Source organism: Scyliorhinus canicula, chromosome 11 (genome assembly GCF_902713615.1).
Source record: "Scyliorhinus canicula chromosome 11, sScyCan1.1, whole genome shotgun sequence".
NCBI classification, from domain to species: domain Eukaryota; kingdom Metazoa; phylum Chordata; class Chondrichthyes; order Carcharhiniformes; family Scyliorhinidae; genus Scyliorhinus; species Scyliorhinus canicula.
In genome coordinates, this window is record NC_052156.1 from 37367960 (window position 1) to 37440048 (window position 72089).

The 72089-nt window shown below is 47.7% G+C and overlaps 1 protein-coding gene across 4 annotated transcripts; it reads right to left on the reverse strand.

Annotated features, from left to right (window-relative positions):
* Nucleotides 1–12257: 12257 nt before the first annotated feature.
* selenok (selenoprotein K) lies at nt 12258–25010 on the reverse strand. 4 transcript variants are annotated; one of them, XM_038812784.1, is made up of 5 exons: nt 24965–25010; nt 19929–20019; nt 19725–19811; nt 17249–17338; nt 12258–15188 (listed from the first exon to the last, which is right to left on the reverse strand). In XM_038812784.1, exons 1-5 carry the CDS (start codon nt 24993–24995, stop codon nt 15185–15187), a joined length of 303 nt encoding a protein of 100 aa, XP_038668712.1. In that variant the 5' UTR covers nt 24996–25010; the 3' UTR covers nt 12258–15184. The 4 variants fall into 4 exon arrangements, with proteins under 4 accessions (XP_038668712.1, XP_038668714.1, XP_038668713.1 ...); XM_038812786.1 differs by lacking the exon at nt 24965–25010 and adding an exon at nt 23401–23461; XM_038812785.1 differs by lacking the exon at nt 24965–25010 and adding an exon at nt 23312–23392.
* Nucleotides 25011–72089: the final 47079 nt, after the last annotated feature.

Sequence of the window (72089 nt, forward strand, 5' to 3'; positions counted from 1 at the left end):
TGTGTGTGTCTGTCGATCCTGTGGCAGAGCTGCTCCCCCTGTGTGTGTCTGTCGATCCTGTAGCAGTGCTGCTCCCCCTGTGTGTGTCTGTAGATCCAGTGGCAGAGCTGCTCTCCCTGTGTGTGTCTGTAGATCCTGTGGCAGTGCTGCTCCCTGTGTGTGTGTATGTAGATCCTGTGGCAGTGCTGCTTCCCCTGTGTGTGTCTGTAGATCCTGTGGCAGAGCTGCTTCCCATGTGTCTGTAGATCCTGTGGCAGTGCTGCTCCCTGTGTGTCTGTAGATCCTGTGGCAGTGCTGCTCCCTGTGTGTCTGTAGATCCTGTGGCAGAGCTGCTCCCCCTGTGTGTCTGTAGATGCTGTGGCAGAGCTGCTTCCCGTGTATGTGTCTGTAGATCCTGTGGCAGAGCTGCTTCCCATGTGTGTGTCTGTAGATCCTGTAGCAGTGCTGCTCCCCCCTGTGTGTGTCTGTAGATCCTGTAGCAGAGCTGCTCCCCCTGTGTGTGTCTGTCGATCCTGTAGCAGTGCTGCTCCCCCCTGTGTGTGTCTGTAGATCCTGTGGCAGAGCTGCTCCCCCTGTGTGTGTCTGTAGATCCTGTGGCAGAGCTGCTTCCCATGTGTGTGTCTGTAGATCCTGTGGCAGAGCTGCTCCCCCTGTGTGTGTCTGTAGATCCTGTGGCAGAGCTGCTTCCCATGTGTGTGTCTGTAGATCCTGTAGCAGAGCTGCTCCCCCTGTGTGTGTCTGTCGATCCTGTAGCAGTGCTGCTCCCCCCTGTGTGTGTCTGTAGATCCTGTAGCAGAGCTGCTCCCCCTGTGTGTCTGTAGATCCTGTGGCAGTGCTGCTCCCCCTGTGTGTCTGTAGATCCTGTGGCAGAGCTGCTCCCTGTGTGTGTGTCTGTAGATCCTGTGGCAGAGCTGCTCCCCGTGTGTGTGTCTGTAGATCCTGTGGCAGAGCTGCTCCCCCTGTGTGTGTGTCTGTAGATCCTGTGGCAGTGTTGCTCCCCGTGTGTGTGTCTGTAGATCCTGTGGCAGAGCTGCTCCCCGTGTGTGTGTCGGTAGATCCTGTGGCAGAGCTGCTCCCCCTGTGTGTGTGTCTGTAGATCCTGTGGCAGTGTTGCTCCCCGTGTGTGTGTCTGTAGATCCTGTGGCAGAGCTGCTTCCCGTGTGTGTGTCTGTAGATCCTGTGGCAGAGCTGCTCCCCCTGTGTGTGTGTCGGTAGATCCTGTGGCAGAGCTGCTCCCCCTGTGTGTCTGTAGATCCTGTGGCAGAGCTGCTCCCCCTGTGTGTGTGTCTGTAGATCCTGTGGCAGAGCTGCTCCCCCTGTGTGTCTGTAGATCCTGTGGCAGAGCTGCTCCCTGTGTGTGTGTCGGTAGATCCTGTGGCAGAGCTGCTCCCCCTGTGTGCGTGTCTGTAGATCCTGTGGCAGTGCTGCTCCCTCCTGATGTACCATCAATGGGACACGAGTCGAGATGAAGATCCAAACATTAGGCTTTAATCGACTAGTTGTGTGCCCGGCCGTCGACTTACAGAGAAAGGCCGACTGCCTGGTCCTACGGGTTCTTACATCCCGCCTCGTAGGCGGGACTACTTGCCTCCCGACCAATTGGTGAGCAGTCACATGACTAGTCTCAACCAACCAGCTGAGAGGCACATGACCGGCCTGAGCCAATGGGCAGTGAGTGTTCTGCACCAATGGCAGATAGGTACCGTAAACCTCCTAGTCATGTCACCACATTCACCACTTGTATGAGAAAGAAACCAGGGGGGGGGGGGGGGGGGGGAGGAAGGTGGGGGGGGGGAGGGGGCTGGGGATAGCTGTAGGACTGGTGATATGACTAGAGTTTGTGAGGTGTACCAAGGTAATTGGTGGCTGCCCTCTGGCTCGCGACGATTGTGCAAAACAATGAACAGTATACAAGTAAAACGAGAGAATAAATATGTACATTGGAACTCTGAATGACACGAGGAGTCCGAGAAAAGTCCAGTGGAAACATCAGATAGACACGATCAGTCTGTCGGGCGCCCTCGATGTTCTGCTGGACCGTTGCAGCGGTGCCGGTGACGTTGGGCTGGTGGCCGTCCTTGACTCCGGGAGTGGCGGTTGTGATCCTGTGTCTGTACCCCTGGTCGGTGCCAGTGAAACTCTGGCTGGGGGAGCGGGTTCCTGTGCGCTGGGTTGCGGGGGCGCCGGGGGGAATGGAGACTGGGAGGAGGGCGTTGGTGTGGGGGGTTGAGGCCGCACGCCGGTGGGTGCCAGGTCTCGAAGGGAGACCGTGTCCTGCCGACTGTTGGGATACTCCACGTATGCATACTGTGGGTTAGCGTGGAGTAATTGGACTCGTTCAACCAACGGGTCGGACTTGTGCACCCGCACATGCTTCCGGAGCAGGATGGGCCCGGGGGTGGCCAGCCAGGTCGGGAGTGGGGATCCTGCGGACGACTTCCTAGGGAAAACAAGAAGACGTTCGTGAGGTGTTTGGTTTGTGGTAGTGCAGAGGAGAGACCGAATTGAATGGAGGGCGTTGGGGATGACTTCTTGCCAGTGGGAGATGGGGAGATTCTCTGGACCGTAGGGCCAGTAGGACGGTCTTCCAGACTGCCATTCTCCCGCTTGACCTGCCCGTTACCCCGAGGGTTATAATTAGTCATCCTGCTAGACACGATGCCCCTGCTGAGCAGGAATTGAATCAGTTCATCGCTCTTAAAAGAGGACCCCCGGTCGCTGTGGATGTACGCGGGGTAACCGAACAGGGAGAAAATGGAGAGGAGGGCCTTGATGACGGTTGTTGTGGTCATGTCAGGGCAGGGGATGGCGAAAGGGAAGCGGGAGTACTCGTCAATCACGCATAAGAAGTCGGTGTTGCGATTGTTGGAGGGGAGGGGACCCTTGAAGTCCATACTAAGACATTAAAAAGGGCGAGACGCCTTTACTAAATGCGCTTGCTCGGGGCGGTAAAAGTGCGGTTTGCACTCTGCGCAAATGTGGCAATCCCTAGTCACAGTCCTGACCTCCTCGATGGAGTAGGGCAGGTTGCGGGTCTTGATAAAGTGGTAGAAGCGGGTTACCCCTGGATGGCAGAGGTGCGCATGGAGGGCGCGGAGACGGTCAATCTGCGCGCTGGCGCAGGTAACGCGGGACAGGGCATCAGGAGGCTTGTTGAGCTTTCCAGGACGATGCAAGATATCGTAGTTGTACGTGGACAACTCGATCCGCCACAGCAAGATCTTGTTGTTCTTGATCGTGCCCCTCTGTGCATTATCAAACATAAAGGCCACTGACCGCTGGTCTGTGAGGAGGGTGAACCTCCTGCCAGCCAGATAGTGCCTCCAATGTCGCACAGCTTCTACTATGGCCCGTGCCTCCTTTTCCACCGAGGAATGGCGGAGTTCGGAAGCGTGGAGGGTCCGGGAGTAGAAGGCCACGGGTCTGCCCGCTTGGTTCAGGGTGGCCGCCAGAGCTACATCAGACGCGTCGCTCTCGACCTGGAATGGGAGGGACTCATCGATAGCACGCATCGTGGCCTTTGCGATATCCGCTTTGATGCGGCTAAAGGCCTGGCGGGCCTCCACGACAGTGGAAAAGTATTCGATTGGATGAGGGGGCGGGCTCTGTCAGCGTAATTCGGGACCCACTGGGCGTAATAGGAAAAGAAGCCCAGACAGCGTTTGAGAGATTTGAGGGAGTTGGGGAGAGGGAGTTCCATCAGGGGGCGCATGCGTTCGGGATCAGGGCCTATCACTCCGTTACACACTACGTAGCCAAGGATGGCTAGACGGTCGGTGCTAAACACGCACTTATCCTTATTGTAAGTGAAATTAAGGAGTTTTGCGGTACGGAGGAATTTTTGGAGGTTGGTGTTGTGATCATGCTGGTCGTGGCCGCAGATGGTGACGTTATCAAGATACGGAAATGTCGCCCGTAAGTCGTATTGGTCAACCATTCGGTCCATCTCCCGTTGGAAGACCGAGACTCCATTTATGACATCGAATGGAACCCTAAGAAAATGATAGAGGCGCCCATCTGCCTCGAACGTGGTGTACTTGCGGTCACTCGCGCGGATGGGAAGCTGGTGATAGGCGGACTTAAGATCCACCGTGGAGAAGACTTTGTACTTCGCGAGCATGTTAACCAGGTCGGAGATACGGGGGAGAGGATATGCGTCCAGCTGCGTAAACCTGTTGATGGTCTGACTGTAGTCAATGGCCATTCGGATTTTCTCCCCAGTCCGAACTACCAGCACTTGGGCTCGCCAGGGACTGTTGCTGGCCTCGATGACTCCTTCCTTCAATAGCCTCTGGACCTCGGACCTGATGAAGGTCCGGTCCTGGGCACTGTATCGTCCGCTCCTAGTGGCGACTGGTTTGCAATCCGGGGTGAAGTTCGCAAATAAGGAAGGGGGGCCCACTTTGAGGGACGCGAGGCTGCAGACAGTAAGGGGGGGAATAGGGCCGCCAAATTTGAAAGTCAAGCTCTGCAGGTTGAACTGGAAATCCAGTCCTAAGAGTGCCGGTGCGCAGAGGCGGGGGAGGACGAGGAGTTTGTAGTTTTTAAAAACTCTCCCTTGGACCGTGAGGTCCGCTACGCAGCACCCGGTGATGTGAACGGAGTGTGGACCTGAGGCTAGAACTATCTTATGCTTGACTGGGTGAACGGGGAGCGCACAGCGTCTTACCGTATCAGGGTGGACAAAACGTTCTGTGCTCCCGGAGTCTAGTAGGCAGCTCGCTTCATGTCCATTGAGAAGTATTTGTGTTGTTGCCATAGAGAGCGTGCAAGGTCGCGACTGGTCGAGTCACTGCAGCGAGTCGTGGCAATAGGTCTGGGCCGTCTTCATTTGCAGAGTAGTCACTGGTGGGGTCTTCTGTGTTGGTCCAAAATGGCGGCGCCCGTCGGCTGCACGCGGAGTCGGGGCCCTAAGATGGCGGCGCCCAGGACCCGCACGTGGAGTCGGGGCCCCAAGATTTTTTTGGAAATGTTTTTTATTGAGTTTTCATATTTTATATCCAACAAATTACAATTTATTAGAAAAAAAACACGCAAAAATTAACATGTAGCGTGGTTGGCCAGGCCTCTTTGGCACTGTTTACATCTGTCCACTACCTCGGGGAAGAACCTACTCATACGGTTCCTTGTTAAGTGGGCTCTGTGTACCACTTTTAGTTGCGTCAGGCTGAGCCTTGCGCACGTGGAGGTGGAGTTGACCCTATGCAGTGCTTCGCTCCAGAGTCCCCACCCTATCTCAATCCCCAGGTCATTCTCCTATTTCTTTCTTGTTGCGTCCAGTACGGTGTCGTCCCTTTCTACCAGTCGGTCATACATGTCGCTACAGTTCCCTTTCTCTAGGATACTTGCGTCCAGTAGGTCTTCCAGTAGTGTCTGTCGTGGCGGTTGTGGGTACGTCCTTGTCTCCTTTCGTTAGAAGTTTTTGAGCTGCAGATACCGTAGCTCGTTCCCCCTGGCTAGCCAAAATTTCTGTCAGTTCGTCCAGTGTTGCGATCCTGCCGTCCGTGTATAGGTCCATGACTGTCAGTGTCCCTCCGTCCTGCCTCCACCTTTTGAAGGTGGCGTCAGTCAGTGCTGGTGTGAACCTATGGTTGTTGCAGATGGGAGCTTTGTCCGAAATTTTGGTCAGGCCAAATTGCTGCCGCAGTTGGTTCCAGGATTGGAGGGTGGCTGTCACCACTGGGCTGCTGGAGTGTTTTTTGGGTGGGGATGGAAGTGCTGCCGTGGCGAGGGCCCGGAGGGAGGTCCCCATGCAGGAGGCCTCCTCCGCACGCACCCACTCGGCCTCTGGCTCCTGGATCCATCCCCTTACTCGCTCAGCTGTTGCCGCCCAGTGTTAGAATTGTAGGTTTGGGAGGCTAGCCCCCCCCCTGGATTTTGTTTTTTGTAGGACCTTCTTTGGGATCCTAGCAGTTTTACCCCCCCCCCCCCCCCCCCCCATACGAACGCCATGATTAGTTTGTCCAGCGCTTTGAAAAAGGCCTTGGGGATGTAGATCGGAATAGATGTAAACAGGAAGAGGAACCTGGGCAGTACGTTCATTTTGATTGTCTGGACTCTCCCCGCGAGGGAGAGTGGGAGTGTGTTCCATCTTTGCAGGTCCTTTTTAACTTCCTCCGTCAGACTGGTGAGGTTCCATTTGTGGATCCCTTTCCAGTTATGGGCTATTTGGATCCCCAGGTAGCGGAATTTGTGTCGGGCTTGTTTGAACGGCAGCCCCTTTAGTGCTGCCTCTCCCCCCCCCCCCCCCCCCCCCGCCTTGCGGGTGTACTGGGACGATCTCGCTTTTGCTCATGTTGAGTTTGTAGCCCGAGAAGGCTCCAAACTCTTTCAGGAGCGCAATGATTCCATCCATGCTGCTCTGTGGGTCCGAGATGTAGAGGAGCAGGTCATCTGCATAGAGTGAGACTCTGTCCTCTCTGCCTCCCCTTTGGATCCCCCTCCAATTTTTTGCTGCCCTGAGCGCGATTGCTAGTGGTTCGATTGCTAGTGCGAACAGCAGCGGGGACAGTGGGCATCCTTGTCTGGTGCCCCTGTGCAGCTGGAAGTATTGGGAGTTGGTATTGTTGGTCCGTACGCTCGCCATGGGAGCGTTGTATAGGAGCTTTACTCAAGCGGTGAACCCTGTTCCAAGCCCGAACCGCTCCAGTACCTCTATGAGGTATTTCCATTCGACTCTGTTGAAGGCCTTTTCTGCGTCCAGGGAGATGATCACCTCTTGTGTTCTCTCCCCGGAGGGGGTCATTATCACGTTCAGCAGGCGCCTGATGTTCGAGGTAAGCTGTCTACCTTTGACGAAGCCCGTCTGGTCCTCTGCGACCACTTCGGATACAGTCTTCTAGCCTTTTGGCTAGGAATTTGGCCAGTATTTTGGCGTCTGCGTTCAGCAGAGAGATGGGTCTGTATGACCCACATTCCGTTGGGTCTTTGCCTTTCTTAGGTATCAGCGAGATTGAGGCCTGTGCTAACGTGGGTGGCAGTGTGCCCCTAGCTAGTGAGTCTGTGAACATCTCCCGCAGGTGCGGGGCCAGCGCTGTCGCAAATTTTTTGTAGAAGTCCGCCGGTAATCCGTCCGGTCCCGGCGCCTTCCCCGCCTGCATGGAGCTAATGCTGTCCATGATCTCTCCCAGTGCTAGTGGTGCTTCCAGGTCCCGTTTCCTGCCCTCTCCCATGACTGGTATGTCCAGTCCATCAAGGAACCGGTTCATCCCGGACATCCCCGTTGGGGGCTCTGAGGTGTACAGCTCTTGGTAGAAGGCCTTGAAGGTTTTGTTAATCCTCTCTGGTTCTGTTTCCAACGTGCCTCCGGCACCCCTGATTTGCGCAATTTCTCTGGTGGCTGCCTGCTTCCTCAGCTGGTGTGCCAACAGGCGGCTGGCTTTGTCTCCTTGTTCGTACAGGGTCCCGCGCGCCTGGCAGAGTTGGTGTACTGCTTTCCTGGTGGAGAGCAGGTCAAAGTTCCTTTATAGTTCTTTCCTCTCTGCCAGCTCTACGGTCGGGGCCTCGGAGTATTTACGGTCTACCTCCAGTATGGAGCCGACCAGCTGCTGCCTAGCCACCCTTTTCTCCCTATCTCTTTGCGCTTTGAAGGCAATGATTTCCCCTCTTAGTACGGCCTTAAGCGCTTCCCAGAACGTGGAGGGTGAGACCTCCCCGTTTTGGTTGTTCTCCGTGTACTCTGCTATGGCCCGCGCTATCCTTTCGCTGAAGGCCTTGTCAGCTAGTAAGGCACCGTCCAACCTCCATGTTGGGCGCTGGGCCCTTCCCGTCTCTAGCCGCACGTCCATGTAGTGTGGAGCGTGGTCTGACATCACAATTGGGGAGTATTCCACTTTGTCTATCCCTGGAAGCACCGTTTTCCCCACCACAGAGACGTCAATTTTGGTGAACACCTTGTGTACTGGGGAGAAGAAGAATTCTTTCTCCCCCGGGTGGGCGAACCTCCAGGGGTCCACTGCTCCCATCTGCTCCATAAAGTGACTGAGTTCCCTTGCCATGCTTGAGGTTTTCCCCGTTTTGGGGTTTGCTCTGTCCGTCTTTGGATCCTGTACACAGTTGAAGTCCCCCCCCCCCCCCCCCCCCCCCCCATGATTAGTCGATGCGTCGCTATGTCCGGGATTTCTGCCATGGTCTTTTCGATGAAACTCATGTCGTCCCAGTTGGACGCGTACACGTTGACTAGAACTACTGGTGCCCCATCCAGGGCCCCGCTGACCATGACATACCGCTCCCCCTGGGTCTGTAACCGTCTTTGCCCCCTAAACATTGTCCTCTTGCCGATCAGGATCGCCACCCCCCTGGCCCTTGTCCCATAACAGGAATGGTAGGTTTGTCCCACCCAGCCCTTTCTTACCCGCAGTTGGTCCTGCTCCCTCAGGTGCGTCTCTTGGAGGAAGACTATGTCGGCCCTCATATTTCTGAGGTGGGTGAGGACTCTGGATCGCTTCACTGGGCCGTTAAGTCCCCTTACGTTCCAGGTGATTATCCTGGTGGGGGGCTTCGGCCCCCTCGTTCCTGTGGGATTAACCATACTTATCTGGTGGACGCGCCCCCGCCCTCCGGGGTTTCCCTTTATTAGGGGGCCATCCAGGATGGCCACTATCACTGCTCTCCCCATGCGGTCGGGTCTCTGCGCTCCGCGGTTTCCCCTTGTCCCGGGGGCACCCGCCATGGCCGTCCACTGTGAGTCCCCTGCACTCTGGGGGCCCCCTTCGCCCACAGACCGTACTGGGTGGGTGCTTGCAGCGGTTCCTTCTTTCGAGCCCTTGGTTGTGGCACTTTGTAGCCCTGTTCCTTTTCTGGCCTCTTTTGTCCCTCTGTCCCTGCATTTCCCCTCCCCGGTCTCGCGCTCCCTGTGTGTCCCCCCCCCCCCCAACCCGGTCTCTCCCTTTGCCCCTCTATCCTCTATTCCTGTCTCCGTTTGCTCTCCCGACTTTGATGGGTGACCCCCCCCCCCCTCCCCTGCCTGGTGCCTTCCCCCCTGTTGGGGGTGTGCTGCGGCCCTGCTTTCCTGCTAGTACGGTGGCTCCTCTCTCGGGGGTTATTGTCTCGCTTCTCCAGATACAGACCGGGCAAGGGGAGGGGGGAATCACCCATCAAAGTCGGGAGAGCAAACGCTGCCGAGGCACCGCCGAGAATCCTCTGCCGGCCGTAACGTTGGTGGGTGGGGTACCCTTCCCTGCCCTGCTCTCCCCGCTGCGGAGATAAACGCCCCGGCCTCTTCACTCCACGGAAGCCCCCCTTTTAGTGCGACCGCTCAGCTCGCCGCCCGGAAGTCGAATCCGCCGGGGCTCCAAGTTGGCGTCGCCTGGTACCCACACATGGCGTCCGGGGCAGAGAAGTCTGTGGGTCACTCGTGGTGACTGGGAGCGGCGGTAGGGGGGCCTGTGTGCCGCGCGGCGCCCTGGGGGAGCGCGGGGGAGGTGATCCGTGGTCGCTGCATGGAACAGCAGCGACCGCCTTTGACTGACAGGCCACCGAGTAATAACCTTTCTTCCCACAGCTTTTACACATTGCGGAGCGGGCCGGACAGCGCGGGCGGGGGTGCTTTGCTAGGCCACAGAAATAACAGCGGGGCCCCGTGAGCTTATCGGGGCGCCCCGCAGCGCAGGCCTGGGGGAGGGGGGGCGGGGGGTCGGAGTCGGCGGGGGACAAGGGGGTTGCATGCCACGTTGCCCAAGGGGTGTTTCGGTCGGCAACCTCCAGGGAGGATGCGAGGGTCCGTGCCTCAGCGAGGCTCAAGGTGTCCTTCTCTAGCAACCTCTGGCGAATTGCAGAGTGTTGCAGCATGCCTGCAACGAAGGCATCACGGATTAACAGTTCTGTGTGCTCTGCCGCAGTAACTTGTGGGCAGGCGCAATTTCTCCCCAGGCCTACGAGGGCCCGATAAAATTCGTCAAGGGACTCACCGGGAAACTGTTCCCTTGTAGTTAGGAGATACCGTGTAAACTTGGTTAACAGGCTTGAGGAAATGTACTTTCAGAAGGTCCATGGCCGCGTCATAATCTCGTTCGTCCTCAATCATCGAGTAGACGGCGGTGCCCACGCACGAGTGGAGGATGTGAAGTTTCTGCTCCTTGGTGGGTTGGCTGTCTGTGGTGGAGAGGTAGCTGTTGAAACACGCCAGCCAGTGTTTAAAAGTTGCTGACGCGTTTGTAGCGTGCGGGCTGATGCGGAGGCAGTCTGGTTTGATCCGTAGCTCCATTTTAAACTTCTAGTTGATTAAATTGATGTACCATCAATTGGACACGAGTCGAGATGAAGATCCAAACATTAGGCTTTAATCGACTAGTTGTGTGCACGGCAGTCGACTTACTGAGAAAGGCCGACTGCCGGGTCCTATGGGTTCTTATACCCTGCCTCGTAGGCGGGACTACTTGCCTCCTGACCAATCGGTGAGCAGTCACATGACTAGTCTCAACCAACCAGGCACATGACCGGCCAGAGCCAATGGGCAGCGAGTGCTCTGCACCCATGGCAGATAGGTACCGTAAACCTCCTAGTCATATCACCACACCCCTGTGTGTGTGTCTGTAGATCCTGTGGCAGAGCTGCTCCCCCCGTGTCTGTAGATCCTGTGGCAGTGTTGCTCCCCATGTGTGTGTGTCTGTAGATCCTGTGGCAGAGCTGCTACCCCTGTGTGTGTGTCTGTAGATCCTGTGGCAGAGCTGCTCCCCCTGTGTGTGAGTCTGTAGATCCTGTGGCAGTGTTGCTCCCTGTGTGTGTCTGTAGATCCTGTGGCAGAGCTGCTCTCCGTGTGTGTGTCTGTAGATCCTGATGCAGAGCTGCTCCCCGTGTGTCTGTAGATCCTGTGGCAGTGCTGCTCCCCGTGTGTCGGTAGATCCTGTGGCAGAGCTGCTCCCCCTGTGTGTGTCTGTAGATCCTGTGGCAGTGCTGCTCCCCGTGTGTCGGTAGATCCTGTGGAAGAGTTGCTCCCCCTGTGTGTGTCTGTAGATCCTGTGGCAGTGCTGCTCCCTGTGTGTGTGTCTGTAGATCCTGTGGCAGAGCTGCTCCCCCTGTGTGTGTGTCTGTAGATCCTGTGGCAGAGCTGCTCCCTGTGTGTCTGTAGATCCTATGGCAGAGCTGCTCCCCGTGTGTGTGTGTCTGTAGATCTTGTGGCAGAGTTGCTTCCCCTGTATGCGAGTCTGTAGATCCTGTGGCAGTGCTGCTGCCTGTGTGTGTGTCTCTGTAGATCTTGTGGCAGTGCTGCTCCCCCAAGTGTGTCTGTAGATCCTGTAAGAAGTCTTATTTACACACCAGGTTGATGTGCTGCTCCCCCTTTTGTGTGGGTCTGTAGATCCTGTGCCAGTGCTGATCCCAGTGTGTCTATAGATCCTGCGGCAGCACTTTTCCCTGTGTGTACCTGTAGAGATTGTGACCGTGCTCCCATGTGTTTTCTAGATCTGGTGGCTGTGCTGCTCCCTTGCGATGTTGATCTGTAGATCCTGTGACGTTGCTGCTCTCCGGACATGTTTGTCGCTCCTGTGTTAGTGCTGCTCTGTGTGTATGTAGATCCTGTGGCAATGCTCCCCCACGTCTGTGCTGCTCCTGTCCACTCTTTAGTCTATGCAGTTGCTGCCTGCTGCTGCTGCCTGCTCTCCATGCAAATCTAGGTTCAGAATTGTAAATGTTTGACAAATCAAATGTATATTTGTGCTGCATACCTGTGGCATCCATTATCACCATAAATATAGTTGTTATGGCACATTTTGTCTTAACTGATCCTCTAGTCAGTATTTCTAATGTGTATGCAATTTGCCAATGTTTTATTCTTGCTTTCTGTTAGTGAAAAGTAAGAAAGCCAGATAGCTTAACTAACATTTGTAGTTGTAATGAAAGGTATATTTAAAACAATTGGCAATGTGGACCGAACGGCAGACACTCACCCTTTACAATGCAACAGTCCCACCTCCATGGAGTGCATGCTATCGCTATTGCTATTTTTCCAGAGCAAGAGAAGCATGCAAGGATTTACCAGTCCCGGATAATCTATGGAAGATTGGGGCACTCCATTTGTTGACGTAATAAAAGGAAATTAAATTTGCCACAATCTTTGTAGATCAAACTTTTAAAGCACTACCATGGTTTTAATATGTGTACTACTGATAAGGTGGCCACTGCAACTTTTGATGACTACCTTGGTAAATTATGGACCCAACAATCAAGCCTCATGGTAAATTACATATACCACAATTTATTTAAGATTCCTACATTGTTTTTGAATTGTGAAAATCATACTAAACCAGATCAAAACAGGCTAAAATAATATTCAGTTTATTTACATTTAATGTACAGTACAACACTCAGTGCTTCTAACATAGAAACAACATTCTGGGCTATCCAGGGAGGTACAATGAATGCCAAGATAAAAAGGTTAGTCAAAAAGGTAGGGTTTAAACTGGGGCTATAAATCTTACAATTGGGAAGGAAATTCCTTGGTGGCTGTAAACATAGCTGGGGCAAAGAGTAAAAGCACAGCAGGCAAAACAGGAGAAATGAAGAGTTCTGAGAATATTGTAGGACTGGAGGTGGTTACACATCTGTAAGGATCCCTTTAATCCATGAGGAATTAAATACACAGATGAAAATTTTGGGGAACAAGTGTCAGTGAGCACATTGAAAACAGGCGAGTACTGCAGCAAGTGATGGGCTCAGGTAGGGATAGAGGCAAACAATGTACATAGCTGGAAATAGTTTACTATGGATTTCTTGTGAAGTGGTTGAATGAAAGGGTAATTTGTCTTGAAACAATATCCTGTGTCATACAGCTTTAACTGACTTTAAACAAAACTTGTTGACAATAACGGTTTTGTACAACTGTTCCAGTGTGTTACATTAATCGGTGAGTAATGAATACAACCTGTTTCATTTTCAAAGTATTGTTCAAGATGATTAGACTTGTAACTTCCATGGGTCACAATCAAGGTGAATGCACTTCCAACTGTCTCAATCAAGAGCTATCATGTATTATTCAGGTACTTCAGGCTGCACTCTCACAACACAAGATAGGTGCAAATTTGCTGATGCAGTGAATTGAAGTGTAAATGTTAATCACTTCTAATCTTTCGGCTTCCTCCTCTGTTCTACAATAACTGTGACTTTAAATGTGTTGGCCAAATCGGTGTTGGTTTTCAATTTAGCAGGATCTCACTGTTATCTTTTACTATGGGATGTGGTGTTTTAGCAACTGTCGCCTTATCTCTGTAATATGCCATTTCTTGACACAAGAATGAAAATTTATTAATCTGTCTTTGTTCATGGACCGAGGCAAGATTCAACGACCCCTCGCCTCCACATTTGGCGTCTGGCTAAATTGCTAAAGCAAAGCATGCTGGGCTACTTAAGATCATTTAAGTCACTTAAAAACATTCTAAAAGCAGTCTTTTTGATCAAGACCATATGGAAGAGTCGAGACTCAGCTCAGGGAAATAGGTCTTCAAAATACCAGCATTGGTTTGACCCGAGACCATCATGGGAAAGGGAATGAAATTAGTGGCGGGTCTAAATACAATGGATTTAGTTCTCCCAAAGTTCAACTTGGGGATATTGCTGCTCATCCAGAGGCAATTGGGGGATGAGAGAGGTAGAATTGGATACTGTTACCTTGTATTTGGAAGCTGATTCAATTTAGGTAATGATTTTGATAAAAAGACAAGGAGCCACGGATAAACACTTGCAAGGTCATAGCTATTGTTGATCTCCTGTCTACCAGGGTAAAATAAAGCAAGGGCAATCTCCGAGGTGGAAAAAGCAGTACATCTCAAATATCTGCATTATTTGTTCCTCCTCTTCCAGCCTCTTGATGGAATTTTATTTGATCCAAACTTTTATTTTGAACTAGGAAAAGATACTGAACAAAAAAAAAGTTTTTATCTCTTTGATGACAATCGTAAAAATAAGGTGGTCAGAATCTACCGTAATTATTCCATTAACTTCACACCACAAACTAGGCCAGTTTGGCATGATATCAGGAAGCATTTTCCCCCACTCTTGCCCAAGACCATGGATGATGGATTAATTGAAAGTCAATGATATATTTTTTTGTTAGGTTTAACGTACCAATTGAGATGGAGGAAAGGTGGGTAAATGGTTCAGCCATGATCAAATAGCAGTGGAACATACTCGAGGCTGAGTGGTGTACTTTTCCTAAAGTAGGCATATCCCTTAGCAAAGCCCTACATAAGTATCCATTATTATTAAAGTGTACATAAGTATCCATTATTATTAAAGTGTACAATACTGTACTTATGTTTAGAACAGGAGGTGGCTGGTTTGTCACGAGCTGTCTCAAGGTCCATCCCACTTTCTTGACCAATATAAATATAAAGGCTTTCTCGTTGTTAGGTAATTAGGTGCATGATGGTGAAAGGCAGTTACTTCTGAAGTTCTGCATGGCAAACTAGTGGAACGGCGTTGAACTGGAAATTATGTGCATCTTATCCATGATTCTACTTGACAATTTATAAGTTTTGCAGTTCACCATGCTCTTTAAGAAGCAGATTTGCCATGAAAAGACTCAATTAAATGCCCGTTGGTTACCAAAAGAACAGCTGGTGACTATTCTCATTGGACATAAAGTATCCTAGCAGGAAACATATCACTTCTCTGTATTAAGATGTATCGCAGATTAAACTCCAGTAGTATTTCTATATAAAGAAAAAGGTTTCTAGGACTTTCTTCTTGCCAATCTGTGTCCAAGCAAAATTATATTACTTCTGTGAATTTCTCAACAGTTTGACTTGGGAGACCATTAAGCATAATTGTAATATTACACATATTCGATATACTGCTAACAAAAACATTGGGGTGATATCAGGTGTTTCTGTTCCACCATTCAAAATGAGCATTTTTAGTCCACAAAGCAAAACATTCAAAATAATTTACCGATGCCTAGACTTTAAGAAACAAAAAGTTCAATATAGGATTATTCAACATAAGTTTTGAGAGGAATGCTTGTAAAGTCAATTTTATTAAACACAAGATATTGCACGGTTGCATTTCCATTGTGCCAGTGCCTTTAAATTCAGGTATTCCCAGCACAACATCATTAATCAGTGTATTTAACACTTGAGCAACTCTTCTGGGTGGACAATTACATTCACATCAGTGACACCTGATCTTTCCCATTTTCTTGCACATCACCTTATGAATGCACGTCCAAGTGCCTGCTTTGAAAAACAGGCATTTACCTGTAAAGAAATTTTACAAAATATATCCGTTACTTATGTTATCCCCCAATAATCAATCCAAAATCTAATCTTAATAATTGCATCTCAAATTAAGTTTGTATAAAACACTGCCATAGAATAGAACATAGAACAGTACAGCACAGAACAGGCCCTTCGGCCCTCAATGTTGTGCCGAGCCATGATCACCCTACTCAAACCCACGTATCCACCCTATACCCGTAACCAAACAACCCCCCCCTTAACCTTACTTTAATTAGGACACTACGGGGAATTTAGCATGGCCAATCCACCTAACCCGCACATCTTTGGACTGTGGGAGGAAACCGGAGCACCCGGAGGAAACCCACGCACACAGGGGGAGGACGTGCAGACTCCACACAGACAGTGACCCAGCCGGGAATCGAACCTGGGACCCTGGAGCTGTGAAGCATTTATGCTAACCACCATGCTACCCTGTAGTAAGTGGAGGTCTTGTGGTGCAGTTAGTAGTGTCCCTGCCCAAGCCTGAAGCTCCAGGTTACAGAGTCCCACCCCAGGACTTGATGGCCAAGGGAAATGCATTCCTAACGCAGCCAACAGGTTAAGTAGCATCTTGCAAAATCCTTCCAACACACACCAATGGCAGGCGGTAAGAGTGGGAGACACTCCTGGCCAGCCATGTTTGGTGTGGAGTGGCACCCCTCAAGCCTCGGATGACATGCTTGTGACCTGTTCCAGGAGAAAAAAACCTCACTATGGTATGGGAAGAGAAGCAACAACATGGATTAGTAAAGTGTGGTTTTTCAGTTGGAATTCTCCAAACTGAATTGGAGTAATGTTTAGCACAGACTGAACAATTATAAGTGCATCGCTGATCATGCTGACAAACCAACATTGAATCTGATGGCTAAAGTAGAGTTTAATGGACAACTGCAGTATGAAATCCCTGAAGCTTCATTCTGCGACCTTCCCGCCATAAGATTGATTAAAAAAAGTTAGGATGTTTACTGATGATTGCAAATGTTCAATCTCTCATAATTCCTCAGATAAAGGAAACAATGAGACGTGAACAACATTCAGGCTTGGGTTAAGTGGCAAGTAACATTAAAGCCACACAAATGTCAGACTGTCTTCAACAAGAGAGAATCTAACCATCTCCCCATGATAGTCAATGGCATTACCATTACTGGTTTATCCACCAACATCTGGAGGCTACCATTGATGAGAAACAGAACTGGATCATATAGACACCATGGCTATAAGAGGCTGGGATTTCAGTGGCAAGTAACTAGTCTTCTGACTCACCAAAGCCTGTCCATCATCTACAAGGCACATGTCAGGAGTATGATGGTATACTCCACATGTCTGTACAAGCAACTCCACAACACTCAAAGCTCAACACCACCCAAGACAAAGCAGCCCTCTTGAATGACAACCCATTCATCAACTTTAAACATTTACTCCGTTCACCACTGGTGCCAGTGACAGCATGTGTACCATCTTCATGATCTACTGCAGCAACTCACCAAGAGCATCGTCCATGATTTCTATCGCCTAAAAGAACAAGGGCAGCTGACATATGGAACACTACTACCTCCAAATTACACAGTAGGCTGACGATATTGCCTTTCCTTTACTGTATCTGGGTCAAAATCCTGAATCCCCCATCCCTAACAACATTGGGTGCACCCATACCACAAGGACTGAAGTGGTTCAAGAAGGCACCTTGTCATGGGTAATAATGAGCAATAAATTCTGGCCGCGTCAGCAATGCCCACATACCATGAACAAATAAAAACAAAATTTAAAATCCCATTAAAAAATCAAATAAAAATGACCAACTAAGTCGAATTCCCTTATAATGAGTAACTTAGCCAACTTGCTTTGTTCACAAGCCAAGACAAATCAGTGCTTTGTGGAATTATACACATGTCTGCCATAATTATTCTATTTGCTTTGCAATAAGGATGAAACATTACAAAAATAAGTGACCTGAACTCACCAGCAAATAATCACTTTACTTACCAAACTTCATAATATTAATTTGTGAACATATTCTCGTTTAGAAACAGACATCTTACCTTCCTCATCCCCCAGACATTGGAGGTGGTGCAGGCCCTCCTCCACCATGGTTTATTCGACCCATTTTTCTCCGTGGAGCTCCTGGGGGGCTGTTTTAAAAAAAAAAAATATCCAGTTATGCAAGGAATTTAAATAAAGGTTCATTTGGACAGAAAACCCTAGTGCAGGTAATAATCCAGGTTGAACACAAGATCTGTAGTTAGAACTTTCCTCACAAATTTGTGAAGCAACCCCCCCTCCCAGTTATTCATACGGGCCTAGACTGAACATGGGAATACAGAAATAGACTTTTGCAGCATGAAAACAGGTCCTTCGGCCCAACTTGCCCATTCCGCCTAGTTTTTAACTACTAAGCATTTGGCCCATATCCCTCTCGTAGAATCTACAGTGAAGGAGGCCATTTGGCCCATTGAGTCTGTACCGGCTCTTGGAAAGAGCCCCCTACAGAAGCCCACACCTCTGTACCCATTTTTCCCACATAACTGACTACCTCATCCTGAGACTTAACCTTATGCAACAACCTACCATAAGATACCTCATCAAAGGTCTTGCTAAAATCCATGAAGACAACAAATAGGAGCATGAGGTGACCTTATATCCCCTCGAGCCTGCTCCACTATTTAATATGATCATGGCTGATCTGTTGCCTCAATTCCACTTTCCTCTCTGCTCTCCATATCCTTTGATTCCAGAGACCAAAAATTGTCCATCTTAGCCTTAACTATATTCAATGACGGAGCATCCAGGATAGGCAATTACAAAGATTCACAATCCTGGGTCAAGAAACTTTTCTCCATCACAGTCCTTTATGATCAACCCCTTATCCTGAGACCGTATCATGTTCTAGATTCCCCAGCTCAGGGAAATCAGGCTGCCACGGTCTTTAATTTATTTTTAAATTACACTACCTGTCTCCCCATAGACTGATAGCAAAAGATGAAGTGCATGTACTGACTAGGCACAACATTCCAACCAGTTAGTTAGGAAAGAGATATAAAATAATTTATATTTGTATTGTGTTTCAGGAATAAGGTACAGGTTTAAGCTCAATTTGAGTTGAATGCCAAGAAAGGGTTAAAACTTCAATTTAGCTTCGTATGAAACAAAGCTACTTTCACGCCTGTAGGTTTAGTTTCACATTAATGAAGATTTCATGACACTAAAATAATTACAAGGTGTAAAAATACAAGGGGGGGGGGGGGGGGGGGGGGGGGGAAGAATCCATAGAAAATTGTATTGGGTGACATCGTTTAGATTATGGTGTGCCCCAGAACAGACCCGCATGATTCACTGATCGCAGTGTCGGGAGTGGAGGGTGCACATGAGGCTCTCTGCAGTGGGATGCAGGGCAAACTCGTGCCGGACACTGTCACCCCTCACCCACTCTGGGGGACTCCCAGAATCTGGCACACCATAATTGAAGATTATTTTGTATTTTTGCCTCCATAGATAGTTCAGGCAGTGTCCTATTGGGCCCACCCCACCACCCTCCCTTCCCCTCTCTCCCCACCACACCCTCTTTCATTTCCCTTCTGTTGGTACAGTGAGGAGGGTATCTGGTCGCTCCAGTGCAAAGTTTAGTGCTTGTACCATTTGTTTTTTGTAGAAATGTGCTGTGAACTGTTTTAATAATCAGAATATCCTACCCCCCTTCCCTGGACATTGGTACTGAAGGGAAGGTACCCTGTTTTCTCAACACAAGATTAGTGTTTGTACCATTTGGCCTTGTACATTTTTTTTTACTGTTTTAATTTTTAAAAATAGCCAGTCCACCTACCCTGCATATCTTTGGGTTACAGGGGTGAGACTCACACAGTCACTGGGAGAATGTGCAAACTCCACATGGACAATGACCCAGGATCGAACCCGGGTCCTCGGCGCTTTGATGCAACAGTGCTAACCACTGCACCACCCTGCGGCCCACGTTTTTTTGATTATATTTCATGAAAATGGGTAGCATTTACTTTGTGGCAGATGCCAATATATGGAGTTATCTTTGCTTTTTAAACACAGTTATAAATTCATTGGCTTTTGACACTGAACAGAAATATTTGACACTTTTGACTTACAACAGAGATTCTTTAAATTGATGCATTTAAAAATAATAATTTGTATCATCATGGGCTATGCATATTAATTTGAACTTTAAAATAAATCTTAAGAGCACAAAATTATTTGTCCTATTTACCATAGCATTTGTTTAAAAACAAAAACAAAAATGTTTCTTTCTGCATTAAGAGGCAACAGTCAAAACCCTCTAATACTTTCTTGTGCTACATAGTTAATTCAAATAACATGTTGGATTGAGCTATAAATGATTTCCCCACATAACAAATGACCACTTGGCTGAATTTCCATTTGCAGCACAGCAGGTAAAGGAGACAAAATTGGAGGGGAATGAGAACCTTTAAAAGAACAATGAAAAAGAGATTTATTGAAAGAAACAACTCCCGCTTGCATTTAACATCAAATTACCCTCTTCCATCGTCGGGTCTACCCCAGGATGACTGACTTCCAGTTCTTTTATATTCAGCTCCAGCTGGGTTGAACAATGTCCGAAAGCTAAATGCGGAATACAATTCTTGATCATTAAATCAGAAACAATCGTGCTTTCCTATAATGCTTGAATTAGTAGAACATTTTGTATACTTATGATAATAAATGCAGGTTGAAACTTACAAAAAGGAAATAAACTCCACTATTCCCCAGAAAAACTGAATTATTAATGAGAAACTCCATGGTGCCCGGCTCCTGCTATCCACAACTTCCCCTGAAAAGGAAGAAATACAGTATATGAAGTTTATGCTTTTTATTCAGTACAGAACAATGAATCATAGAATGAACATCTAAATGCTGTTCCTCTAAAGCCTCATAGCGAACGACCAATTCTAATTCTAGAATGTAATGTCACAACAATCTAAGTGAATGGGCATAGCTTTGACCATTTTTCAGCTAGCTATGTCTCAAAGCCCTAATGACCAAAATCACACTTCAAGCTTTTTTTTTCATATCCTTTCAACATTAAGCACTGATGATCTACAGAAGATGCAAGGCTAACATTGACCTAGAACATCTCTCTACATAGACTGATAGAAACAACCTTCCATTAGGATAGGAAAGGCTCAGTACTCCATCCAGGAAGGACCGGTTGACCACAATTTAGGATGTCCCCCTCGAAAAGATTAAATGCTAGGGGAAAATACAGCTCAAACGTCAATCTTACATATATTTTTAATATTTCTGTTTCATGATTCATAATGCTTTAGGTCATTAATGAGAAAAATTTGTAAATGTACGTCATCCCCAGCCAGCAGATACATGCAGAGAATATTGGCAACATTTGGAGGCAGGATGCAGACTTGCTCCTGTTCAAGGGTTTGAAAGCAAATTGAGAGAGAAATTAAATACATACAAAAAAAATTAGTGTATTTCAGGTGTTAGCATGACACCAATAATTCATTTTCACGATAGATATACTGGTACCAGTATAGGGAAATTACACTTAAAGAAATATATTGTAACCTTGTAGGAATGTAATGTCTCATGCGTTCACACGGAACTCGGCACCCATGATCCAAGTAAACTATTACAATTCAAGTGAATGTGGTACCTGTGGTTAAACTATCTCCCACTACATTCGGAAATGGGTTATAACGTTTATGTTATGGAGTGATGGGATCACAATGTCACTGACCTAACTTTGTCTCAAAAAAGGTATTTTTAAATGTTTGGTAACTACAGCAATAAACAAGCACACAGAAACACAAACATTTTAATGTTTTACAGTAACAAATTAGAAAATTCCAATTATTTTCTCTTCCTTTGCCCCAAATAAGTTAAATGGAAACGATTCAATTAATAAAGCACAAACAGCAACTTTTAATTCCAGGATTCATTGAATCCACGCTTCCATATTTTCAATGTGTAGGGATCATTTAAACTTTTTGAAGATTAGCATAGGTAAATAGCAATCCTATTAATGGCTTATAAAACACAAACCGTACAAATTAACATGGATCAGCCCACTGCACTATTCACACAAGAAAATGACATTCGCAGAAAGCAATTGCCAAAACACTGAAAACCCTAGACCAAGTAATAAACAAAGCTTTGAATTAATCAGTCGCTGAACACTAAATCTTCAGTTCCATCAGAGAAATAAGCATAATGGAGATTTCCCAATCTGTTAAAAAGGTCCAAAGATAAAATAGAAGGTACCCAAATTTACCAAGATTAATATGGGAATTAAATAATTAACATGTTAATGGAGCTTGTTGGAAAGTGAAAATAGAAAACAAAACTGCAAGCATTGATTGTTGACTCCCAAATGTTTACCTAACCAATAATTAGCTTGATTTTTTATCCATTCATGGGATGTGGGCTTCGCTGGCTAGACCAGCATTCATTTCCCATCCCCAATTGCCCTCGAGAAGGTGGTTGTTAAAGATGAAGAAATTAGCTGGTGAAAAGATTAGCAAGAGATTAAGTAAAACTTCCAACAGAAAAGTGTATTTTTCTAGAGACAGAAACTAAGATGATAGTTGAACATCTCAGCTTGGCTGCATTTGGCACAAGCTTAAGAGATAATTTGGCTTCCAGTCGCTTAAATATCCAGGCTTTGACTGCTGCCAGAATCTGGTAAGAATCACTTGCCTGTTAGGCAGGTGAGTTGGAGACCACTGCTAGTACCACCGCCTGAGTTGCAAATTGTGGATTCAATCTCCATTCCAGGAATTGCACATGACCCAACTGGATGAATTTTAGCAAGGATCTTCTGATTATCCATCGCACACTTGAAGCAATGAAATACGCAGGGAAATTGGTATAACCATTTTTCTTCGGTATCAGCATCTCTTGTGTTGAAGTTACAATATACAATCTTTGTCCATGGCAGTGTTGAAGCGTAGTACCAAGAGAATTGCACACACATGGCCAAAAGGGCAAAGGGGCTGTTTAGCACACAGCTAAATTGCTGGCTTTGAAAGCAGACCAAGTAGGCCAGCAGCACGGTTCGATTCCCGTAACAGCCTCCCTGAACAGGCGGCGGAATGTGGCGACTAGGGGCTTTTCACAGTAACTTCATTTAGAAGGGGCTGGTTTAGCTCACTGGGCTAATCGCTGGCTTTTAAAGCAGACCAAGCAGGCCAGCAGCACGGTTCGATTCCCGTACCAGCCTCCCCGTACAGGTGCCGGAATGTGGCGACTAGGGGCTTTTCACAGTAACTTCATTGAAGCCTACTCGTGACAATAAGCGATTTTCATTTTTCAAAAACACTCATTTAAATTTTAACCACCCCCCCCCCCCCCACTAAATTATAGATGACAAGACATCTTCAAAGGGCCGAAATAAGAAACAAATGAAGCCAGTGAGGCAAGTTTTTGTTGTTTTTTTCAAAAAAAGTTTCCCTGTAGATGAGGGACAGAGGTCATCTGGGTTCCACAAAAAAAACCTGCGTGTCCCTCAGCCCAAGGCTTGATCCTCTCGACTTCCCCCTTTATCACTGACCTGACTGCCAGGTATCGTTCCCACATGTGCCTGGCAGTGGCGCTCCCATCAGGTTTTGGTAGCCTGGATATTTAAAAGATGCCAGGAACCAGCCCCACCCAGACCCCGACTAAAATCGAGGTCACTGCTTCTCAGAACAAATATTATCGGAGATGTATTCGTTTGATCCCGTGTCTAAAAATTTCATCAGGGTGAAGAGTATCTTGGCCAACAATTCACCCTGAACAAATACTCCCCGCGCAGATCCGGCCCGTTGCCGGCACCGTCGGGGCTGTCAAACCAGCTGAACCCGCCCGCTCTAAACTGCCGAGAGCGAACCAGCTTTGTTGCGTATGCCCCGGTCATTCAACAAGTTATTTCATCCCGATGCCATCGGCTGTTGCCTCCTCTCCACCCCACGCTGCTCGGTCACATCCTGGAGAGTGGGTGACAGTGGCTGCACCATAATGACAGCAGGTTAACACCAGCCTGAGGCCCGGGTCGGAGGGGGACGAGGAAACCCCCGGGTAAACCCAGAGAGAGAGACAAACACTGGATTTGAAACACCGACACTTACTGTCCCCCTCAATCAGAGACATTCCGCCGCAGCCCCCATCAAACTCACTCTCTCCCTCCCTTCCCCGGGGCTCCCCGCCACCTTCTCACCGTTAGCCACGTACACCATTTTACCTCGATTTATTTCCGTTTCCGGCCTCCTGCCGGTTACTTCCGGTCACGGGGTCAGAAGCGAGTGGGTTCACAGCGGTCATGACGGAAGGCGCCGTTTCCAGTTCCGCTGGAATGGAGGACGATGCTCCGACTGAACTCGCAAACAAAAGGAAAGGAGAAAGCCATTCCTTCCTCCCATTGACAAAATGCCGTGCAAACTCTACACAGACAGTGACGCACGGCCGGAATTGATCCCCGAGGTGTGAGGCAGCAATGTTAACAATTGTGCCACCGAAGTTGTTAAAGAGGCCACCATTTAACCGACCAGTTTTCAGCAGCAGGATTAACTGTTCCACGTTTTGTTTGCATGGGTTTCCTCCGGATACTCCAGTGTCTTCCCACAATCCAAAGATGTGGGGCGCGATTCTCCGCAAATGTGGTGACCCACGGTAGCCTTCACGGCCACTTCTGGGGCCGATTCAACCCCCCCCCCCCCCCCCGGGCGGCCCCGTGCTTAATGGCGGTGCGGCCTTGACGACAGTCATCAAGACCGCAAGTCAAGCGTCATGGCGGCTGACGCGGCCGATGACATCAGCCGCGCATGCGCAGTTGGCGTCTTTCTCCTCAGCCGCCCGGCAAGACGTGGCGGCTTGATCTTGCAGGGCGGTGGGGGGTTTTGGACGCTGGCCCGACGATCGGTGCCAGTTTACTGACAGCAGCGAACAGGTGTGTTTGCTGCCGTGTTGAAATGGGCGTGAAGGCCCGGCCCATCGGCCTCTGAGAATCGCCGCTCGCCGTAAAAAATGGCAAGCGGCGATTTGTGGCGTGAGTCGGGCGTGGGGGGGGGGGGGGGAGAATAGCGGGAGGGCGTGAAAAATGTCGGGAGACCCTCCCGCTATTCTTCCACCCGATGTGGGCGGTGGAGAATCACGCCCGTGCAGTTTAGGTGGATTGGCCAAGTTAAAGTGTCCCTTAGTGGGGCTACAGGGATGGGGTAGAGGATTGGGCCTTGGGAGGGTGCCCTTCGGAGGGTTGGTGCAGACCCGATGGGCCAAATGGGCTCCTTCTACTTTGTAGGGATTCTAAGATTATGGCACCACTTCAGATTTCCTGTTTTCAAGACTAAAGAAACACACCTGTTCATCCTCCCTTCATGGATATAACCTCAAGTACAATGGTGTGTGTTGTGGGAGAGAATACAGCCATTCAGCTGCAATGTACTTCTTTACTTTTGAAAACAAGGCCTTTATTACGAGCTATAGCAAGGGCTCCAGCACTCTTAACTAGTGAAACACTAGAGAATCCTGATCCAAGGATTACACAAACAGTTATACTTTTGGATTCAGTTACAAGAAATTAGCAAATACCATTCAAAGGTGTACAAATATTTCAATTATCTACGTCTATTCACAACTAATAAACCAGTGATGTATCAACTCTGTTCAACATTGTTCCTTTGTTATAATTGACACACATGAGCTACAGCTGCACAGTGTTCTGTGAATCCTTGTATCTGAATTATGTAAATAAATTGTTCTCTATAATTTGGTCCTTGACTTACCTGTAGTCAGCTGAAACAACTGTTTTCTCATCACTCGTTTTCTGCCTGAGGATTTAGCAGCAAGTGTTTTAGCTTGTATTATTTGTAACCCTTTCAGCCCACCCTTTTGATCTTTGGTTTATCCAAACAGGTCAATTTTGTGTTGAAATTTCTTCTACGAACATCTGTTCTGAAGAGCAGGCACAAAAAACAAAACTTCATTACATTCTATTTGGCCTAAATGAGGCAATATTTCTTATTTGGCTTAAGGGGTGCATGATCAATCTGATTAGTCTAATTGGTTTCGCGAGGGTGATGGTCATCTCTTGATATATAATTTCCCATTGTCCCCCGTTTCACGCAAAACCAAGTAAACTAAATCAAATAAACACAGGATCCCATGGTCCCTTGACTGGCCCTCTAAAGGTATCAATTAGTTGTGGGACCATACCTCTCCATATTTGTTTAAATTACTTCTTGCCAAGATAAAATAATATTTTGTCTCCCTTGTCCATTTGTTCAGGGTGGGGGGAAATATGCTGTCAGACCTTCATGACTGATATCTTGGTTTTAAGCCCATCTGCCCAAAATCACAATAAATTGTTATTAAATCAGAGCCTTGTCAGTGATTTCATGGTCTGGACAGGTTATTTGGAGGTTGCTGCTACTACGCACTACTCAGTGCTTACTTGGAATTAGTTACTTTACTTCACAAAGTCTGTATAGGATACATATCAATGTTGTAACTGATGATCTGCTAAATATAACTACATTCAACATATAAACATTTGAAGAATTACAAAAACGAACTGCAGAACTTAATTGTAAACTTGCAAAATCAAAGATGGTTTCTTTCTCTAAACCTTTAGTATATTGATTTGTGTAACAAGAAAATCTTCCTTTAGTTTTTGTATCCTCTTCAGATAATTTGTTATATTCCATAATCTATTGTAACTTGAATGTGATCTCTGAATAATTTGATTGATGTTCCTTTCTCTCCCACCTGCAGATCACCTCACTCAATATCATTCAAAATAATATAATGCATGGACTTAAAATATTATCCAGATATCAGTTTCTGTATCCATCTTGGATAATCCTCACCAGATTTATTTGCTATCAGACCCTTAACTTGTTCATCCAAATGATTTATCCTTTCACTTTAATTTGAACTAATTTGACATGTAATGATGTGTATGTAATGATGTGTTTGATTCTATTACAATTGTTTTAAAATCCATTTCTGTATGGAGTATATGTCTTGATCATTTCATGTTGTTTCACTATTAGCCCCATTAATCATTTCATGCCATGTTGTTTGTCAATTTGTGTTCAGGCCTGAGACCTGCTCTTCAATGGATAATTGCAAGTACTTCCTGCAACTAGTTTCCTGCATCCAGTAAGTCAACTGCACACTTACGCAGTGTCTCAAGTGTCACAATTTCTTGCACTCATGTCAACAAGATCACAAAGATATTGCTTATTTCTCCACATATGGGGCTGGTTTAGCACAGTGGGCTAAATAGCTGGCTTGTAATGCAGAACAAGGCAGCAGCGTGGGTTCAATTCCTGTACCGGCCTCCCCGAACAGGCACCAGAATGTGACGACTAGGGTCTTTTCACAGTAACTTCATTGAAGCCTACTTGTGACAATACGCGATTATTATTATAATATATGGCCCAGATGCCTCGGGTGGTAGCCAGAGTTTAATAAGGACACGAGGAGTCCACACCGAGTAAAATATGAACAAGGTTTTATTTACAAAAATGGTATATACATGCCCGGTATATCCCTACCTAGCTCCTCTAGTCGGTGCCTTACTGGTTGACCGTATAATCGCACGGGAAAGCCAAACATGGGTCCCTTTCGGGATATTGCACAGTATCAAATTTTATTCTCTGGAAAAAAAACATTGACATGGTCACAAGCATCACCAAGAGAAAGTTTATCAAATTTACTAATCTCCTCCAGACTTGCCTTTGCCTTAATATATGTCAATGCCAGATTGAAACATTCCATCGAATGTACCCAACATCCCAATCCTATTTGCGGTTTTAATTTCCTGTCTCGCCTTCAACCATCAATGATTTAATCCAATCCTGTTTGCATCCTCCTAGTTACTATCCTATCCCAATCACAAGCCCTGGAGAAATTGTGCAGTCCAATAAAACATCTTCATAATATCATTTGATCCCAGGCAGTAACATGTATTGATTAATTGTTCTTAGTCTTAAATTCAGTTTTTTTTTAAAAAGCACACTTTTCATAACTCAGAATTGTCCCAAATTCAAACAGTGTTATTGGCTTTCAGATTTCCATTAATGTCTAATTCATCTCTTCAAAAGAAACTGTTCTTATATCCATAGAAACCACTTAAACTGTGTATACTGCTTTAATTTCTTCATAAAATCCCTTTAAATGTCAGGTGTTACTCACAGTTGTTCTCATTAACCATCAAGTAAATGACACTTTATTTCATCTCACCTTGTTCAACGATCGTCCACCCTTTTCTTAGTTCTTCATTCGCTCTATTCTGCCATGACCTGCTGACAAACGGTTACATCGGTCTCCTCTAATGACTCTTCTCTTATCCTGTTCACTTCCTCATCTCCCATCTGCACATGACGTACATGGTCCTTTTCCGCAATGTTAATATATCCCACTGTAGAAATGACAGGAATTAAAAGTAACACCTCTTGAAACCAAAGCATTTTTGAATATCACAAAGGAACTTTGAACATCACAAAGGAAACAATGTAATCAGAGACCTGAGAGGTGAGGTTATGTCAAAATGAATACTTAGTTGTATTAGAATGTTTAGATCAAAGATACTTTTTACAATCAAAGTGAAATTTACAATAAAGTCATAAAAACTTAATAACTTACAAAGAGAATATAAACCCGAAGAAAGGGGACATCCAGCGGAGCCAGCTCTCACAGCTCAGTACATGGGAAAGATAGGACACAGCAACCAAGCTCAACAGCGAATACATCTAAAGAAGACCAGATTTTAAAAAGAAGATTGATTGTCAAGTTGGGCCTGAAGGTCCCTTCAACCAACCAGAAGGACCCAGAAGCAAGATCTTTTTTACTTTTCTACAAAGACTGGTTGCATCTTTTTAAAAGAAAAAAATAATAATAAAATAACTTAAAAGTTTTAACCTGAAACAGTGGTTATTAGCCGACTTTACTTACTTAGCAACGCAGGACCCAGGATATCAATGCTACTGAGGGGTAAGTAGCTAAAATTCTTCGGTGAAGGTATGGGTTATACCGGGGGATAACTTGAAAATATAGTTTGACCTGAATAGCACCCATCGAAGCCTGCATCGGAGTCAGGGAGTGGGAATCCCTGTTCACCATTTAGAATATCGACCCTTTTTGGTATAGGGGGAATTCTAAGAATAGTGGTGAGTTTTTAACTTTAATATCAATAACAATGATCCCATCCTCCCACCAAACTCCAAACATTAGCCCACATGTTAACATAAACAAATGACAAAAAAGAATCGGGAATGACCCATGGTCACCATTAACACATACAGTCCCTCTCCCCCAAACCCCCCGACCCCCTAATGTTCGATGTGGTCCAATTCTCGAACGTGCATAATGAATAACGCCCATGAGTTGTAGAACCCCTCCATCCTTCCCCTCAGTTTAAATTTGACCGTTTCAAGAATTCCAGCAGGTCCCCTTGCCATGGCACAGGGTGGAGAGGTTGACCTCCATCCTAACAGGATCCGCCTTCGGGCAATCGACGAGGCAAAGGCTGCAACATCTGCCTCCGCGCTCGTTTCCAACCCTGGCTCGTTCAACACCCCAAATATGGCCTCCTGAGGGCCCGGGCCCAGTTTCACCTTCACCACTTTAGAGATTACCCTAAGCACCTCCTTCCAGTAATCCTCCAGCTTTGGACAGGACCAAAACATATGAACGTGATTTGCGGCCTCTTCCCACCCCCCCCCCCCACAATGTTCACACACATCTTCTACCCCCTCAAAGAGCCGACCCATCCTTGCCCTTGTAAGGTGCGCTCTATGCACCACCTTCAGCTGTATCAGCCCCAACCTCGCACACGAGGTGCAGGCATTCACCCTCCGGAGCACCTCACACCAGAACCCCACCTCCATACCCTCTCCCAACTCTTTCTCCCACTTCAGAATCTGTACTTAAGCTGTGTTCTATATCCTGCAGCAAGTATTGATTGTTTGATATTGAGTAATAAGCTACAGGTCGCTTATAATCTCCTTGTTACCACACTATGGCAGTGTAGTAATTCCCATTATTGTGGCAGTATGTGGAATGGGCAGGTCTCCATTTTCTCATTAAGCCATCATTTTTAAGGTAATAACATTCTGGTATACACTCAGATTCCTCTTCCTTGTATGCTTTCTGATACATCCGTTTTATTTCTGTTGTAACTCCGCCAACTTTCCTGAGCTAAAAATATCCTCCTCATCCTCCACCTGTTCTTCTTGCTTTCCAACCGTCTGATCAAAAATAGTTTCTGATAATTCAACCTCAACTTTATCTTCACTGTTTGATTTCTCCTCTTGTCTTAACCTGTGACTTTGCGACCTTGTTACTACACAATCAAGAAAAATCCCAGGATATTCGTCCTTCAACAATTCAGTTGTTTGATTTTCCACTGGCTTATCAACCACAATAGGCAACCCTCCCACCTGCGATCCAGCTATATCATTACCAAAATAAACTATTCCTGGACAAGATAGTTTCTCTATTACTCCTACTACCACTTCACCACTCTTCACTGGACTTTCCAACCGTACCTTATATAATGGAACACTACTCCTCTCACCCTGAATTCCACATATTACCACTTTTTCTGGCAATATTCCTCCCAAACTACATAACTCCTCATCTCTTACCATTAAACATTGACGAGCTCCCATATCTCTTAAAATTCGGACTTCTTTACCTACTCCTCCTAGTACACATGAGTAAACTTTACCCACACAAGTAAATTCTTTAAAGAGATTTGGCTCCTTCTTATCAATGACCTCTTGATCAGGCTGTACATTATTTTGCACCTCCTTCACTTTAATTGGGCTTTCCTTTGCCACTTTAACAAAACCACTGGCTTATCCTGTTTTACCACATCAGCCTTCCCAATGCTTTTCTTGAACTCCCAACACTGACTTTTAATGGCCTAGTTTATTGCAGTAAAAACATCTGAAACTTTTAATTTCACTTCCACCCTCCTGGATTTATTTTTTAATCTGAGGAGGTACACTCTCCTTATTATCTCCCATCAGATCCCCTTTACCTTTATCACCTGAGTATTTCTCCTTCCCCAGTTTCCATCCCTCACAGGCTGAAACTGATGTCGGAAACCAAACTTTGATTTATGAACCAATCCATAATCATCTGCCATTTCTGCTGCTAATCTCACAGTTTTAACCCTCTGCCCTTCCACATGAGTTCTCACCACATCAGGAATTGAATTTTTAAACTCCTCCAAAATTATAATTTCTCTAAGAGCTGAATAGGATTGGTCTATTTTCAAAGCCCTTATCCACCTATCAATATTACTCTGTTTGATCCTTTCAAACTCTATGTATGTTTGATCAGGTTGTTTCCTTTCTAAACGTTTGGCTGTAGGCTTCAGGCATTAGTTCATATGCACCCAAGATGGATTTCTTTACCTCATAGGTCCCAGATACTTCCTCTGATAGTGATGCAAATACTTCACTAGCTTTACCTACCAACTTTGTTTGAATCAGTAATACCCACATGTCCTGTGGCCATTTCATTTGTTTAGCCACCTTCTCAAATGAAATGAAAGAGGCTTCTACATCCTCATCAAACCGTGGTAATACTTGGATATATTTAAATATATCCACCAAGCCTTCGACTATGACGCTCTTGCTCACTACCCTCATCACTATCCTCAGACTACGTTCTCTTTACTGCTGCCAATTGTAACTGACGGTCACGTTTCAAGATCAATTTCTGAAGTTCAAAGTCTCTCTCTTTTTCCTCTCTCTTTCCCTGATCTGTAGCTCCCTTTTTCTTTTTTGTTCTGCCAGAGCTATTTGTTATTTTTCCCTTTCTTCTCTCTCCTTTTCTTTTTCCCTGATCTGCACCTCCCTTTCTCTTTGTTCTGCGAGGGCTATTGTTTCTTTTTCCCACCTTTCGTATTCAAGCTCCTTTAATTCTTCTTTATGTTCAAGCTGCTTGATCTGTAATTGAATTGTTGCCATTTCCAATGATTCTGACTGTGTCTCGGGCAATTTTAAATGCTGAGCTACCGCCGCAATGACCTCTTTTTGTATTTTAACAGACAATGTTAACGGCAATGTTTTTGCCAAATCTAAAAGCCTTTTCTTAGTCTGTAAGCTGCTGCGTGTGACCTTCTCTACCACAAACATTTCTGAGCCTTTGAACGAGCCATTGTCCACAACACATTCCCTATTTAAACTTGAATACAACACCTGAAAAGTAAACACAAATATGCTCACCCCTCACTGTCTTTAAGTTCACTAAGCCAACCCAATCACGAAAGATAGACTTTAACCCAGGACGAGCCCTCAATTTGTTATGGGCCAGGATTTAGAAAACTCAAAAATGTATTCTGGAGTCCACGTGACCTACAACGTTTTATTGAATTTGTTAAGATGAACAGAAGAGCCTGCCTTTCAGGTGTAATTCAACAGAGTTCTTCGCCGCTTTTAATCAATAAACAAACTTTATTCTACGAATTTAGTTAACATTTGTAAAAACACACACAGTAAGAATTTTTATCAACTACAAACATAAAGACCCCACACAGCTACAGTAATCTATAACCCTGAATGAATTCCCGCTTAACTGTTCCAATTCAATAAAAAAATCCAAGTAAAACCAGAAACCCCTTTTCAAATTTGTGGCCCAGCACACGGCATTCTTACTGGTATAAGCCTTGTTATTGATACTCTGTTCCCCTTTTCAAACAGCAGGTTTGAATTCCTTAAAGAAAGCAATTATCTCTTTTAAGTTATCAAGCAGTCTGGAAACAGCTTTTAAATGAAGATAGAGAGAGACTTCTTTCAACTTGTGCAGTTCAAACCAGCTCCAAAAACTCAAAGCGAAAGTAAAACTAACTCTCAGTGCCCATCTCCACTCCCCGCAATGACACCACTGAAGCCATGTGATAAAACAAAAACATTTCTGAAAAGGGAGACTCACGTGACACCACCCTTCTTTTGTTTTAATCTAACAAGAACAAGGTCAAGGACCTATTTTATTAAATATAAGCTATCCTTTATACCTTCTTTAATTTCAGTCTCAAATATTTTCCCTTTTCGTTGTGCCAATCATGTCAGGATTAATGTTGACCTGACAAGAAGTTTCGACCCAAATCCACACAGGATTTGTCAAATCATTTCAAATATCCCAAGTTTTAATTAACCCTATCAAATTAAAATGAACTCATTTTCATGTGTGTGTTTGTGTCCAGATTAAAATTGGCTCAGGTATCAAAATATGCTGGAATCATGGTTCTGGCCAGTAAATACGAATCCAGGTTGATAACAATACACTTTATGATCTCAAAATCACAATATCAGACAGAAATCCGTAAAGCTTGAAACATGAAACACAGCTTGTGCTCTAAAACAATAACCAAAATTACATAAGCATTTTTGTGTTTCTGTTATTAATTTCCAAAATATCTGTAATTAAAAACTCAACATCAGGTTAATTTCTAAGAAATATAAACCTTAACAAATGCAGCCCAAAACAATGAAAATGCAAATCTACAAAAATTCACTTAAAACTAATGAAACACAGATTCTCACAGATCGTAAATTTCAAACAGTTAATTCTCAGCATTCTTCTGCGGCTACAGATTCTTAAAGAGGTAGAGGATTACAAACTCACAATCCCTTGATTTAATAATAAACAATACCCTCCTTCATTATAACTTATTTATTTATTTTTTGATCCATTTAAGCCAATTCCAGTGCCTTATTTTATAGCATCAGCTATTCTTTGTGATTCAAAATCTCACCCGCATTGCCACCCAAACCCATTACCACTTCAAAATCTCTGTTGGAATATCCTTTCAACCAATTTCAATTTCTGATGTTTGTTACTAAATCATGTGTGAAAAACTCTTTAATTCCGTTTTTTTAAAAACTCAGATATTTTAAAAAGTTGTTTGCATTGCTGCCAAGTTGATCTCTGTATTATGAACACCCACCGAATATCTTTTTGACAGAAGCTCATTTGTTACGTTTTAACTTTATGTGACTCAATAACCACAATCATGTCCTATTTACTTCATACCTTTAGTTGTTCCGAGGTCATCTGCAGTGATCTGCATCACAACTAGGGGAAACTGCCACCCCCATATACTTATGAAAGAGCTTTCCAGCACTTTTTACTGCATAACGGCGTGGGTGTTGGAATCCACCCCAGTTCTTGCATTTTATCAATTAGTTTGTGATGCTTCTGGATAAGGAAAAGGGCCATAATTTCTTCCCTTCAATCGTCAGTGAAATAAAGCTCTGCCTTTTTGGCTTTCAACAGTCTTTTTAATTTTACGGTTTTGAAACTGCTCGAGTGAATCTGTGCACTTGGGTCCTTCTGACCAGTTTATTTCGCAGTTTCTAAATCACTGGTACAAATCCACACACCGGCACATTCCCTTACACTTGCTTTATCTGGTCTACTGTCAGTTTGGATCCGCCCTGTTAAATTGGCTACTGCTCTATGATAGTACACAGTCAGAAGTATAATAAGAAAAGCTAATACTGACCCAACCATAGCCCTGCCTTCACCACCAGCCTGGGCATATCCCATCCACATCCCCTTTTGATGTGGGAACATATACAGCTATTTGGCTATAGTGTACTTCATTGTCTCAAATACGAGTGACAAGACAGAGATTCTTGGAGTTTTAAAACAAGGCCTTTATTAACTAGCGGCACATTAAAGAGCCGTGATCCAGCTGCACAGTGTTCCATTGAATCCTTGTATGCAGGGGCTGGTTGAGCACAGTGGGCTGAACAGCTGGCTTGTAATGCAGAACAAGGCCAGCAGCGCGGGTTCAATTCCCGTACCGGCCTCCCCGAACAGGTGCCGGAATGTGGCGACTAGGGGTTTTTCACAGTAACTTAATTGAAGCCTATTTGTGACAATAAGCGATTATTATTATTAAAATGTGTAAACAAAACTTTCTCTATAATTTGGTCCTTGACTGTTATCTGTAGACAGTATGAGCTGAAACAACTGTTTTCTCATCACTAGTTTTCTGTCAAATGCGGGGTCCTTGGTGCCGATCTAAGATGGCGGCGCCAGTCGGCCGCACATGGTGGGGGATGGACAAAATGGCAGCGCCCGGGGATCGCACGTAGCGACGGGGGCCCAAAATGGCGGCGCCCTGGGATCACACGTGGCGGTGGGGGCAGCGAGGTCCGCGGGCCGCACGGGGCCCCTGAGGAGTGCAGGGGGAGGACCCGCGGTCGCTGCTCGGCACCGCAGCGACCGCTTTTGACTGACAGACGGCCGCAAAGTGGCCCTTCCTGCCGCAGCCTTTACAGGTTGCGGAACGGGCCGGGCAGCGCTGACGGGGGTTCTTTGCCTGGCCGCAAAAGTAGCAGCAGGGCCCTGTGGGTTTATCGGGGCGCCCTGCAGCGCAGGCCTGGGGGGGGGGGGGGTCCGAGTCCATGGAGGTGAGAGAGGTCGCGTTCCACGCTGACCAGGGGGCCGCCGCGTGGTCGGTGGCGTTACGATTTGCAACGTCTTGGGAGGAGGCGAGGGCCCATGCCTCCATGAGGCTTAAAATCTCTCTCTCTAAAAGTCTTTGGCGGATCTGCGAAGATTGCATATCCGCAACAAAAGCGTCTCTGATCAAAAGTTCAGTGTGCTCGGCAGCAGAGACTTGTGGGCAGCCGCAGTTCCTCCCCAGAATGAGGAGGACCCGGTAAAATTTGTCTTGAGACTCACCAGGAAGTTGCTGCCTCATGGCCAATAAGTGCCGAGCGTAGACTTGGTTCACCGGCCGTATGAAATGTCCTTTAACCAAGTCCATGGCCGCGTCGTAGTCTGTTGTGTCCTCTATGAGCGTGTACACGGCGGTGCCGACGCACGAGTGGAGGATGTGCAACTTCTGTTCCCTCGTAGGGACGTTTTCGGCCGTACTCAAGTAGCTATTGAAGCAAGCCAGCCAGTGTTTAAATGCTGCTGTTGCATTTGCTGCGTGCGGGCTGAGTCGAAGACACTCTGGCCTGACGCGAAGCTCCATTCTTTAAAATCTTGTGTATTAAATTGATGCACAATCAATGGACACGAAACGTAGATAAAGTCCGAACGATAGGCTTTAATACACAAGAAGTGGACCCGGCAGCAGACGTACAGAAGAATGGCAGACTGCCGGGGAACACGGGTTCTTTAACCCCACCTTGTAGGCGGAGCTACCTACCTCTCGGCCAATCGGCTCAGAGGCACAAGACACACCTGGGCCAATGGGCAGCGAGTCCTCTGCACTAATGGCAGCTCACACTTCCAGGTACCGTAATATCCCTAGTCATACTACCACACTGACTATAATCGATGACCATCCTGTGCTTCTCCCCGGTCTTTACAACCACTACTTGAGCTCTCCAGGGACTGTTGCTAGCCTCAATAATACCTTCTTTCAGTAACCGCAGGACTTCCGACCTAATGAAGGTCCGGTCCTGGGCACTGTACCATCTGCTCCTGGTGGCAAAGGTTTTGCAATCCGGGGTGAGGTTCGCAAAAAAGGAAGGCGGGTCGACCTTGAGGGTCATGAGGTTGCAGTGAGGGGGTTATAGGGCCGCCGAATTTAAAGGTTAAGCTCTGGAGATTGTATTGGAAGTCCAATCCCAGGAGCGTGGCAGCGCAGAGGTGAGGGAGGACATAGAGTCGAAATTCTTAAATTCTCTTCCCTGGACCGTGAGGTTAGCTAGGCAGAACCCTTTTTATCTCTACAGAGTGAGACCCGGAGGCCAGGGAGATTCTTTGATTAACTGGATGTATGGGAAGAGAACAGCGCCTTACCGTGTTGGGGTGTATGAAGCTCTCTGTGCTCCCAGAGTCGATCAGGCAGGATGTTTTGTGTCCATTGATGAGCACAGTCATCGTCGGGGCCAAGACTGGTCCAGGGTCACCGAGGCGAGTCGTGGTAGAAGATGAAGATTTTCCTCAGGCGGTGTGCGGTCATCCGAATCGGGGTCCTGAGACTCCAGCCAAGGTGGCACCCATGGGTCGCACATGGGGGGGGGGGGGCAAGATGGCGGCGCCGACGCATTGCACGTGGTCCATGGGGAACTAGATGGCGGCGCCCGGGGCCTGCATGTGGCTCGGGAAATTGAAGATGGAGGTGCCCACGGGCCGTACGTGGCCTGCGGAGAGAGTTGTGGCGGCGGCCCCTGTTCGCCCCCGGAGACAGCGGTGACTGCCAGGGCCTGGCATACCGCCACAAAATGCCCCTCTTTGCCACAGCCTTTGCAAATGGAGGAGCGGGCCGGGCAGCATTGCCGGGGGTGCTTGGTTTGCCCGCAAAAATAGCAGCGGGGCTCCCCAGGGTTGCCTGGCAGCTGCGCGGCACAAGCTTGTGGGGGGATGGGGGATGCATCGGGGTCAGCCGTGGGTGGGTTCCACGCTGCCCATGGGGCTGCCACACGGTCGGGGACGTACGCGTGGCCGTTGCGGGAGGCCACATCTGGGGAGCTAGCGAGGGCCCGTGCCTCCTTGAGGCCTAGTGTCTCTTTCTCCAGCAGCCGCTGATGGATTTGGGAGGACAGCATACCTGCAACGAATGCGTCCTGGATTAAAGGTTCTGTGTGGTCGCTGGCTGAAACTTGTGGACAGTCACAGTTCCTACCTAGTACCAGAAGTGCGCGGTAGAATTCGTCTAGCAATTTCCCCGGGATTTGTCGCCTTGATGCTAGCAGATGTCGGGCGTAAACCTGATTTACTGGGCGAATGTAGTGTCCTTTCAACAGGGCCATTGCGGCCTCGAAATTGTCCGCATCCTCGATGAGCGTATAGATCTCTGGGTTCACCCTCGAGTGGAGAACCTGCAGTTTCTGGTCGTCCGTGGGTGGAGTCGTGGCCGTCCTGAGGTAGCCATTGAAGTTCACCAGCCAGTGTTTGAAAAATGAAAAAAAATGAAAATCGCTTATTGTCACAAGTAGGCTTTAATGAAGTTACTGTGAAAAGCCCCTTTTCGCCAGATTCCAACGCCTGTTCGGGGAGTCTGGTATGTTTTGAAGGTTGCCGCTGAGTTTGTTGTGTGCGGCCTAAGTTGCAGACACTCCGGCTTGATGCGGAGCTCCATTCTTCAAAATCTAGTCCAATAAACTGACGCACAATCAATAACTCTCGAAGCGAGATTGGAGTACAATTGAAGGCTTTATTGGACGAGATGTTTCCCCCAGCAGCGCAGGTACAGAATGCAGCAGCGAGGGAGACACAGACTCTTATACTCCGTCTTACTGGGCGGAACCAGCAGGCAGGCTTCATCAATGATCTTACTGTCTCAGGTACCTCCCACACCAATGATCTTACAGCATCAACCTAGGTATCGTAATACCTCTAATACCGACTACCACAGAACTGAAATCCAGAGGCGAGGGGAGTGCGATTTCCCCTGACGCCAAGAGAGCATTTGACCAAGGGCAAGATTGTCTGTCGTATTGCGTTCGAGTGAGAGCACAACATGGCCGGTGAATCCCAGAAGAGGCTTCCTGGCAGACTCCGCGTTTTGCAGGATTCATCCAAGTCTGTGAGGCATCAGAATTGGAACTCTGTCCAAACGATCTGGGACCAAACGGGGTGGGTCGCAAACCTACTTAAGGCCTACCTACCTGGCATCCACCGGCCTCCCTGGATTCTCCGGCCTCCCCAGCGAGGCTGCAGCTGGCCGTTGATCAGTGCTGGTCCACAAGAACGTGGACCAGGCAGAACTGCACCTGGGGAGACTCCCGGGCCATTGGAGACCCAAGGTGGTCAAGGTCTGTTCCGGGTGTCTCCCTGGCTCTCCCCTTGGAATGCAGACACCTTGGCACTGCCCAGCTGGCACCTTGGCACTACCACCCTGGGACTGCCAAGGTGGCTGGGTGGCACTGCCAAGGGTCTAGGCCCAAGGGGGACTATGCCCATGAAAGGAGGCGGGGAGGGGTTGATTTGCAGGGTGGGGGTGTTCAGGGAGCTAAGTAGGGGCTTCTGGGAGTTTGGAAGGGGGAGGGGGGTGATAGGAGGGGGCCCAAAGAGTTCACTTAGCGATCAGGGCACCCTATCAAAATGGCGGCCTGATCTCAAAGTTCAGCTCCCCAGAGCTGAAAACAATTCTAAATGTAGGCTAAACCGGTGAGAAACTCCCCAGGGCCCAAAAAAGTGACTATATGTCATTGAATAGTGGTGGAGAACTCCCTGAAAACCCCAATTCAATTCCAGAGAAACGCGCCCCAAGTGTAGCATTAAGCAGCTCTAGCAAAAGGGAATCGGGGGAACATTGGTTAGAGTCATACTAAGTTTTTGGGGTGTGGTGATCCACTGAGTAATTGTGTGTGTGCTTGTATTAGGGGATGTACAGCAGTACCTGTACTACAGGTTTGCCGGTAGCCCCTGCCGGCTAGCTCCGCCCACAAGGAGCCGTATAAATATGTATGAGTTCTCCTGAGCAGCCATTCTACTAGCTGCAGTCGGAGGATAAACATCTAACTGTAATAAAGCCTCTCTTGTACCCATTCGAGTCTTTAGTACAATTGATAGCGCATCAATTTATTACAGTTAGATTTTCCGCATCATGGACATCAGGATCAAACCAGATCGCTTGCAGTTGGATCCGCAATCGCCGAACGCCAGAAAGGACTTTAATCACTGGCTGGCTTGCTTCGAGGCCTATATCAACTCAGCGACGCCCGAGCCGACGGAAGCTCAGAAAATCCAGCTTCTCTACTCAAGGTTGAGCTCCAGCGTGTTCCCGTTGATACAGGACGCGCCGAATTACGCAGGCGCCATGAAACTCCTTAAAGAAAACTACGTCCAGAAGATGAACACTCTATTTGCAAGGCATGTACTCGCCACTCGCGTACAACTACCTGGTGAGTCGATTAAAGACTTCTGGCGGGCCCTCATACCTCTCGTACGGGACTGCGGCTGCCAGGCCGTCATGGCCACGGAACATTCCAATCTCCTCATGCGTGATGCATTCGTGACGGGGATTGCATCGGACCCTATCCGGCAACGACTGCTGGAAGGGGCCGCGCTCGACCTAACGGAGGCGAAAGCTTTAGCGCTCCCCATGACGGTCGCTTCGCGTAATGTACAGTCCTGCACCGCGCGGCCCACCCATCCAACACCTTGTGGACTCCGCAACCGACCCCCCCGACTGGGGCCACTCCTGCACAATATGCCTGCACTGCCTGCCACACCGCGCACTCTGGGGGTCCCCGCTGCTACTTCTGCGGCCAACAGAAGCACCCCCACCAGCGCTGCCCAGCCCGTGCCACAACCTGCAAATCCTGCGGCAAGAAGGGCCACTTTGCGGCGGTGTGCCAGGCCCGCGCAGTTGCCGCTATCGCGCCTGATTTCTCTCCCTTCCCTCAGCCGATGGCACAATGGGCGCCGCCATCCTCTGCTCCTGGGACCACGTGCGACCAGTGGGCGCCGACATCTTCTCCCCCCAGGTCCATGTGCGGCCAGTGGGCACCACCATCTTGCGCCACCTCCACAACATGCGCACCATGGGTGCCGCCATCTTCCCCCCCCAGTTCCACGTGTGGCCAGTGGGCGCCGCCATCTTGCCCCGCCCCCACGTGCGCACCATGGGCCGCCATCTTGCCCCGCGCCCGCAACGTGCAATGCATGGGCGCCGCCATCTTCTCCCCCACAGGTCCTTCGGATGCCGCCATTTTGTCTCACCCTCGGGACTGGACCGCTGGACCCGGGTCGCTGCCGCTCCTCATTGGACTCCTCGGACGATCACCTGCTGCTCGCCTCCATGACGCTGGACCAGTCCCGTCCTCACAACCTGGCTACCGCTTCGACGACAGTGCTAATCAACGGCCACGCGACCTCCTGCCTACTTGACTCAGGGAGCACCGATAGCTTCATCCACCCGGACACGGTAAGGCGCTGCTCCCTCGCGGTCCATCCCGCCAACCAGCGGATCTCACTGGCCTCCGGATCCCACTCTATCCCGATCCGGGGTTTCTGTGTGGTCAACCTCACCGTGCAAGGCGTTGAATTCAGCGGTTTCCGCCTGTACGTTCTCCCCAATCTCTGTGCTACACTATTACTGGGCCTGGATTTTCAATGTAACCTCCAGAGCCTCACCCTCAAATTCGGCGGGCCCCTACCCCCACTCACCGTTTGCGGCCTCACGACCCTCAAGGTTGACCCTCCCTCCCTCTTTGCCAATCTGACTGCAGATTGCAAGCCCGTCGCCTCCAGGAGCAGATGGTACAGCACCCAGGACAAGACCTTCATCAGGTCCGAAGTCCAGCGGCTGCTTCGGGAGGGTATTATCGAGGCCAGCAATAGCCCCTGGAGAGTCCAAGTGGTAGTGGTTAAAACTGGGGAGAAACACAGGGTGGTCGTGGACTACAGCCAGACCATCAATCGATACACGCAGCTCGACGCGTACCCCATCCCTTGCATATCTGATATGGTCAATCAGATTGCACAGTACCGGGTCTTCTCAACGATTGACCTTAAATCCGCATACCACCAGCCCCCCATCCGCAAATCGGACCGTCCATACACTGCCTTCAAGGTGGACGGTCGCCTCTTATCAATTTCTCAGGGTTCCCTTCAGCGTCACTAATGGGGTCTCGGTATTCCAAAGAGAAATGGACCAAATGGTTGACCGGTACGGACTGCGGGCCACGTTTCCGTATTAGATAATGTCACGATCTGCGGCCATGACCAGCAGGACCACGACGCCAACCGTGCCAAATTTCTCCACACCGCATCTCTCCTCAACCTCACTTACAACAAGGAGAAGTGCGTGTTCAGCACTAACCGCTTGGCCATCCTCAGCTACGTAGTCCAAAACGGACTCTTGGGGCCCGATCCCGACCACATGCGGCCCCTCATGGAGCTCCCACTGCCCCAAGGCCCTCGAACGCTGCCTGGAGTTCTTCTTCTACTACGCCCAGTGGGTCCCACAATACGCGGACAAGGCCCGCGCACTGATACAGTCCACTCAATTTCCCCTCACGGCCGAAGCACAACATGCCTTCGCCTGTATTAGAGCAGACATAGCCAAGGCCGGGATGCATGCAGTAGATGAGACACTGCCCTTTCAAGTAGAGAGCGACGCTTCAGATGTCGCCCTTGCCGCCACTCTAAACCAGGCAGGCACACCTGTGGCATTCTTTTCCCGCACCCTCCATGCCTCTGAAATTCGACATTCGTCTGTTGAAAAGGAGTCCCAGGCAATCGTTGAAGCGGTGCGGCACTGGAGGCATTACCTGGCCGGCACTCTCCTCACTGACCAACGGTCGGTAGCCTTCATGTTCAACAACACGCAGCGGGGCAAGATCAAGAATGATAAAATCTTGAGGTGGAGAATCGAGCTCTCCACCTATAATTACGAGATCTTGTATCGCCCCGGCAAGCTCAACGAGCCCCCAGAAGCCCTCTCCCGAGATACATGTGCCAGCGCACAAGTAGAACAGCTCCGTGCCCTGCACGACAGCCTTTGCCATCCGGGGGTCACTCGGTTGTACCACCTCGTCAAAGCCCGCAATCTGCCCTACTCCGTCGAGGAAGTACGGACAGTCACCAGAAACTGCCAGGTCTGTGCAGAGTGCAAGCCGCACTTCTACCGGCCAGACCGTGCGCGCCTGGTGAAAGCGTCCCGCCCCTTTGAACCCCTCAGTGTGGATTTTAAAGGGCCCCTCCCCTCCATCGACCGCAACACGTATATCCTTAGTGCGGTCGATGAATTCTCCAGGTTCCCATTCGCCATCCCATTCCGGGATATGACGTCTCCCACCGTCATCAAGGCCCTCGACTCCATATTCGCTCTGTCCGGTTTCCCCGACTACATCCGCAGCGACAGGGGATCCTCATTCATGAGAGATGAGCTGCGTCAGTTCCTGCTCAGCAGGGGTATCGCCTCTAGCAGGACGACCAGCTACAACCTCCGGGGAAACGGGCAGGTAGAGAGGGAGAACGGGACGGTATGGAGGGCTGTCCAGCTGGCCCTACGGTCCAGAAACCTCCCAGCCGCTCGCTGGCAGCAGGTTCCTCCCGGATACATTGCACTCCATCCGGTCTCTTCTGTGCACTGCCACGATAAACACACCACATGAACGTGTTTTTACCTTCTCCAGGAAGTCCACATCTGGGGTGTTGCTCCCGACTTGGCTCGCAGCTCCAGGGCCGGTTCTACTGCGTAGGCATGCCCGGCTCCACAAGGCGGACCCCTTGGTGGACAGGGTACGCCTGTTCCACGCAAACCCCCAGTATGCCCCAGAGTTCCCCGACGGCCGCCAGGATACAGTCTCGCTCAGGGACCTGGCTCCCTCAGGTGCCGATTCCACACCCACACACCTCCCTACCCACGTGCCACCCGCGCTCCCAGCACCACCAGGTGCATCCCTCCTTCCACTGCCCAAGCTACAGGACCAGGAAGATTTTGGCACGCTCCCGGAGTCATCCAGCTACTGGCCAGCACCAACACCGCCTGTACAGACATCGCCACCACTATTACGTCGCTCCCAGCGAACTGTCAGACCACCGGACAGACTTAACCTCTGACGGGCACCGGGTCACAAGATGGACACAAAATTTTTTTCCTCCCCTCTGTAAATAATTCACAAATTCTGTACATAGTTCCATGCCACCCCGCCGGACTCATTTTTAACAGGGGGTGAATGTGGTGATCCACTGAGTAATTGTGTGTGTGCTTGTATTAGGGGATTTACAGCAGTACCTGTACTACAGGTTCGCCGGTAGCCCCTGCCGGCTAGCTCCGCCCACAAGGAGCCGTATAAATATGTATGAGTTCTCCTGAGCAGCCATTCTACCAGTTGCAGTTAGAGGATAAACATCTAACTGTTCCCATTCGAGTCTTTAGTACAATTGATAGCGCATCATGGGGGGTTGTTTAACCTCCAAATCCATGAGTCTGCACTCGCTCGGTATTAATTTCTTTGTTTGAGACTAATAAGTCAGGTAATAGGAGACAGTCTAATGAGTTAACTCTGGAAACATTTATTAAGCAACAAAAGGGATACTTAGGAAGCAAGATGACTGGCTCCCCAGGATTCTTGCTTCCTGATTCATCTTGGGGCGTGAAGTGACACGCAGGGCGCAATTCTCCGCTCCCCACGCCGGGTGGGAGAATTACGGGAGGGCCGGTCGAATCACAACACTTGGCACCCCTCGCGATTCTCCCACCGCCCCAAAATGGCGTGTCGCGGAATCGCCGCTCGCCGTTTTTCACGCCGACCGGCGATTCTCCGGCCCAGATGGGCCGAGCGGCCTGACGTTCCCGACCTGTTCACGCCGGCAGCAAACACACCTGGTCACTGCCGGCGTGAACATAGCGCGAAACGTAAGTTTGGGGCCTGTGGGGGGCGGAGAGGTGATCGAGTACCACGGCCGTGCTCGGGAGGGGACTGGCCCGCGATCGGTGCCCACCGATCGTCGGGCCGGCGTCTCCAAGAGACGCACTCTTTCCCCTCCGCCGCCCCGCAAGATCAAGCTGCCACGTCTTGCGAGGCAGTGGAGGGGAAGACGGCAACTGCGCATGCGCGGGTTGGAGCCGGCCAACCTGCCCATGCGCAGCTGACGTCACTTAGGCGCCGCCGTCGCGTCATTCTCGGCGCACCGCTTTGACTCAAGTGTCAAGGCCTGGCGGCCGAGTTTCTCGAAACGCCGCTCCTAGCCCCCTCGGTGGGTGGGTGGAGAATAGGGGGCGAGGAGCAGCCTCCGAAGCCGTCGTGAAACTTGGCCAAGTTCACAACGGCTTTCCTGGTGCCACGCGGCATCGGAAAATTGCACCCGTGATATTCTGTTTCTCTCTGTTTTGGGGTCTTTCTGTCCCAGCTGGAAAGCTGACTTGTTTTGAGTTTAAAATTAAGCACATGCCTGGCAGCTCAAAGCTGGTGATTTGAACTCTTTCCAACACCATGTGCATGATCAATCAGGTTTTTGAATTCAGACTACCTTTGGCAGTGCATAATCAGCCCGATTGGTTTTGATAGTGGACAATAAATTTCTGATTGGTTTCTTGGAGGGGGGGTGGTTGATGGTATTCTATTGATGTAATTTCCTGTTGACTCCTGATTGGCCCTCTAATGTGTTAATTACTCATGGGATTGTGTCTCTCATTATAGCTTTTTCCGCTATTTCATTAAATTTTATGACCTTCCACTGAGATAACGGGGCCTTAAGGTAGTTTTGGCGTCTGTGTGTTTGAGATAAGAGAGGGTATGATGTCAATAATGCTCAATGATTTGACTCATTGTCCCAAATTCCTAATTAATGCGTAGGTATCAATCTTGTATGTCCTGCAGAAAGCTCATTAAAACAGGTTCTTATCAGTGTGTTTTGGTTTTGAGAACTGCTTTGCTAGTTTATGTTTTTGTCATATCTGTCGAAGCTTTGTACAAGTTAATTAAATATAGTAAAAGTATACAGTTGTGCCTAGCCTTGCAGAAATTACAAAGTTCCAGAATTACATAAAATTTATATAAATTACATAGAAAGTAAGTACATAGAGGTAATTGGTGTGTTAAAGCTGAAATGATAGGGTACAGATGAACGTACAGCACAATACGTTATATGTTAATAAGGCTTAAATGTACATGGTTACAAAAATGAGCAAAATTTTGTGGATGCTGGAATCTAAACAAGAATATAGAAGCTGGAAAAACTCCAGTGAAGCCGAGGGCAAACTTGGAATGAAATGAAAATTGCTTATTGTCACAAGTAGGCTTCAAATGAAGTTACTGTGAAAAGCCCCTAGCCACCACATTCCGGCGCCTGTTCGGGGAGGCTGGTATGGGAATTGAACCATGCTGCTGGCCTGCCTTGGTCTGCTTTAAAAGCCAGCGATTTAGCCCAGTGTGCTAAACCAGCCTCTTTTGCTCTGGTCTAACATTCTCCCTCTTTCACTTTCAACGAAAGGTCCATGACTCGAAACATTAACTCTGTTTCTCTCTTGGTAGATAGACCCGCTGAGTTTTCCAGCATCCTCTGTACAGTTACAAAAATTGATTACAGAATTTATCTCAAAGCTTATAGAACCTTACATACAGTGAAGGAAAGTGACTGCTTCTTTACTTAAAACATTACAGTCAAAACCACACCAACTTAGGACATGAAGCGGAATATTTAACACTTGTTTTCTTTACACAATAGACCTTGCTAACTCCCGTCTGCATCATAGGTATCAAATCACTGATACATTTGAATACCCAGGGAACATCATTGTCCCAGAACAGGGCTGCTCAACTTTGACATCCTTGGAGGGCGGTACGGCAGCACAGTGGTTAGCACTGTTGCTTCACAGCGCCAGAGACCCAAATTCCGGTTTCCTCCCACAAGTCCCGAAAGCCGTGCCTGGTAGGTGAAATGGACATTCTGAATTCTTCCCGTGTACCCGAACAGGGGCCGGAATGTGGCGACTAGGGCATTTTCACAGTAACTTAATTGCAGTGTTAATGTAGAACAAAGAAAATTACAGCACAGGAACAGGCCCTTCGGCCCTCTCAGCCTGCGCCGGTCCAGATCCTTTATCTAAACCTGTCGCCTATTTTCCAAGGATCTACTTCCCTCTGTTCTCCGCCCGTTCATATATCTGACTAGATGCATCTTAAATGATGCTATCGTGCCCGCCTCTACCACCTCCGCTGGCAAAGCGTTCCAGGCACCCACCACCCTTTGCGTAAAAAACTTTCCACGCACATCTCCCTTAAACATTCCCCCTCTCACCTTGAAATCGTGACCCCTTGTAATTGACACCCCCACTCTTGGAAAAAGCTTGTTGCTATCCACCCTGTCCATACCTCTCATAATATTGTAGACCTCAATCAGGTCCCCCCTGATGGAACCATCAATTCACCAGACACGTGTAAGTTAGATGGCCGTTAGTTTTTGACTTCTCATGTCGGTGCAACATCGTGGGCCGAAGGGCCTGTACTGCGCTGTATCATTCTATTTACTGTTTTCCGATGTGAATCTAGGCTTTAATCGACTTACTTCAGAGCCAGCCTGTTACCTGTCGATGAACTCGTAGTGACCCAGGCTGACTCTGGACACGGATACTTATACAGCTGCACTAGGGGGAGGAGTTGTTTAGCGGAACCAAGGGTGGAGCCCAGTACAAGTTCCTAAGTGCTCCCAGTGCTACTCCCCCTAGTGGTAGGATGGCACTACTGCGCTTACAATAACAGTGTGAATTAGTATATATACATTCATATATTACATTCACCACACCCCCCTCAACCTCCGTCTTTCCAACGAAAACAATCCAAATCTACACAACCTTTCTTCATAGCTAGAACCCTCCATACCAGGCACCATCCTGGTGAACCTCCTCTGCACCCTCTCTAAAGCATCCACATCCTTCTGGTAATGTGGCGACCAGAACTGCACGCAGTATTCCAAATGTGGCCTAACCAAAGTCCTATACAACTGTAACATGACCTGCCGACTCTTGTACTCAATACCCCGTCCAATGAAGGGAAGCATGCTGTATGCCTTCTTGACCACTCTATCGATCTGCGTTGCCACCTTCAGGGTACAATGGACCTGAACTCCCAGATCTCTCTGTACATCAATTTTCCCCAGGACTCTTCCATTGACCGTATAGTCTGCTCTTCAATTAGATCTTCCAAAATGCATCACCTCGCATTTGCCTGGATTGAACTCCATCTGCCATTTCTCTGCCCAACTCTCCAATCTATCTATATTTTGCTGTATTCTCTGACAGTCCTCCACCAATCTTAGTATCATCTGCAAACCTGCTGATCAGACCACCTATACCTTCGTCGAGATCATTTATATATATATCAGTGGTCCGAGCATGGATCCCTGTGGAACACCACGAGTCACCTTTCTCCATTTTGAGACACTCCCTTCCACCACTACTCTCTGTCTCCTGTTGCCCAACCCAATGTAAGCCTACTTGTGACAATAATAAAGATTATTATCATGTGATGTTTCAAATGTGAATACAGGTTCTAACTAAGACCTGGTCATGTTATGGAAAGTGGGATTAAAATGAGCGGCTGATTTATTTTTTCTTTGTTGACGCACAGATAATGAAGGGCTGATTGACCTCTTTCTCCACCAAAACTTTTCTTTTGGTTCTATGCACCAGTGTCCTGCGTTGATTAAAATTACGCAGAATATCATATTGGGTTAAAATGTACTTCAGTTACGTCAACATGATACATAAATAAATTACAAACTAATTGTAAATAGTTATTAAAACTAAACTTTTCTACAATACCTGAACAAAGGGAAATGGTTCTGATTGTTGGTGGGCAGTTATCTCATCCCCAAGACATTGCTGAAGGAGCTCCTCCAGGTAAAGTCCCAGACCCAACCATCTTACAGCTGATGTATCAATGACCTTCCCACCCCCCCATCATAAAGTCAAAGTATATACTTTGTATACAAAGTATTTGCTGATGAATGCTCAATGTTCAGCACCATTCATGACTCCTCAAATACTGAAGCAGTCTATGCCCATACTAGCAAGACCTGGAGAAGATTCAGGCTTGGGCTGATAAGTGGCAAATAACATTGGCGCCACACAAATGGTAGGCAATGTCCACCTCCAACAAGACAGAATCGAACCATCCAGCTTGAATTCAGTGGCATGACCATCACTGAATTCCACACTATCAACATCCTGAGGTGGGTTACCATTGACCAGAATCTGAACTCGATCAGCCATAAACATATTGAGGCTGCAGTCAGAGGCTGGGAATTCTTTTTTTTTAATAAACAATTTTATTGAGGTAGTTTTTGGCTTTATAAACAGTTACAGACATCATCAGAAAGGAAGCAAAAAAGGCAAAAATGTGCAAACATCCACGTTCTTTCAATACTTCCACCGTAACATATTGCACAAGCCCGCTCCCCTCCCATCGGTACTACCCGCCATATTTTCCCTCCTACTCTACTCTAACCCCCCCCCCCCCCCCCCCCCTGCTGACGCTCACTCTCCCGCAAAGAAGTCAATAAATGGTTGCCACCTCCGGGTGAACCCCTGCACAGAACCCCTCAAGGCGAACTTGATTTTTTCCATCCCCAGGAAACTCGACATGTCCGCTAGCCACCACTCCGTCTTCGGGGGCTTTGAGTCCCTCCACGCCAATAGTATTCGTCGCCGGGCTATCAGGGAAGCAAAGGCCAGCACATCGGCCTCTTTCTCCCCCTGGACGCCCGGGTCTTCCGAAACCCCAAAAATTGCCACCCCTGGGCTCATCACCACCCTTGTTTTTAGCACCTGGGACATGACCCCCGCAAATCCCTCCCAGTACCCCCTCAGCTCAGGGCATGCCCAAAACATGTGAACATGGTTCGCTGGTCCTCCCGCACACCTAGCGCATTTGTCCTCTATCCCGAAAAATTTGCTCATCCGAGCCACCGTCATATGGGCCCGGTGAACGACCTTAAATTGGATCAGCCCGAGCCTAGCACATGTCGCGGTCGAGTTTACCCTACTCAGGGCCTCTGCCCACAGCCCATCCTCCATTTCCCCGCCTAGCTCCTCCTCCCATTTAAGTTTCAGTTCCTCTGTCTGGGACCCTTCCTCCCTCATGAGCACCTTATAAATACCCGAGACTCTACCCTCCCCTTCATCCCTCCCAGAGACTATTCTGTCTAGGATCCCCATTGGCGGGAGGCGCGGGAAAGATGGGACCTGTCTACGAACAAAGTCCCGCAACTGTAGGTATCTAAAATCATTTCCCCTTACCACCCCAAATTTCTCCTCCAAGCTCCTCAAACTCGCGAAGCTCCCTTCCAGGAACATATCACCCACCCTTCCCGCCCCTGCTCGCCGCCATACTCGGAACCCCCCATCCATACTGCCGGGGGCAAACCGATGGTTGTCGCAGATTGGCGCCCAGACAGACGCCCCCATCTCCCCCACATGCCTCCTCCACTGGCCCCATATCCGCAGGGTCGCCACCACTACCGGGCTGGTGGTGTACTTGGCCGGCGGCAGCGGTAGAGGAGCCGTGACCAGGGCTTCCAAACTGGAGCCCCTGCACGAAGCCGCCTCCACCCGCTCCCAAATAGACCCCGTACCCACCATCCACTTCCTTATCATAGCGATGTTGGCCGCCCAGTAATAATTGACCAGACTCGGCAAAGCCAGCCCTCCCTCGCTGCGGTTCCTCTCCAACATCGCCTTCTTTACCCGCGGAGACTTTCCCGCCCAGACAAAGCTCATGATCAGCCCGTTAACTCTTTTGAAGAAGGACTGTGGGATAAAGATCGGGAGGCACTGAAAAATAAACAAAAATCGAGGGAGGATTGTCATCTTTACAGTCTGCACCCTCCCTGCCAGCGACAGCGGGAGTGCATCCCATCTCCGAAACTCTCCCTTCATTTGCTCCACCACCCTGGCCAAATTTAACTTATGCAGCCTGCCCCAGTCTCGTGCCACCTGGATTCCCAAATACCGGAAATTTTCCTCAACCAGCCTAAACGGTAGCCCTCTCAATCTATTCTCCTGGCCCCTTGCCTGGACCACAAACATTTCACTCTTGACCGTATTTAATTTGTATCCTGAGAACTGGCCGAACTCCCTCAGCATTCCCAGTATAGTTCCCATCCCGGCCACTGGGTCCGACACGTACAGGAGCAGGTCGTCTGCATAAAGAGAAACCCTGTGTTCAACCCCGCCCCTCACCATCCCCTTCCAACCCTCTGCGGCTCTCAGCGCCATCGCCAGCGGCTCTATGGCCAGCGCAAACAGCAGCGGGGAGAGCGGGCAGCCCTGCCTGGTCCCTCGGTACAACCTAAAGTACTCCGACACTTCTCTGTTAGTCCTGACGCTGGCCCTCGGGGCCTGATATAATAATTTGATCCAATCCACCAATCCCTCCCCGAACCCAAACCGTCCGAGCACCTCCCATAGATAGTCCCACTCTACCCGATCAAAGGCCTTCTCGGCGTCCATTGCCACCACTACCTCCACATCTCTACCCGCCGGGGGCATCATTATCACGTTGAGCAATCTCCTCAGATTGGCCGCCAGCTGCCGACCTTTAACGAACCCAGTTTGATCCTCCCCAATCACCTCCGGTACACAGTCCTCCATTCTCCCCGCCAGTACCTTTGCCAGGAGCTTGGCGTCTACATTAATCAGGGAGATTGGCCTGTAGGACCCGCACACCTCCGGGTCTTTACCCCGCTTCAATATCAGAGATATGGTGGCTTGTGACATTGTCGGCGGCAGGGTCCCTCTGTCCCTTGCCTCATTGAAAACCCTCGCCAAGACCGGGCCCACCAGCTCAGAGAACTTCCTATAAAACTCTACTGGGTATCCATCCGGCCCCGGGGACTTCCCCGATTGCATGGCCTTTAGGCCCCCCAATACCTCCTCTACTCTAATCGGGGCGCCCAGCTCTTCCACTTGCCCCCCCCCAACTGTTGGGAATGTTAACCCGTCCAGAAACCTTTTCATCCCCTCCGGTTCTTCCGGCGGCTCCGAAGTATACAGCTTACGATAGAAGTCCCGGAATACCCTATTCAATTCTGCCGGATCCTCCACTTTGCGCCCCCCCTCGTCCCTCACTCTACCTATTTCCCTGGCCGCCTCCCTCCTCCTGAGTTGCTGCGCTAACAGCCTGCTAGCCTTTTCCCCATACTCGTACACCACTCCCCTCGCCTTCCTAAGCTGTTCCACGGCCCTGCTCGTGGATAGTGCCCCCAGTTCCGCCTGTAGCCTCCGCCTTTCCCTGAGTAAAACCTCCCCCGGGGACTCCGCGTGCTCTTCATCTATCCGGCCCATTTCCCTGACCAATCTATCCATCTCTGCCCGGTCTGCCTTGGCTTTGTGGGCCCCAATTGAAATCAGCTCCCCCCGGACTACTGCCTTTAGCGCCTCCCACACGGTCGCCGCTGAGACCTCCCCAGTGTCATTCACCTGCAGGTAATTTTTTATACATTTCCGAAGCCTCTCGCAGATCCCCTCCTCCGACAGCAGTCCCACATCTAGCCTCCATTGCGGGCGTTGATAACTCGCTCCCCCGAACTGCAGGTCCACCCAATGCGGGGCATGGTCTGAAATGGTAATTGCTGAGTATTCCGTGTTCTTTACCTCCCCCATACAGTCCCTGCTTATTACAAAGAAATCTATCCTGGAATATACTTTATGGACGTGCGAGTAAAACGAGTAGCCCCTTCCTGTTGGCTGTCCCTCTCTCCAGGGGTCCACTGCCCCCATTTGCCCCATAAACCCTTTCAGCTCCCTTGCCATTGCTGAGAGTCTACCCGTTCTGGGACCCGACCGATCCAAAGTCGGGTCAAGGACCATGTTAAAGTCCCCTCCCATTATTAGCTTGCGAGAATCCAAGTCCGGGATCTTCCCCAGCACTCTTTTAATAAAGTCCACGTCATCCCAGTTCGGGGCATATATATTCACCAGCACCACCCTTCTCCCCTCCAGTCTGCCCCGTACCATCAGGTATCTGCCCCCCCTGTCTGCAGATATGCCCTCTGCCTCAAATTGCACGCGCTTGTTGATCATGATTGCCACCCCTCTGGACTTCGAGTCCAAGTCCGAGTGGAAGACCTGGCTAATCCAGCCCTTCCTTAGCCTGGTCTGGTCTGACACTTTCAGATGTGTCTCCTGCAACATAATTACGTCCGCCCTCAGGGCCCGCAAGTGCGCGAACACCCGCGCCCTCTTAACCGGCCCATTCAGTCCCTTGACGTTCCAGGTGATCAGCCTGGTCGGGGGGCACATCCCACCCCCCCCACCCCGCCGGTCAGCCATAGCCTTTCTCGGGCCGGCCCCTGGCCCGTGCGTCGCGCCATTCCTGGCCCGCCCTTCGGCTGCCTCCACCCTCGACCTCCTTTCCAGTGCCTATTTCAAGTCCCTCTCCCGTCAGCAGAACAACCCCCCCCTCCCCTAACCCCATCCCCCGATACCCCCACCCCCGCCATCTACTGGCTGTTACTTCCCCCCCCATCTGACTTCCTTGACTAGCCAATCTGCTAGCCCGGTGACTCAACACTCCGGCGCCTTCCTATCCCATTCCCCTTGTTTCCCCGCCCTCCTCCCCACCCACTGGGGCAAGCCGGTTCCAGTGTCTTCCACGAGCTGCACAAAAAGCCCAAACAGGAAAAAATAAAAATAAAAAAAAAATAAAAAAAACCCCATAAAAAGGGAAAAAAACCACAGAAAAACGAGAAAAAGCACATAAATGTCCATGAACAAAGGAAAGAGTCTCAAATGTTCCACTTGGCCCCTTTGGCCCAGCAAACCGTTGAGCAGCGGTCCAGGCACATTCGGCGTTCCTTCCCACAGAAATCCTCGGGCCCTAACTCGCGCCCTTGGGGCCTCCTTTCGGGACCAGCCCCAGGTCCCTCACAAAATCCATCGCTTCTTCGGGCTCGGAGAAGTAGTGGTGTTGACCCTGGTGCGTGACCCATAACCGGGCTGGGAACAGCAGACCAAACTTCACGTGCTTCTTGAACAGCACCTCCTTGACATTCTTGAAGGCTGCTCGCCGCCGAGCCACCTCCTGGCTTAGATCCTGATAAATGCGGAGAACACTGTTGTTCCACGTGCTGCTCCTGACGCTCTTTGCCCACTGCAGCACCCGCTCCTTGTCCACGAACCTGTGGAACCTAATCACCATCGGGCGGGGGGGTCCGCCCGGCCGCCCCTGCCTTGCCTGCACTCTGTGTGCCCCCTCCAGCTCCAACGGTCGTGGAAAGGCTTCGGCTCCCATCAGCTGCTTCAGCAGGTCTGCTACAAACGCTGCAGCATCAGCTCCCTCCGCCCCCTCCGGGAGGCCGACCATCCTCAGATTGTTCCTGCGGATTCTATTCTCCAGCTCCTCCACTCTGTCCAGCAGTCTTCTCTGCCGCTCTTTCAGGCCGTCCACTTCTACCGCTGCAACCGTTTGCGCATCCGCCTGCTCCTCCACCGCCTCTCCCAGCTCCTTAACTTTCACAACCTGGGCGTCCATCCTCTGGTTCAGCTGATCCACCGCTTTCTGGATTGGGTCCAAGCTGTCCCGCTTCAGCGCTTCAAAACTGGACTTCATTACCTGGAGCATGTTATCCAGCGCCAACTGGATTGCTGAGTCCGGGGTCCGTGTGTCCGCCATCTTAGGTCCCAGGTAATTTTCTTCAGGTCCTTGTCTCTGTCCCTTTTTCTCCTTCTTCTTCTGCCTTCTGGAATCCCGCTGTTCCATATGCCGCAGCCCGCTCCTCAGCGCCTTCGCTGCCGCTTTCCTTTGCCCAGCACCTTAAATTTTTACCCCCTCCTGGGCATCTGAAGTGGGTCCAAGCTGTCCCTCCTCAGCAACTCCAAACTTTTTTTTCCCTTTGTCCTGGAGGAAGGAAGGTCCGTGGGTCCGCCATCTTACCCTGCAGGTCAGCTTCCTCCTTGCCTCCGTCTCTCTCTCTTTCTTCCTCACCTGCTGGCCTCCCACACTTTCATTTTCTGCAGCCCGCTCTCCTCTTCTGTTCCCGGCAGCCTTTCTGCCGCCTCCGTGGTCCCGCTATCGCGGGGAAACAGCTGTTCAGTCCCGCCGGAGTGAGAGCCCACCGAATGTGCGGCTCACTCGGACATCGCCGCCACCGGAAGTCGAGGCTGGGAATTCTGTAGTGAGCAATTTATCTTGTGGCTGTCAAAACCCATTGACCATCTACAAAGAACAAGTTAGCAGTGTTATGGAATGCTTTCCACTTGCACGGATAAATGCAACGCCCAACACTCAAGCTCAACATCATCCAGGGCAAAGCATCATTCAAGCTTGATTGGCACCCCATCCACCACCGTAAACATTTACTCATTCCACCACTAGCGCACAATGGCAGCAGTGTATACCATCTGCAAAATGCATTGCAGCAACTCGACAAGATACCATCCAAATCCATAAAGTCTATCATCTGGAAGCACAAGAGCAGCAGATGCAGGAGAATACCACCACCTGCATGTTCCCTGTGGGGATGATTGTTTTCCCCATGCTCCTCGAGGAGTATGAACTCCCCTGCTCAGGGTAGCTTATCTGTACTTGTATAAAAGGTTAGCCAGCTTGGAACCAACTGCAAGAGCGAGAGTACCTGGTGAGGTTTAACCTGGTCTCATGTACATACTTGTTGTTTAAATAAATGTATTTTACTTGTTGGATTCCTCACATCTTATTAAACTACACACCATCCTGAATTGGGAAAATATCAATTTTCCTTCACTGTCATTGTGTCAAAATCCTGGGACTCCCTTCAGAACCACATTCTGGGTGTACCTACACCAGATGGACAGCAGTTGTTCAAGAAGGTGCATCAGCCACTCAAGGGCAAAAAGGACTGAGCAACAAATGCCTGCCTTGTCAGTGATGCTCATACCTCAGGAACAAATGATAAAACCCCTGAGATTTCTGGGCTGGAAATTGAGCTCCATAGCAACACTAGTGCTCTCATTACAGAAGCCCGAAAGTCTGACAATGGCAATCAACAGCCTTGTGGCTACTTTTAGTCAGGCCTTGCAGTGTCTCTTGTGAGGAAGGGCCATTCCAGGTGCTTTGTGTTTGCTCGAAATGTCAGTGATTGTCATGTCAAGCAGCGGTCCCAGCTGATTCACTTCATGGTTTTGAAACTAGGACTGCGCAGGTGTGCTAATTAGTCTGTACTAATCACTCCCAGCTGCATGAGGGATCTTCCATTAGCACTGTCAGGGTCAGCCATCCAACTTGCCGGTGAGATGCTTTTGACTTCTATCCCTTGCAGTTTGCAGGAGTACCATTGTTTGCTTTTGACGGTCTTATGGTGAGCTTGTTTTTGAAATTCATTCAAGGGATGTGGACTTTGTTGTCTGGACCAAAATTTATTGCCCATCCTTAATTGCCCTTGAGCATGTGGAAGTGCGCTGTCCTCTTGAACTGCTGCTGTCCATATGGTATAGGTACACCCACGTGCTGTTAGGGAGGGTGCCCAGGATTTTGGCCAGCGACATATTAAACATCAGGGTGCTAAGTGGCCTGAAGAGGGAACCTGGAGGTGGTGGTGTTCCTATGTATGTGCTGCCGTTGTCCTTTTAGATGGTAATTGGCGTGGGTTTGGCAGGTTCTGCCAAAGGAGCATTGGCGAGTTCCTGCAGTGCATCTTATAAATGGTACACATGACTGATATTCTGCATTTGTGTAAAGGCAGCGCGTATTTGTGGATGGGGTGCCAATCAAATGGGCTACTTTGCCCTGGATGGTGTCAAGCTTCTTGAGTGTTGGAGCTGTACTCATCCAAGCAAGTGAAAAGTAATTAATCACACTCCTGGCTTGTGCCTTGTAGTTTGTGGACAGGAGTTGGGGAGTCCTAGAGAAATTTGCTGATAAACTGGGGTCTGCGGCAAGTGGCGAGGGAACCAACAAAAGGAAAAGACCGACTTGACCTCATCCTCATTAATCTACATAGTGCAGATCTATGTGTCCAAGACAGTGTTCATAGGAGTTACTACGTTGGAGTAACTTAACAAAGTTCCTTTGACAGATGCTTCCAAACCCGTGACCTCTTTCACCTAGAAAGGCGAGGGCAGTAGAAGCATGGGGACAGCAGCAGCTGCAAGCTCCCCTCCAACCACACACTGTCTAGACTTGGAACTAAATTGCCAGTCCTTCACTGTCACTGGCTCAAAATTCTGGAACACCATCCGAACAACACTGTGGGTGGAAAACCTAAAGGGAACCATATATCTTCTCTGTGCTCCATTGCTGGTGCTCCCCATATTCAAAAATAAATCAGAGTGGTCTGGGATCGATTGTGATTTGAATGCAGCTTTACAGGACCTATATATGGCCATCCTGCTTTGTTTAGTCAGGTGCTAGTTGCAGGATAAGCATTCGTTGGATTTCTTGCAGAGCCCAGGGTTTAGTAGACTTCCCAGTAGTGGTTAGGCTGGTGGGAGTGGTGGAGGATATGCAGAGAAGTGTCCTTGACGTGGGAGAATTTCTCTTCGGTGATTTCTACCTCACAAAAAGATCAGATGACTGTTGAAGCATGGCAAACCCTCAAAATAAGGGGGAGCAGATTTAGGACTGAGTTGAGGAGGAACCTCTTCACCAAAAGGGTAATGAATCTGTGGAATTCCCTGCCCAGTGAAGCAGTTGAGGCCACCTCGTTAAATGTTTTTAAGGCAAAGGTAGATAGATTTTTGAACAGTAAAGGAATAAAAGGTTATGGTGAGCACGCCAGTAGGTGGAGCTGAGTCCACAAAAAGATCAGCCATGATCAAATTAAATGGCGGAGCAGTCTCGAGAGGCCAGGTAGCCTACTCCTGCTCCTAGTTCTTATGTTCTTATGACAACTAATGCTAACATACCATTCTGTGTTCTACAACAAAGCTGGCTAAATTATACATTTTCTGGAAATATATTTGCTTGGGTCTTTATTGATTTAATCAAATAAATATCATGAAATGTAAAAAACCTATTTAGGATAAGTATGACTAATTAAGTCAAAATACATTAATGACTTTCCAGAAAAGCATTGCTTTACTCTGTAATTACACAGGTTCCATTAGTAATCACAGTCCATCTGTGCAAATTATTGGAATTGCGGTTATGAAAATTAAGTACAGGTGGAATGAAAGGAAATGGCAGCTCAAATGTTTCCCACTGACAAATAGAAATAATGGCAAGCTTCAGACATGTGTTCTTAATTGACTTAATGTTTAATTAGAAATTACATTTAGAGCATCTACTTAATATTCGGCTGCTGTGGATGTCAGAAAATATAGATTTGGGGATTGATTAATCTTTAATTGAAAATTAAGTGTGATTTAACTTCTGAAAATGTCAAGTTGCAAACTTTAAAGAAGTGGAACCAAAGAGAAAATTCTGGAAAATCTCAGTAGGTCTGGCAGCATCTGCAGGGAGAGAAAAGAGCTAACGTTTCAAGTCCGATGACTCTTTGTCAAAGCTAACAGACAGAGAAAGTGGGAAATATTTATACTGTGGAGTGAGAATGAAAGATGAGTCATAGCTACAGAAACCCAGGGAAACCGGGTGCTAATAGCCACAGAATCCACGGGAAAAGAGTGCTAATGGCAGTCCCCAGAGAGAACAAAAGGTAAAAGTAGAGAACTAACATCAAGAGGGTAAACTGTGACAGATGTAGATGTGGGGGGAGGGGAAGGGGGAAGCAAAGGGGAGAAAGGTGGATAAGATGTTTCGGGGGTTAAATATGTATAAAGAAAGAAAGACAAGAGAGAAAGAAATTGTAACGGACAGTTAACATGAAATGGGGTGAAAACAAATGGGTCGAGGTGGGGTAGAGCTAATTATCTGAATTGTTGAATTCGATGTTGAGACCGGAAGGCACCTAACTGGAAGATGAGATGTTGTTCCACCAGTTTGCGTTGAGCTTCACTGGAACATTGAGCAGGCCAAGGACAGACATGTGGGCATGGGAGCAGGGCCTTGTGTTAAAATGGCAAGCAACAGAAAGGCTAGGGTCCTCAGCAAAGCGATCACCCAGTCTGCGTTTGGTCTCTTTGGTATAGAGACCACATTGGGAGCAGCGAATCCACATTGATTCCCGGCTGGGTCACTGTCTGTGTGGAGTCTGCACGTCCTCCCCGTGTGTGCGTGGGTTTCCTCCGGGTGCTCCGGTTTCCTCCCACAGTCCAAAGATGTGCGGGTTAGGTGGATTGGCTATGCTAAATTGCCCGTAGTGTAAGGTTAATGGGGGGATTGTTGGGTTACGGGTATACGGGTTACGTGGGTTTAAGTAGGGTGATCATTGCTCGGCACAACATCGAGGGCCGAAGGGCCTGTTCTGTGCTGTACTGTTCTATGTTCTATGAAAGAGGTGGAGGTGAAACGCTGCTTAACCTGATGTGGCGAATGTATTCACCATAATGCATGTATGATACTGTAACCTATGACCTGGAAGTGGCGATACGAGCTGCTTCCAGGTACTGTACTGTAACCCCGGTATGGCTCCGCCTCTGGCTCCACCCTCACCGGGGCCATACATAGACCAGCCGCCTATGGGCGGCATTCATCTGTACAACCGACTCTGGCTAGGCAAGTTCATGACTAATAAAGCCTAATGTTCACTTGCTCTCTCTGCCTGAGTGAATTGAAGGTATATCACCTGGAATGAGTGTTTTGGGCCTGGGATGTTCAGCATGGAAGAGGTAAAAGGGCATGTGTTACACCTTTTGCGATTGCAGGGGAAGGAGCCATGGGTGATAGGAGAGGTGTTGGGTATGGTGAAGAAGTGGACTAGATTATCTCGGAGGGAACGGTCTCTGCAGAATGCTGACAGAGGGAGTGTAGGGAAGATGTATTTGGTGGTGGCATCACACTGGAGTTGGCGAAAATGGCAGAAGATTATGCTTTGCATACGGAGGCTGGTGGCGTGAAACGTGAGAATGAGTGGAACTCTATCCTTATTCTGGGAGGGAGGGGAGGGGGCGAGGGAGATGGACTGCACACTGTCAACAACTGTAGATGGGAAATCACGGTTGAGGAAGAAGGAATACATTTTCGAGGCACCATTTTGGAAAGTAGGATCATCAGAACAAATGCAACAGAGGCGAAGGAGCTGGGAGAAAGGGATGGAGTCCATTTAGGGTGTAGGGTGCGAAGGACTGTAGTCCAGATAGCTGTGGGAGTCAGTGGGCCTGTACTGGATATTAATAGTCTATTGCTGGAAATGGAGACAGAAAGATCAAGGAAGGGAGGGGAAGCATCTGAGATGGACCAGGTGAAAGTGATGGAGGGGTGGAAACTGGAAGCGAAGTTGATGAATTTTTCCAGGTCCGGAAGAAAGCATGAAGCGGCACCAAATACAAAATAGTCATCAATGTATCAGTAGAGGAGTTGTGGGAGGGAACCCGGGTAGGTCTGGAACAAGAAATGTTCCACATACCCCATAAAAAAGCAAGCATAGCTCGACCCATGCAGGTACCCATTGCTACATCTTTGATTTGGAGAAAACAGGATGATTTAAAGGAGAAGTTGTTGAGAAATAGAACGAGTTCAGCCAGGCGGAGGAGAGTGGTGGTGGACGGCAATTGTCCAGGCCTCTTTTCGAGAAAGAAGCAAAGAGTTCTCAGGCCATCCTGGTGTGGGATGGAGGTGTAAAGAGATTGCACATCCATGGTTATTAGGAGGCAGTTAGGGCCCGCGAACTCAAAGCTGTCAATATGACGCAGTGCATCAGAGGAATACCAGATGTAGGTGGGGAGGGAATGGACCAGAGGAGTGAGGATGGAGTCAAGATAAGAGGAAATACGTTTGGTGGGGTAGGAGCATGCTGACACAATGGGCCTACCGGGACAGTCCTGTTTGTGGATTTTGGGAAGTTGGTAAAAGCGGGCTGTCCGGCGTTGGGAGACTATGAGGTTGGAAGCCGTAGGGGGAAGGCATCCGGAAGAAATTAGGTTTCTAACGGTGTTGGAGATAATGGATTGATGTTCAGTGGTCTAGGGGGAGGTTGGAGGAAATATCTAAGAGTTGGCACTCAGCCTATGCGAGGTAGAGGTCAGTACGCCAGATGACAACAGCACCACCTTTGTCGGCAGGTTTGATGACAAAGTCGGGGTTAGACCTGACGGAGTGAAGGGCAGAAAGTTCGGAAGGAGAGAGGTTGGAATGGGTGAGGGGGGCAGAAAAATTAAGTCGACAGTTCTCAATGAAAAGAAATTGTCCCGGTGGGGGTGGCAACTTGGGCTTGTAGTGGATATTAGTAGATAGTCTATTGACGGAAATAGATTCAGAAAGATCAAGGAAGGGAAGGGAAGTGTCTGGAATGGACCAAGTGAAAGTGATGGAGGGGTGGAAACTGAAAGCGAACAATGTCTGTTTTGAAGAAGTAGATTTCACCCATCTCAGATTCTTAGTTCCCAGAAATGTAAGATGGGTGAATACCAGACTCATCTCTTTCCTTCATAAATGTAAAAATGGGATGCTACTTCCATAGGCTGGGATTCGCAACTTTTCCATGACTTTGCCATCATTTTATTTCCAGATATATAGTATCATTATCTGGTTCTGGTGCTACGGTTTTACATCTATATTTGTAATTGTTATCAAAATTCTGCATGAGCAAAAATAGAGATAATGTATGACCTATAAATGCGAATTGAACAAGATGTCCTTCACAAGTCTAATGTAGTTTGGCTAGGATTGATAAATGCCTTTGGTGCTTTATAGAATTGTTTTGTGGGGAAAATAGTTTAATGAGATAGATTTTAGAAAATAGCGTTAGCACTCTTTGTCACTAGGGGGCAATGTTTGTTTTTGACGTATTCAAACTTCACAAGAACCTTTGTGTATTAATAGACATCAGGAACAACAATAATCCAACATTTGGACGTAGCAATATGTTTAGTGACTTCATATTGCAAATATTTTGTGAATTTAGATTGAGACAATACAAAGATAAAAATCAGAAGTGGCTTAAGATCTATGTTGTGCTCAAGTCGATTAAGCAGTACAAGCACAAATAGCTTTATTCAGCAATTTAGCCGAGGATTTACAAAATCATGTACAGTTTTTGGAATTCCATAGTTAGCACCATTTAATATCTGTTGCCCGTACTTTCCACGTGCTGAGCTATATGATTCAATGCCGACGGAAAACTAGCCGCACCTATTAATTATGTGGAGAGATATTTATTTGAGAATTTCTTGGGTAATCTAATTAAATAGTGATCAGAGTAGTGATTGAGGTAAGACCTGTGTAAAACAGATGTAATCTGCCAGTGTTACATATAGAAATTAGTCTTTAAAAAGCCAATGCGAGCTGGAGGCTGAAGCAGCTTGCTAAGGAGCAGCAGCTTTGTCAATTAGCTGTCAGCAAGGTTGATCATATGCTCCATGAATGTTTTTGTGCTATTTTAATAATGACATGGGGAGTCCACAGTGAGTAAAATAAAGAAACATAATTTTATTTACAACACGGCATACACACTGTCCGGTCGGCCCCTACCAGTTTCATGTTCTCGTCTGTGCCTTATAGGCCAACCTTTTATAAAAGGTTAATAGAGATTCCCCACTCCTAGCGGGGGAGCTCATACTCAGCAAGGACCCCAGGGAAGATAATCACTCCCACCTGAAGGCCCCATGTGGGCTGTTACATTCCTTCCTGCCCCCAAACGATGAGGCAGAGAATGAGGAGCAGGCAGAGGACATCGGATTCTTTTCAACTCCGGGAAATGGTCCTGATGCGCCGGATTGGTCGACGTATACCTTTCTGGTGAATGTCATCTGCGGCAGGAACGCCATGGCAGATGATCAGTGGGAGGAGGCTGATCGGCGTAGGAGACCTCAGAGGTCTGTGTCACTGTTTCAGAATCGGAAGATACAACGTTGGGCATGTCGGCATCATAAGAGACTGGAGGCGTCACAACGGGCTGGTTCAGCAAAGGAGCCGGTGGATCCAGGATGGGTTTCTTTCATGGAACCTCATGAGGGAGTAGCCTCCATGAGCAAATGTGATCCAAATGTCGTCACATTAGTTGCTCCCGGACCTGATCTTGATAAGAGACTGGTCCTGTTTGGCGGATAACAATCCCAGGGAGCCAGCGAGTACCGTTGTTGAAGTTATAAATGAACACCGTGTTGTTAGGAGCGAAGTGTTGAAGAGATTGACGTCGAACTGGACAACGGCATTGCATATTTGGTTACAGTGCATCTTTGCACCAATGTCTGGGTTAATGTAGCTCAGTCATGTATGAAGCCTATGACCCATTAACATCTCAGTGGGAGTTGCTCCAGTTATGCTTGCAGCACGGCCCTGTGCGAGAATAAAAATTTTGCCAGCCTGATGTCTATCAAGCCAGAAGTCTGTTTATTCAGCTTCCATTTAACCATCTGTATGGCCCTCTCTAATAATAATAACAATATTTATTGTCACAAGTAGGCTTACAATAACACTGCAATGAAGTTACTGTGAAAAGCCCCCAGTTGCCACATTCCAGCGCCTGTTCGGGTACACAGAGAGGGAATTCAGAATGTCCAAATTACCTAACAGCAAGTCTTTGGGACTTGTGGGAGTAAACTGGAGCACCCGGAGGAAACCCATGCAGACATGAGGAGAACGTGCAGACTCCGCACAGTGACCCAAGCCAGGAATCGAACATGGGACCCTGGCGCTGTGAAGCTAATCTAAGCCATTGATGCCAGATGGCATGGGGCCGTGTGGACATGGCGAATTACATTGTTTTTCACAAAAGCCGCAAACTCTTCACTCATGAAAGAGGTGCCATTATCTGTAATGAGTACCTCAGAGATACCGTGCGTGGAAAAAGAAATGCGCGTCGCCAGGGAAGTGATCGTCGCCATTCTGTGGCCACCAGCCATTTTGAATGGGCATCCACCAGGATCAAAAAACATCAAACCCAGGAATGGATTGGCAAAGTCAGCGTGTACACAAGCCCAGGCGTTCCGGCCACTCCCAAGGATGTAGGAAGGCCGCCGCAGGGAGCTTCTGGTGCTCCTGACAGATGGAGCACAGGTAACATCTCTATATCCATGTCCAAACCCGGCCACTGGATGTAGCTTCTCACCAGCATTTTCATCCTGGACACTCCCAGGTGTTCATTATGAAGGCCCTGCAACACGATAGTTTGGCTCTTCGGCAGAACAACAACCCTGGGCCTCACAGGAGAATATTATCTTCTCCGACCGTCTGACCCTCATTCTCCGTGATGTTGTTGGCCTGGAAGAAGTTACGCATCCTTCTATACACTGGTTCCAGTCTTTAACACCAGCATCAAATGCATCTCTACCTTCTCATCCTTGGTGATCAGTGTGGTGATCCTCAGGTTAAACCACCACCGGTCGGCTCTCCCCCTCAAAGGGGAAAGCAGCCTATGGTCATCTGGGACTGTGATAACTTTACCTTACCTTACCAAATGCACCTAGCTGCCCAAGCAAAGGCATGGTGAATTAAATATATCCAAGCCTGGGTTCAGAAAATCGGAGGAGGCTCAACTGAGTAGGTTGCAGCATCAACAACAAACCAGTTTACTTCACGTTGTCAGTTTAATAAGGACACGGAGAGTTCACACTGAGTAAAATAAAGAAACTTTGTTTTATTTACAACACTATTATTTACAGTGCCCAGTAGACCCCTGTTCTGGTTGGTGCCTTACTGGCTGACCTTTTATAGAGAGGCTAATAGAGATTCCTCGCCCCTAGCAAGGGAGATCATACTCCACAAGGACCACGGGGAAGATGATAATTCTGACACTGGAAATGCCATACAGCTAACAATGCAGGAGTGAATGAAAATTGTACATGCTCATCAGTGTTAGGGTTCATCCGGAGGTGGCAGTGTTTATCGACTCCTTCGGGGAAAACTAAACTGTTAGCAGATACAATAAGGAGGGGGTGTGGTTAGGAAATAAGGGGGATGGGGGAGTTAGTTTAGTTTAGGTTAGTTCAATTTAGGCGGGATCAGCGAGAGGAGATGGAGGTATACGATTGAGAATTATAATATTCAGGCAATGTAGGTCTAGGAGCCTGGACATATCAACAAGCATGTGGCTGGCGGTGACTGGGTCTTGGTGTGAGTTAGGATATGGGCACTAGCATTTTGGATGAGCTTATGTTTATGGAGCATGGGGAGCTAACCAGCATAGCACTGAAATAGTCAACTCTAGATGGGGCAAAGGCATGGATACGGGTTTCAGCAGCCGATGAGCTGAAGCAGGAGTGGAGTCAGGCAATGCGGACAATCTTGGTAATGGCTTGTATTAATGGTCAGCAGCTCACCTTGGAGTCAGCTAGAATGTTAAGTTTTTAAACAGTGCGGTTCAGCCTCAGACACTTGCCAGGGAGAGGGATGGAGGTGAGGAAACAGGAACAGCAGATACTATTCGCAAGCTCAAGCTGCCATGAGAGCATAGCCACAGTAATTCCATTAACCTTTCGCAAAACATAAGCAGCCATCCGACTATTGTGGCACTAACCCTCAGGTTTCAAGTAGAAGTACTAGAATAGGTGAAAGGCATGTGTAGCTGTCCAGCTGGTTCATTGTCTTATGGGGAAAAAGCAGGATGGCCTCTGCTTATTTTGGCCTTCATTGTAATAAAGTGGAATGTTCACACAGATCACGCCTTGCATTCATAATGTTTATACACATACATGGAAGAGTGCAATTATTTTCTGCCAACTTCTTTTAATCATGTGATGATTACTGACAAGGTCCTGTGGATGCAAAGAAGCGCTGAAGTGTTGCCATGTTCTCGGATGGCTACTGGATTGAAGGAATGTTATAAGACTATAAGACATAGGTGCAGAATTAGGCCACTTGGCCCATCGCTCTGCCATTCAATCATGGCTGATATTTTTCTCAACCCTATTCTCCTGCCTTCTCCCTATAACCCCTGATACCCTTATTAATCAAGAACCTATCTATCTCTGTCTTAAAATGTTATTCAGTGATTTTCCTTCATTTGAAGGTAGCGGAGAAGGGACATGGCTCCTTTGTCAACAGTCGAGGATAAGGCTTCAGTGATGGAATGTGCTCTGATGCCCTTTTCAGTAGTTACTCAGACCTCCGCTGAGTGCCAGAGTTTGCAACAATATTGAGAGCCTGAACTGTGTTCATAGGCATGTGGCTGTCCACTTTGTGGAGGTGCTCTCTCACTGATCCTGCTCAATTTAGTGGGGCCCACACTGGAGTTAGCATTGGAGGCCATTGAGTGGCTGTGACCCCAACATAACTATCAAGAATGAACCTCATGAAGTTTGGGGATCTGAGAAATTTCTGTTATTTTTGAAAACTATATAATAAAATGATAAACCTTAATTATGGGTGCATATCGTTCCTAATAGTGAATCCTTCTCTTTGATAGGAAGAGTGTTATGAAATCAAACCAATTTTGCAGATGTTTCCAGGGTCAGATATTCATTTAAATGTCACAAATGCATTTTGACCAAAATGTAAAATTTTCTAACGTGGTATTTGTTTACTGCTGTGTCTAACTACAATCTATGAAAAGTAAATGTTTTGGAATAATATGAGCCATTTACAGGGGTTAGGCCTTCTAGTATTTATTCATTCATAAGATGTCATTGTTTCCCTCTGTATGATAATTTAGCATTGCAGACCAAAACACACAGAAATGGAATTGCAGCCATACACCAATCACTGGTGGCATCATAATCGAAATAAGGTAGTTTCTTGACTGCTCCAGCAAGCATTTTTCTTTGTAATCTAATAACTCAGAAAGACAGATTATAAAGGGCACTGAGCTAAAAAGAGAAAAAAGATAAAGTCTAGACATTTGAAGAAAAAAAAAACATCAAATTGGTCTCAGCGAAATGATTCCCTGAAATGAAAGTAAGAAAAATGGATATTATGGTTATGGGTTGCAGCTATTTATTGGAAAATAAGCAGGAATGTAGGATGAACTGCAGGCATCAATGGTGAAGTATGGTAACTTGATTTTCTGACTGAATTAGAAGATAAGAATGGAAGTATGTTGAAGTAGCAGATGCGTTCAGTGCCCTCTAGGCAAATAAACATTAGTGATAGAACAACAGAGATTCAGGACCTGCAAGCTGTGATGTCTACTGGAGTGTGTAAATTCATTCTTCTTTTTAGGTGGCATTGCTTCAAAAGAGAGTATTTGTAGTTTTGTCTTGAGCGAGGGCGTAATTACCTGAGTTGATTATAGTTTTAGTAGTCAGCTAATTGTTTCACTCACCTCATTTATTGGTGACTTGTTTGCCATGTATCAGCATACATGATCCACATACTGCCGATATAAATTTAATTGCTCCTTGCTAGTATTCTCTTACACTACCAACGTTATGCTAAAAAACATTTGAAAATCATCTGGAATCCACAAATACGGGGTGATAACTCAGAAATTCAGAAGGATGCATTCTCACAGATGAGACAAGATTATTAAAATGGTCACATTTTATGTACATTAGAAAAACAAATTTGCGGAGCACAATTATATGAATGCTGATTTTTGTTTGCTTGTTCTTGCGATGTGAGCAATGTTACAAGGCCTTTCGTTGGCCACCCCAGATACTCTTATTTGTTGATCGCTTTCTTCTTTAATGACAATAGACTTTGTGGTGATGGTGTGGGAAATTCTAGGATTTTCACCAAGTGATGCCAAGAGATATGTCCAAATCAGAATGGTGAATGACTTGAAAAAGAACTTGGAAGTGATTGTATTCACATGACATTGCAGCTGTTGTTCCTCATGGTGAAAAGATTGCAGGGTGAAAGAAGTGCTTGCGAGGGATATCAAGAATAACAGGGGAATATTTTACAATTATATTTGAAGCGCAAACATAGTCAAAGGTAATGTGAGCCCTTTAAAAATTGATGCAGATATATTGCACATGAGAATAAGGTTTATTGAATAATTCCCTTGTGTCGGTCTTCACATTGGAAGAAGAGAAGAATGTACCTACCATTCCAAGGAAAGTAACAATGCAGCAAGGAATGGAACTCAGGAAAGTTAATGCAAGCAAAAAAAACACAGAACAATGTCACAGAACTCCAGGACTAATATAGAACAGTACAGCACAGAACAGGCCCTTCGGCCCTCGATGTTGTGCCGAGCAATGATCACCCTACTCAAACCCACACATCCACCCTATACCCGTAACCCAACAACACCCCCCCCCCCCCCTCCTTAACCTTACTTTTTAGGACACTACGGGCAATTTAGCATGGCCAATCCACCTAACCCGCACATCTTTGGACTGTGGGAGGAAACCGGAGCACCCGGAGGAAACCCACGCACACACGGGGAGGACGTGCAGACTCCGCACAGACAGTGACCCAGCCGGGAATCGAACCAGGGACCCTGGAGCTGTGAAGCATTTATGCTAACCACCATGCTACCGTGCTGCCCTAAATATTAGGACTAATATTTTTCATCATTGGGTTTCAAAGAAAGTAGGTGAGGAAATTGCTAGGTACTTTAGCCATAATCTTCCAAAGCTCTCTCCGTTCGGGAATTATCCCTTTACGTTTGAAAATTGCAAATGTAACAATTATTTAGGAATCAGAAAATTCTAGAGCTGTTAGCCCAATATTCACAGGTCATTTTGTGATTTTATTATTATTCTGATCTAGATCAGTTAAAATACCTGGGATCGGGCAGCACGGTGGCACAGTGGTTAGCATTGCTGCCTACGGCGCTGAGGACCCGAGTTCGAATCCCGGCCCTGGGTCACTGTCTATGTGGAGTTTGAACATTCTCCCCCTGTTTGCGTGGGTTTCACCCCCACAACCCAAATATGTGCAGGATAGGTGGATTGGCCATGCTAAATTGCCCCTTAATTGGAAAAAATAATTGGGTACTCTAAATTTATTTTTAAAAACTTATTTTTTTAAAAAATACCTGGGATCAAGTGTTGAGCTTTCTGCTCTGTATGGCACAGTTAGGTGTAAAGATAGCAATTGCACATTAGGGCAATTGTAGGTGAATGAAGCTAAGGCCACAATCAGATCAACTTTGAGCTGATCGAATGGTGGAGGGATGAGCCAAATGGCTTACCCCTGTTTCTTATGATCTCAGATACCCCAAAAATTTGATTGCGACAAAGAAGAATAGGGTGTTGGAAAATCAGGTAGAACTTTTATCTACTGGAAATCTATTCTGTCTTTTCCATCCTGACATTTATGGTGATGGAAGAAACTGGGGAAGGCCGTCTTTCACATTAAGGGGACATGTCAGGGAAATTTCAATTTCCCAGCAATTCCACCGTTTATGCCTCCCCCAACAGTCTAAGTGGAACATAAGCCAGCTAATGGCTTGGATGTGTTCTGCTGAAGCAAAAAGGGTTGCATCCTTTACTAGGAAAAGATAACTGATACTCATGGGGATTGTACCTTTCCCAATGATGCCCGTTTGCTCCACTGGGATCAGGATAACAGAAAAGAATATCCTTCTTCAAAGTCATTGAAACAGGATGGTGCTGCACTCAGAATCCTCTGTCGGATTGGGACAACTAAATGTGATCTCATAAGCACAATGTACTCTTATGTAATGAGGTCTATAATACAGAGGCCTATAATCACAAGAATGTGAGTTCTTTGCAAATTAGAATAAAAAACTTGTGATAGTAAAACTGATCAGAAAACTCTTGGATTGTTCAACAAAGTCAATTGACTCATTAATGTCTTTTACGGAAAGAAATCTGGCATCCTTACCTGACCTGGTCTGTATGTGACTCCAATCCACAACCTAATGTGATTGACTCGCAAAAGCCCTCTGAAGGAGCTGATTATGTCACCCAGTTTCAACTGAGGATTGACAATAAATGCTGATTTTGCCAGTGGCAAGCACAGAGCAAGATTTTTTTTTAAAAGATCAATGTGACCACCCCACATATGCAAATGATTCTGTCCCCAGAATTTGAAACATGGCCTCAGATTTTCCCAATAGGGCGTTGACCTACTGGTGGGGGTCAGGAATCTGACCACATTCTGGTGGGGGTCAGGAATCTGATGGAGTCGGGCCCACTGATCCTAAATGCAAACTGGAGGCAGCCAGCCATAGAGGCTTCTGAGTGCCAACTTGGGCTGTTTAAAAGGCCCTCCTCAGTTCCCTGGGACTTGGTCCAAATTGTTTATCCCACGCCTTCACACCTCATCACCCTTCCCACCCACTTCTCATGCCACCTCCATGCCCCCATATCAACTTAATGCCAACCCATATTTCTACCCACCCCCATGTCCCCTTGTAGCCCTCATGCCAACCCAATATCAACTCATGCCAACCAATCCACCACTCTTGGCCCTTACACCCTCCATTTCTACTCATCCAATATCCACCTCCATGTCCACTCATCCAGTATCCACCATGACAGACCTCAGATGTTGAGATTAAATAAAACAAAGATCTAAATATTTTACTCAGCCTTCACTATATTAAGAAAACTTCCATTCAAGAAAGCCCAGACAAAACTTTTAAATCTCCTCAAGTACGTCATTCATTATAAAAACAAACTTCTATTCCTCACCCCACATCAAAGATGGCTAACCCTTTAATCACCTCTTTTAGCTGTCAAACTATGAATTTACGACCCTCTGCTGTGTTTGTGGAAAAGTGACCAAACATTCATTAAAAAAAAAATTTAGAGGACCCAATTCATTTTTCCCATTAAGGAGCAATTTAGCATGGCCAATCCACCTATCCTGCACATCTTTGGCTTATGGAGGTGAAACCCACGCAAACACGGGAAGAATGTGAAAACTCCACACGGACAGTGATCCAGAGCCGGGATCAAACCTGGGACCATGACAACATGAGACAGCAATGCTAACCACTGTGCCACCATGCTGCCTGTGACTGAACATTCATAATTACAAAATGACATTTCTTTGGGAAATGGCAATGAACAGCAATTGTGACTGCTAGAACATTGTATTTTTCAACTCTCACTGACACAGGTTGATTTTTGATTCCAAAGGAATGGAGATTTTAATAAGTTCACATCATGACAGGTCTGTTTCTACAGACCACTTCCACTGTCTTCCCCAGTGAAGGTATGTCCTGCCTATAACTTTAAACATGGACTGCCCTCAGTAAATAATTTTCTAGGACTGCCAGTTATTTGAATATGGACATGAACAAGACTATCACGATGGCTGCCAACGGTCAGGTGATTTGCATAATTTCTACACAGACAAAGACTCATCGCTGAAAATGCCTCTGTGAAGTAATTTAATGCAGTTGGGTTTCTCATGCGCAAAGAGTCCATCCATGCCAGTTCGATGTTATAGGTATACCAAACAATGGCCGGGATTCTCTAAAAACGTGACTAAGTGTTGACGCCGGCGTAAACACTGGAATGTTTCACGCCGGCGTCAACGGGCCTCCTGGCCCCGGGGGCCATGATGGTGTCGGAGTGCTCTGCGCTGCTCCAGTTGCCGTAGCGGCCCTGCACTCAAGTTCTTCCAGTATGCTAATCATAGTTGGTAGGTTGATGGGGTTACCAATTATTCCCCGATTGTGTATCAATCACACTGACTCCAACCCATTCTGTGGACAAAAGAAACATTGGTCATGTGACCTTAACTGGTTACAAGTAACAAATTCATTATCCCAAGAGGCTGAATGAAACAGACAGTATAGACAACAATAGCTCAGGGACATCAGCGGTAAAAGTAGTAGGCCTATGTATTTCAAACCTGGAGACTATTAGATAACAAAGTCAAGTGATGCCCACACTATGGTTTAAGGCTCTTGCTACAGCACTGAATTCAAATGGCACTGCTTATGTCGTATTTCCCTGATGTGCGAATCACGATCTGCCCCTGTCTATCTACCAGTGAAAGTCAGATCTAATGTATGAAAAAGAAGCAGGAGTAGACCATTCGGCCCCCTAAAGCCTGTTCCTCCATTCAAACAGATCATGGCTAATCTGTCTATGTCCGAAATGGTGGTGGGTTCCCCCCGTCACCACCCACCCATTTTACAAGTCTGTGGAGACTCCATGAAAATCTGGGCCATGGACTCCAAATTGCTTTGGGGTGATTGGGGCTTGCAGTCGGCTAATCAAGGACTGGAGTGTAGATTCCCATGAATTCTGGACTACTGGATGCCTTGAATAATTGGCAAACCCCTTGTAGCCAAAATTAAAAATTTTAATTACACTTGATATGAATAACTTGATCCCTTAAATACTTGACTTTATATGCCACTAGTAGTTTGAGGGTTAGGACAGGAACCAGTCTGACGAAGAGATAAAGGATGCAAAATCATGTCGACATCTACTGACATAATGTTGCTTGCATTGACAAATATTGATGAAGCTTCTGTCTGTTTCAGAGATCAGCTTTCACTGCTGTCAAAGACATGGACAGGAAATCAGGCAAGGTGCAAACTGGGCAGAAATCAAGCGGAACTGATATCTGCCCTATTTCATGGTCTATTACACCCCATCTGCCCCTGAGATTGCTTTAATCATGTAAAAGAATCAGTTTGAGGCAGTCATTATGCAGGTCTTAACTGTCTCGTTGCTGGCCAGTAATCTGCTTCCACATAAATCCGTGGCCATGCTGCGGAGTTTTCCAGCAATACTGGAATGGCAGAAGCTAGCACCGACGAAATGGATGTCTGTCAGGGAGATGCCACATCTGTAGCATGCTGCTTTCACTCTCAAAAATATCAAACAGCTCATAGGCCCCATATAGCCACCACATTAATTCAATTTACTGCAGGGTTAGGCACAATGGTGCATTTGATCGTCTCCATTCCTAGAAACTAGCCATGCAATTCACATTTCCCAATGGTAAAATACTCAGAAGGAGTGCATGTTTAGGAAGAACAGTAAGAAGCCACTGTAAATTGTCTGAAGGATTCTATCAAGGCTCACAAGATAAATTACTTCAAATGGACTTTTAGCTTCAAAGCTGACCATACAAGTGGAATTCAGCTATTGAACTGTATGATGTGAAAAGGCTTTTAGCTAACACAAGTGAAGAGAACTAACATTCAGGCTTTTCACCACTGAATTTCGAAGAGAATTTGAGCATAAGGGTCTTCCAGACTAGAGGCCATAAAGCACTTATGGCCATAAAAGGTCCTTAGTAATGATGCCAAAAATCATTGGTTTATACTACAGTCCTTCAGAACAACCATTATCTATTATCTTAAACTCAAATCTAACTCCTCCAGGAACATAACAATGTCACTTCTCACCATGCGGGTGAAAGAAATATTAAGAATTGCAAGATCAGCAGTGGGTCTCAAGAACTTGTTGGCACAAATACCTACCTTGCTGTAGAAAGCCATGCTCCAAAGGCATGCTCCAGTCACTTAACACCAGGACAAGACTCCATGGGTGGGATTCACCATCCAGCGACACTGGAAAGGTGATTGGGCGGAGAATCGAGCACGAGGTGAAAATCGTGGCCGGCGCCAGACGCCCTACAGAATGCCATGCTGTGGTGATAACCACTGTAGATATGCATACTTGCAGTAGGGGGATGTATGGCTGTACCTGTAATACAGGTT